The sequence below is a fragment of the Giraffa tippelskirchi genome, chromosome 2 (genome assembly GCF_054371585.1).
Source record: "Giraffa tippelskirchi isolate mGirTip1 chromosome 2, T2T-mGirTip1v1.2.pri, whole genome shotgun sequence".
Taxonomy (NCBI): domain Eukaryota; kingdom Metazoa; phylum Chordata; class Mammalia; order Artiodactyla; family Giraffidae; genus Giraffa; species Giraffa tippelskirchi.
The window spans coordinates 88,272,540-88,344,628 of NC_137276.1; positions in this window are offsets into that span (position 1 = coordinate 88,272,540).

The following is a 72,089-nucleotide window of genomic DNA, read 5'->3' on the forward strand; positions in this document are numbered from 1 at the left end:
ATCAGAGTGAGAACCTCTGGTGGGAAAACATGCCCAAACATGCCCCTTTCCCTGACTGGCTTTGAGCATATGCCCTATTTGCATTCCCTTCCCTGATTGGTCATGGGTACAAACCCTATTTTACATAAGGCAGAACCAATCAGGCTCTGGGGACTGCTTAGGAAAAATAAACAAAGGACACAATAAGGGGAACATAAAATGCAGCGGGACTACTCCTAGGGTGGGGTTGGTCCATTCTCACATCTCAAGGGTGTATTGTCTGCTTACTATATCCCACCTGTTTGAGCTGTAACCAGTCTGTCATTTCAATTTTTTGCTACAATAAGACAAGAACCAAGGAAAAAATAGACCTTACCATTTCCTTTAGGATTGACTGGTTTGATTTCCTTGCAGTTCAAGGGACTCTCAAGAGTCTTTTCCAGCACCACAATTTGAAAGCATCAGTTCTTTGGTGCTCAGCCTTCTTTATGGACCAACTCTCACATCTGTATATGACTACTGGAAAACTGATCTTTACAAGGTGATAAAATCTGTCCTATGAAAGTCTGTTCTTCAAATTCTGTAACATGTTTGAGGCCTCACTTAGTCTGTACATTACCAAGCTTTCCTTATGTTCTGTTTTTTTCTTTATCTAGAGTTATGCATTTAATTATTAACAGAAACATTATATGTGTTTGGAAATTTTGGAGGCAAAATTTCTCCTTGCTCATCTGAATATTATAAAACACTAAAGAAATCCATATGTCCTTTAAAAGAATATTTTGTATGAGATTGGCTTAAAAGCTTGAGAGTGGCTAATTTATGATAGTTAAATGGAATCTTCTAAATTCATAGAAGTATTGTTACATTGTGAAAAAATGAAAAAAAATGAGGGCAGTCTCCATGGGTGGAGTTTATGTTTTACCTATGGTGTGATTAACTGCGCATTAGAAAGAAAAAAAGAAAAATAGAGAGAGAGACTCCCACAGACTAAAATGGTAAAGGAGAACTGGAAATGGAAAACTACATGACTTTGTGGGTTGTGTGGAGAGAAACAAATAAACATGGGATTTTCCAGACTCTAACATAGTACACATAGACTTTGGGTGGTAGGAAAGGAAATTGATGAGTTTTCTTTAGGATACATTGAGTGTGCAATGCCTCAGGAATACCAAATAAATGTCTACAGAATCGCAACTCATGAAGCAAAATTTAGCTGGAGAAAAAGAATACTGGAGGAGGGCAAGGCAGCCCATTTCAGTCTTCTTGCCTGGAGAATCCTATGGACAGGGAAGCCTGGCAAGCTACAGTCCATAGGGTCTCACAAAGTTGGATATGACTGAAGCAACTTATTATGCATGCACATATACATTAAAGTATGAACTATGAGAATCTGAAAAACAAATATTTAGTAGCTTCTAGGTCAAAATAAGACATAAGGTTAAAAAACAAAAACAAAAATAGCCAACCAAACAACAACAACAAAAACTACCTCCAAAATGTTTATTGGCTTTCCGAACAAAGTTAAAGTATGAGGGAAATGAAAATTGAAAACCTAAACTATGTGAAAAGTTTGAAACCAGCTAAACCCAATAGGTGATCATTTTCACCAACATTATTACTCTGAGGACTGGTGGTAGGCAGTTGTGAACCAGATTCCTCTCTTGGCATTTTATCTCTAACTTTCTGACCAAAATTCCTCCAGTATGAAATCACCCCCAGATGCCTGTGACATCAAGCTGCACGTAGCCTTCTCTCTTCCATGCCTCCTTAACTCAAACATCCCCCAGCATTTAAGAACTTTCCTTCTTGACGCCTCTGCTTTTTTTCTCCTTGAAAAACCTCAATATCTTGTCTATTTGTGTTCTTACTTCTTCCCTAAGCATCAGCTAAATCATCTGATGCATGATGTGCTCAATACTAATGAACACCTTTGTGATTACATTGATATCAGCTGTTTTTCCCAAGCAACACATATACACTTTTATCCTAAAAGCATGATTTTGATTTTAGACACTATAGAGGATGAGGAAATTGGTTGGGACAAAGATAACATTTGTGCTCAAGCTGTACCAAAAATGCACTCATTATTTATTGTAAGGAAGTTAAAATGTTAGGTTTGATTGATTATAAAAGTTAGCATCACAAATAACAGAATAATAAAGAAAACCAAATCTGCCTGAGGATAAAAACTGCTGGCATTTCTCTGCCTCTTTTCAAAACATATTGATTTTTAGCATCACTATCAATATCCTTATATTCTAATTGTTTTCCTCTCTTTCACCATTAGAGACAAAATTGATTGAGTGCCCACTTTGAACCAACAGTGGGTTAAGTACTCTACATGGAGTAATTCAGTTCTCAAAATGACTTATGCTGTAGATATTATTTCTCCATTTTGTAGAAGAGGAATTGAGACAGAGAGATGTTTAGAAGCTTACCCAAAGAAAAACAGCTAGCATTAGAAGGATATCAATCTGGGTATCCTGAATCCTGAGTTCTACTCTTGAGATTATGATATATGAGATTGTGTTATAGAATGTCTTGAGAATGTTATCATAATGAACTGATTAATCTCTTAGTAACATTTGTGTTATTTTTCTTCCAGTCAAGCCTTTTTTTTCTTTTATTTTTTGGCTGTGCTCCACTGCATATAGGATCTTAATGCCCTATCACAGATTAAACCAGCAGCTGCTGCATTGGAAGCGTGGAGTCCTGACCACACTGGATCACCAGCAAAATCCAGTCAAGGCTTTTTAGCTTGAATCTTTTGAATGCTAGCTGTGGTGAGGTCGGTTTACTAAGATACTTTGGACTGTAATTACTTCATACTTAGAGTAACCCTTCTATCCATCCTTCATTTGGAAAAGTTTTATTTTTGTTACTCATATGTTTGTTCTTTGTCTGGTACTAGGCAACAGTGTAATTTGTAGCCTTAGCTAATTGCACACTACTTTTAGAATGACTAGGTGCCTGGAATTGAGTTATAATGTCCTAAATAGAATAACAAACTCTACAATAATATTTTCTAGGCACAAACTACACTAAAAAAAGGAAATTTGAAACTTTTCAAACAGTGCTATACAAATCAGACATGCTGTGGGAGCTTCACTGATGTTCTTTTCTAATAAAATCAATATAATAATAGAGCTTGTCTTACTTAAATTTGTCAAATACAGATATTCTTTTTCATGTTCACTGAAGTTAAAATTGCCAGGTTTAGCAAACAAAAATACAGGATACCAAATTAAATTGAATTTCATATGTTGTTGTTCAGTCGCTCAGTCCTGTCCAATTCTTTGTGGCCCTAGGGACTACAGCAAGCCAGCCTTCTCTGTCTTCTACTATCTCCCAGAGTTTGTCCAGACTCACGTCCATTGAGTCGGTGATGCCATCAAACCTTCTAATTTGTCACCCCCTTTTCTTTCTGCCTTCAATCTTTCCCAGCAAAGGGTCTTTTCCTGTGAGTCGGCTCTCTGCATCATGTTGTCAAAGTATAGGAGCTTCAGCTTCAGCATCAGTCTTTCCAAAGAATATTCAGGGTTGATCTATTTTAGGATTGAGAGGTTTGACCTCCTTGTTGTCCAAGGGACTCTCAAGAATCTTCTCCAACACTACAGTTCGAAAGCATCAATTCTTTGGCACTCAGCCTTCTTCATGGTCCAACTGTAATATCCTTACGTGACTACTGGAAAAACCATAACTTTGACTATACAGACTGTTGCTGGCAAAGTGATGTCTCCGCTTTTTAATATACTATCTAGGTTTCTCATAGTTTTTCTTCCACGGAGCCAGCATCTTTTAATTTCATGGCTGCAGTCACCATCTGCAGTGATTTTGGAGCCCAAGAATATAAAATCTGTCACTGTTTCCATTTTTCCCCCTCTATTTGCCATGAAGTGATGAGACCAGATGCTGTGATCGTCATTTTTTAAATGTTGAGTTTTAAGCCAGCTTTTTCATTCTCCTCTTTCACCTTCATCAAGAGGCTCTTTAGTTCCTTTTTCCTTTCTGCCATTAAGGGAGTATCATCTGCATATCTGACGTTATTGATATTTCTCCCAGCAATCTTGATTCTAGCTTGTGCTTCATTCAGCCCAGAATTTCACATGATTGTCTCTGAATTTCATATAAACAACAAAAACATTATTTTAGTATATGTATGTCTCAAATAGTGCATGTAACATACCTATGCTCAGGGGAAAAAAATAAATAAATAAAACACTGTTTAGCCAAAATTCAAATTAAATTGGGCATCCATTATTTCACCTGATGGCCTCCCCGGTGGTGCAGTGGTAAAGAATCTGCCTTGTCAGGCAGGAGACTCCAGTTTGATACCTGGGTTGAGAAGATTCCCTGGAGTAGGAAATGGCAACCCACTCCCATATTTTTGCCTGGAAAATCCCATGGACAGAGGAATCTGGCAGGCTACAGTCAATGAAGGCCCAAAGAGTCAGACACAACTGAGTATGCACAAACATGGATTTTACCTGACAGATCTATCTAGTGAATCTCCTTAGTCTCAGGCAAGTACTTGTTCAATCACTGAGTGATTTCAGAGTTTCCTTTGAGAAAAATAATGTCTTTCAGTCAATACCTCCTTAATTTCTCACGGGATGGAAATGGCCAGACCTCCATATTGCCCAAAATTATGATGATTTCCTAGTAATTCACAAGTATGACCACCTGGTATGTGACATATGTGATTCTCTTTCCTAACAACACAGATGCACTTATTAAAGAGCTCGATCATGTGAATAATACAATATTTAAAAAGACACCTTAGGGGTCATCATGCTCCATTCTTTTTGGAGATTCTGATGTGTCCTCCCATAGCAGGCATGGAAGCTGTGGGAGGTGGAATTAGAGACGCTTTAAATGTACTTTTTCTTTTTGGCTGTGCTGCTCAGTTTGCAAGATCTTAGTTCCCCAGGAAATAAACCTGGGGCTATGGCAGTGAACTGGGGCTATCACTGTCCTAAATACTGTACCACCGGGAACTCCCAAGTGTACATATTTTTATGCACTGTATTTTAACAGTATTTTGTGTATCTAACCTTCACTGGTTTTTAATATTGTACTCATTGTCTTACTTTATCCTATGTTGATTTTCATATAAATTTATAAGATGCCTTAAATCATACCTGGCATTAAGTGCCTTCCATTGTGGTGCAATACAAGGCACACAGTATCACTATTGGACAGAAGAGTTGAATGTAATTAAGACTTCATAGTTAGCTTTTATTGATAAGATACATTGGTATGAAACGAATCAATTTAAAAACACAGGATAGTAGCTAAACTTTAGAGATTGCTCTCCAATGAATAATCTTACCTTTAATCTCTGGTATAGTCCTCTTCCCCTTGAATCCAGTCTTCAGGTTCTCAAGATTTGGTTTTTGATCAATAGAGTGCTACAGAAGTGACCACTGTGTGACTTCCAAGGTAGATGGTAAGACGCCATCATTTTTGGCTGTTTTGGCTTATGTTTTGGTGTGTTCCCTTTTGGAATCCAGCCTTCATTATGGAAGCAGCTCTGGCCACATGGAGATGACACAGACAAGCCTTTCTGTTGACAGCCTCACCGATTTCTAAGCTGGGAGCCAGCACTGACTGCCAGGCATACAGACGAGCCAAAATGAACAGCGAAATTGAGTTCAGTCTATCCTGTCACCTGAGATAATGGATAGTATGCTGTTGTTTTAAATTGAGGGCTTCTTAGATATTCAATAATAGATAGGTGGAACTTGGACACAAAGAAGCAGACAAACCCAGAATATGGGACATTCTGAGGGATAACTGACCCATTTTCTTTAACAGGTCAGTTGCTGAGAAGAAAAAAAAGGAAGGCACAGATTCTATTTTAGACTAAAAGTGACTTTAGAGATACAATAGCCAAATACCACGTGCACATCTTGTTTAGATCTTGATTTAAACAAAATATTGTTTTTGTTGTTTAGTCACTAAGTTGTGTCACTATGTCAGGAGTTTGCTCAAATTCACGTTCATTGAGTCAGTGATGGCATCCAACCATCTCATCCTCTGTCACTCACTTCTCCCCTTGCCTTCAAAATTTCCCAGCATTGGGGTATTTTTGCACTTAATCAGTTCTTAATGTCAGGTGGCAAAATTATTGGAGCTTTAGCATCAATCCTTGCAATGAATATTCAGGGTTTATTTCCTTTAGAATGACTAGTTTGATCTTCTTGCTGTCCAAGGGACTCTCAAGAGTCTTCTCCAGCATTACAGTTCAAAAGTATCAGTTCTTTGGCACTCAGCCTTCTTTATGGTCCAATTCTCACACCTGTATATAACCACTGGAAAAGACATAGCTTTGACTCTATGGACTTTTGTTGGCAAAGTGATGTCTCTTCTTTTTAATATGTTGTTTAGTTTTGTCATAGCTTTTCTTCCAAGGAGCAAGCATGTTTAAATTTTGTGTCTGCAGAGATTTGGAGCCCAAGAAAATAAAGTCTGTCACTGTTTCCATTTTTTTCCCTATCTATTTGCCATGAAGTAATGGGACTGGATGCCATGATCTTAGTTTTTTGAATGTTGAGTTTTAAGCCAGCTTTTTCACTCTCCTCTTTCACCTTCATCAAGAGGCTTCTTAGTTCCTCTTTGCTTTCTGCCATTAAAGTGGTATCATCTGCACATCTGAGTTTATTGATATTTCTTCCAGCAATCTTGATTCCAGCTTGTGATTCATCCAGTCCAGCATTTTGCATGATGTACACTGCATAGGAGTTGAATAAGAAGGGTGGCAATGTATAGCCTTGGTGTACTCCTTTCCCAATTTTGAACCAATCCATTGTTCCATGTATGGTTCTAATGGCTGCTTCTTGATCTGCATACAGGTTTCTCAGGATGCAGATAAGGTGATTTGGTGTTCCCATCTCTTTAAGAAATTTCAGGAGTTAGTTGTGATCCACATAGAAAAAAGCATAATCAATGAAGAAGATGTAGATATTTTTCTGGGTTCCCCTTGCTCATTCTATGATCCAAAGGATGCCAGCAATATGATCTCTGGTTCCTCTGCCTTTTCTAAATCCAGCTTGTACATCTGGAAGTTCTCAGTTCAGGTACTGCTGAAGCCTAGCTTGAAGGATTTTGAGCATGACTTTGATAATATGTGAAATGAATGCAGTTATATGGTAATTGGAATATTTTTTGGAATTGCCTTTCTTTGGGATTGTAATGAAAATTACCAGTCCTGTGACCATTTCTGAGTTTTCTAAGTTTGCTGGCATTCTGAGTGCAGCACTTTAACAGCATTATCTTTTAGTATTTGAAATATCTTTAAGCAATTCCAGAAATTTGAATATATTTACAGGTTATGATAATTCTGTTAGGAGTTATGGTGACATAAGATAAAGCCTACTTCTTTTTTATAGTTGGATGTAAAACTGTGTGAAAGTGAAATGCTATGTTTGCCTTTTGCTTTAATGAGCAAATGAAGTGATAAAAGGAGAAAGAGATATATTAGACAAGAAGCAAAATCTTGATACTTTTTGGCTCTGGTGAAGGATACAGAGAAGTCCATTGTAATATCTTCTCTACTGGCTCTGGAGAAGGGTACAGAGAAGTTTACTGTAGTATCTTCTCTACTTCAATGTTTATTTGAAAATTTTCATAATCAAAAATAAGTAAAATGCTTTCTAAAGTTGTGAAAAATATAAGCTACACTCATTACTCATTTATGCATGTAAACACAGTAATTATATCCATATCCACATAAATATAAAAATAGAACAAATTATTCAGAAAATAAGAATTATATATCATTTTATAGGTATAATTATTATTTTTCTTTTTTTTTATAAATTTATTTATTTTAGTTGGGGGCTAATTACTCTACAATATTGTAATAGTTTTTGCCATACATTGACATAATTAGAGGTGATTTAAATACTAAATCAATATTTTTCAATTAAATATACTGACATTATGAAAAATAAAGTATATAAAATACTTTATAACCAATTCTATTTCTTTTCTTACTTAGTTTTTCAGAATGAAATTTAAGTCTTAAGCAAAACATTTCTTCATCTTTTCCTGATGTTATTCCCTTTCCCATCCCACTCCACCATTTTATCTCTATTTATACTAACATGTGAGTGATTATATTTTAGTAGAGTTGAAAGACTTTCTAGAAGTCATCAGAGATTAGAGGACATATGTAAAGTATCTAATATCTTGTATTATATTCTAATACTAACATATCTTCAATCATAGTTATGCAAAGCAGGACAATTGTTGCTTTATCTATATATACAAATGCTAGATAGTTAAATTAACTACTCATGAGTTACTAGAGAGTTACTAGTTAAGTTTTAGTGGCTCTGATTCTTGACTGTATTTCAATGACTACTTTATGTATAAGAATCTGGTTAATATCCCTTCTTTCAAAGATTCACTAAAAATAAAGAAAATCATTACTGCATTAAAATGTCAAAAGTGATCCCAAAGTATAAATTTTAAAGTGACCTTTAAACCCATTTTGGAGCTTTCCATTTCAGATTAATATTATAGCAAATTGACAAATAATATCCTACAATTTGCCTCATGAACTATTCTTTTACAGACCTGAAAGAAACCAGAGAACACCAAATTAAATTTATGTTAAATCACAAAAGTAAGAACTAAGAGTTAGACTTAAAATAGTCAATGATAAATGGATTCAGCTTGATGTAGACAGCTTTATAAGAATCTTTAAAAATTCCTATAATGTTCTTGCTGTGAGCTGAAGCGGTGCTAAAAATTCATTCTTTTCAAATGGCCCTAAGAAGAAATGACTCTTCTGAATATGCAAAATGTTAAATTAATTATTAGGTGTATTTTTAAAGCTTTCACAGTCCCTAATATTATCCCAGATTCTTTGACAAAGGGCTTGATTCCTGAGCCTTTTTCAATAGGATGAAACTTTGTTCAAGTAAAATGAATCCTATCAACGTGAGGGCAAGAGAATAAAGATAACTCATTTCCCTTTTGCAGATTAGTTATTAAATGTCATCCTGACATTTAACATTGACATTGACAGTATGACCAGAGAGGTTTTCTCTTTTCTTGCTACTTTCTGGGGAAAATATAAATTCATAAGTTTAAAAATGCTATTTCCCCAAACCTTTGTTGAAAGTTGATTAAAATGATTGCTTGGACAGAGAGTCAAAGAAAACCTGCTATGCCATACAAAATGAATTAGTTAAAAAAATACTAGGTGAAACAAAAATTTTTCAGTGTATGTTAACAGAACAAAGCTTTGTATTTTGTGATTGATCTGCCAAAGGGATTGATTACAGAAGGCTACATAGATAATTTAGAGCTAGTCATATATGTACTTTGAAAAGATACAAAAATTAATAAATGCGTGTATAGTCATTCAGTTGTGTCTGACTCTTTGGGACCCCATGGATTGAAGCCCACCAGGCTTTCTGTCCTTGGAGTGGGTTGCCATTTCCTACTCCAGGGAATCTTCCCTACCCAGGGATGGAAGCCGAGTCTTTTGCATCTGCTTCATTGGCAGACAGGTTCTTTACCACTGAGTCACCTGGGAAGCCCACAGAAATTAATAGTGGTAGGAAATAAATATGTTTTCTGCCAAATACAATGTGTTATGATACAGAATAATCTCTTGAAAAAAGTAATCACTTAAAGAATAAACTTGAAGTTTTTTGTTTGTTTTGCATCATTTGAAGATTCACAATCAGAATCTTTTATATCTTTGGGGTTCCACGTGTTGCCTGCTAAAAGTGAGACTGGCAACAGAGCAATACAAGTCCAGGGTTCTGTCTGTGGGGCTTCCCCTCTGGTGCTCCTGGCTAGCCTAGGGCAATTGTGCGAGGTGGGCAACTTTGTTGCTTGCAACACTCAAACCAAACTCTATATCCCGTTCTTTCTTAGTGCTCTCTACCCAAAAGAAGTGATTACCTTCTTTTTGTGTGTGTGTGTTAGTCAATTGTGTCTGACTCTTTGTGACCCCACGGACTGTAGTCCACCAGGCTCCTCAGTCAGTGGAGTTCCCCAGGTAAGAATACTGAGATGGATAGCCATTCCCATTTCCAGGGGATGTTCCTGTCCCAAGGATCAAGCCTGGGTCTCTTGCTTTGTAGGTGGATTCTTTCAAGATCATTCACTATAGATCAAAATTCAACCTAGTTATTGATTGAGGGTGGGATTATTCATAATAGCCAGCATAGTCATTACTCCAGAGCTGTTTCCATTCTAGTAACCTCTGCAGTCTATAGCAGGGTGCTTAAGAAGCACTTGGTGAAATTGCAAAAATATTGCACACTTTTGGAAAACATCCCCAGAAGTTTTGCTTCAGCTATAGGGAATCAGGTTAAGTAATCTACATCTGCTGGATCATCAAAAAAGCAAGAGAGTTCCAGAAAAACATCTATTTATGCTTTATTGACTATGACAAAGCCTTTGACTGTGTGGATCACAATAAACTGTAGAAAATTCTGAAAGAGATGGCAATACCAGAACACCTGACCTGCCTTTTGAGAGACCTGTATGCAGGTCAGGAAGCAACAGTTAGAACCAGACATGGAACAACAGACTGGTTCCAAATAGGTAAAGGAGTACATCAAGGCATTATATTGTCACCTTGCCTATTTAACTTATATGCAGAGTACATCATGAGAAACGCTGGGCTGGAAGAAGCACAAGCTGGAATCAAGATTGCGGGGAGAAATATCAATAACCTCAGCTATGCAGATGACACCACCCTTATGGCAGAAAGTGCAGAAGAACTAAAAAGCCTCTTGATGAAAGTGAGAGAGGAGAGTGAAAAAGTTGGCTTAAAGCTCAACATTCAGAAAACTAAGATCATGGCATCCGGTCCCATCACTTCATGGCAAATAGATGGGGAAACAGTGGAAACAGTGACTGACTTTATTTTTGGGGGCTCCAAAATCACTGCAGATGATGATTGCAGCCATGAGATTAAAAGACACTTACTTCTTGGAAGGAAAGTTATGACCAACCTAGATAGCATATTAAAAAGCAGAGACATTACTTTGCCAACAAAGGTCCATCTAGTCAAGGCTATGGTTTTTCCAGTGGTCATGTATGGATGTGAGAGTTGGACGGTGAAGAAAGCTGAGCACTGAAGAATTGATGCTTTTGAACTGTGATGTTGGATAAGACTCTTGAGAGTCCCTTGGGCTACAAGGAGATCCAATCAATCCATCCTAAAGGAGATCAGTCCTGGGTGGTCATTGGAAGGACTGATGTTGAAGCTGAAACTCCAATACTTTGGCCACCTCATGCGAAGAGTTGACTCATTAGAAAAGACTCTGATGCTGAGCAGGATTGGGGGCAGGAGGAGAAGGGGACGACAGAGGATGAGATGGCTGGATGGCATCACCAACTCGATGGACATGACTTTGGGTAAACTCCCGGAGTTGGTGATGGACAGGGAGGCCTGGTGTGCTGAGATTTATGGGGTCACAAAGAGTCGGAAACGACTGAACTGAACTGAATCTATAGTTAAAATAAACTCTCAGAGTTATTCTTCTATTTCTATCTCCTGTTATGATATTAAAAAAATAGATTTACTGAGATATATTTCACATGCCACACAAAATTTATAATTCACCCATTCAAAATGTATAATTCTATTTTTGCTTTTAGTATTTTCACAAAGCTGTGCAATCATCACCACAGTCCATTTTAAATCACTTTCATCACCCCAAAAGAAATGCCATACTCACTGGCTGTGACTCCCCAATCCCCTGTCCCGGCCCCCCCCCAGCACATGACATCCACAAATCTGTTTTCTGTCTCTGTGTAACTAAACGTGGAGATCTGGCTGGTCGCCACTCAAAAGCCAGTCAAGAGGCAAGGTTCGTGGAAAGGAAAGTTTATTTTGGATGCCAGCAATGGGGAAGTGGGAGTGAAGGTGAGGGGAGGCAGAACACTTGTGCACAGGCCAGTGCTGCACCGCCACCAACAATCAGTGAACAAGAGCTTTTTCTGAGGAAGGGGGTTACGTGCAGAAACAGTACAGTCATCTCTGACAGTCATCTTGAAATTAGTCATCAGTGGTCTGACCAGTATCATCTTGGTTGTTTTAAGCACAGTTATTCTTCAGTTCCAGGGTCAATTTGTTTCTGTTTCCTTGAGGCCGATTCTCCAAATGTGTCAGCTTATGTCATGGCTGCAGTCTGGTCATCACGTATGTGTGTGTACACTCAGTCATGTCTGACTCTTTGTGATCCCATGAAAGCCTGCCATGTTTCCCTGTCCATGGAATTTATCAAGCAAGAATCCTGGGGTGGATTGCCATTTCTTTCTCCTGGGGATCTTCCTGACCCAGGGATTGAACCTCCCTCTCTTGTGTCTCCTGCATTGGCAGGTGGATTCATTACTACTAGTGCCACCTGAATTAACTTCTTCTACTTGGTGGGAATTTCAGTATCTACAAGACAGCTCACAGGATATGGCTCAGAAAGAATAATATTTAATAGCCCTTGAAGAGGAACTAAATGTCCTTGACCATGCTTAATGACTAACCTATTCTTATTTAGTCTTCTTGGACTATTTTCCTTTGTTTCTGCATTTTTTCACTTCTCTGATTAAGTTTATGTTTTGGCTAAAGCTTTTCTACAAAAGACAGGTGAAGGTCATGAATGGGAAGGATCATACTGCCCACCTCCATTTCATTCATGGATTTGCCTATTCCAGACATTTCATATAAATAGAATCATAAAATATATGTTCTTTGTGACTGGCTTCCTTCATTTAGCAGGAAGTTTTCAAGGTTTATCTATATTGTAGCTTGTATCAGTATTTCTTTTTTTCTTGCAAAAAAATATTCCATTGTATGGACATATCTCAGTTAATATATCTATTCATCAAGTAAGTGTGGACAATGAATTGTTTCTTTTTGACTATTACAAGTAATGCTGCTATGAAAATACATATGCAAACTTTAGTTTTGATATATAATTTTATTTCTTTTGGGTGTAAGTCTTAACGAGGTATTGCTGGGTCATATTTTAAGTCTGTTTAACTTTTTAAAGAACTGGTGAACTGCTTTTGTAATGCAGTTATATCATTTACATGATCCTCAGTATGTATGAGGGTTTTCGTCTTCATGAATGCCTGCAATTATCTTCCTTTAAAAACCTTTTAGCCATTCTAGTGCACATAAAGTGGTATCACATTGTGGTTTTAATTTGAATTCTCCTAATGCTTAAGATGTTGAGCAATTCTTCATGTGCTTTTGAGCATTTATATGTTCTCTTTGGAAAAATGTCTATTCAAATTCTTTGCCCAGGTTTTAATTATTTGTCCTTTTATTAATGAGTTTTGAGACTCATTAAGAAGTATTCTGAATATATTTCTTATCATATATATAATTTTCAGATACTTTCCCCAATTATTTTGTGAGCTGTCTTTTCACTTTTTTGTTGGCTGCTGCTAAGTCGCTTCAGTAGTGTCCGACTCTGTGCGATCCCATAGACGGCAGCCCACCAGGCTCCCCCGTCCCTGGGATTCTCCAGGCAAGAACACTGGAGTGGGTTGCCATTTCCTTCTCCAATGCATGAAAGTGAAAAGTGAAAATGAAGTTGCTCAGCCAACTCTCAGCGACCCCATGGACTGCAGCCTACCAGGCTCCTCTGTCCATGGGATTTTCCAGGCAAGAGTACTGGACTATTGAAGCACAAAAGTATTAAATTTTTATGTAGTCTAATTTATCTATTTATTTCCTTTTTTGTTTGTGCTTTTCATATCATATCTAAGAAACTATTACCTAACCCAAGAACATGCAGATTTACTCCTATATTTCTAAGAATTTTTAGCTTTTATTTCTGTGATGGATTTTGAGTTAATTTTTGTGTGTAGTATATAGTGTGGGTCTGAGTTCATCCCTTTACATGTGGCTATCTGGTTGTCCCAGCACTATTTATTCAAAAGATTATTCTTTTCTCATTGAAATGTCTTGAGACCTTTGTTGAAAGTGAATTGACTGTTAAATACAGTCTTTTTGTGTGTGTGTGATTCTCATTCTATTCCATTAATATCTGTCTATTCTTAACAACAGTACCACACACTCTGATTATTGTAGATCTATGTTAAGTTTTGAAATAGGGAAATGCGTCGCCTCAATTTCATTCTTTTTTTTTTTAAGGACTGTTTTGGCTATTTTAGCTATCTTTTGCAATTCTGTATAAGTTTTAAGGTCAATTTAAGTTTTGCAAAGAAGCTGAGATTTTGATAGACACAGCTTTGCATCTTACAGACTAATTGGGGAAATATTATCATCCTAACAATAACAAGTCTTGTGTTGGTGTACATACAATGCTTTTCCATTTATTCTGATCTTCTTTAATCTTTCTATTTTCCAATATTTCTATCACCAGTATTTTGCAGTTTTCAGAATTCAGCTCCTGTGCTGTTTTGAGTTAAATTTATACTCAGTAGTTTTTTCTTTTTGATGTTACTGCAAATAGAATTTTTTCTTAATATTGCTTTTGGAAGGATCTTTGTTAGTGTGTAGATTTGGTGGTATTAATCTAGTATTCTGCAACCTTGCTGAGCTCATTTAGTAGTTCTAATATTATTTTTAGTAGATTACTTAGACTTTTCTATCACAACATCATCTCATCTGCAAATATAGATGATTTTACTTCTACCTTTGCAATATTTTTTTCCCCCTTACATGCTTTTTTTTCTTGCTTACCTAGTTGTCTGGACCCTTGAGTATTTCTGAAGCAAGTAGTTGGGGGATTAGATTTAGATAAAGTAAATTAGAAAGAAAACTTCAGGCATTTCAGATATTGATAAACAAAGACAAGATTGAGACCTCAGAAATTCACACTTAAATCCCAGAAGAAGGCTAAGTGTACACTTCATTGCAAATAAATATAGCTCATGAGAGAGATGACTGAGGACTATGTAAATGTTGTAGCCAAGTTTGATGCTCTTTGGAGAATTAAACAAAGTATGATTTTAATGACAATCTCTAAGTTGATACATGAAATACACAATTTTAAACATTTATTCTACCTAACAGTATATTGGAAAAAATATTTAATTTAATTTATTTAAATATTTTATAACTATTTATATAAAATAATATATAATTATGAATTTTATATAAAATAATAAATATTATTAAATATTTTAAAGTATTTAATTTAACTTAATTTTTGACTTCCTAGGTCATTAGTAGTTCTGTGAACTGGGGAGAATCAGTTACTCCTACTGATTTTAATTTTACTGATTTTAAAACAAGAAAACTAATGGTAACATGATCTCTTTAATGCAGCAATAAGATTGCTAGTATCTAGCACATAGTAGATATTAACATGTTTCTAAATTCATAATGAATGAATCTTTTCTGTATCAAATTGTTCTTGTTCACATTAGAAATCACATTTAAATTAAAATATTATTCAAAATATTGGTATCTTTTGTTCTTTATATCCAGCATTTAAAACCTTTGAGTTGATGTCATTTGAAAATAAGGACATAGACATTTAAAATATAATTCACAAAAAAATAGAATTGTATTTGTGTTATTAATTATTTTTATTCATGAAGGAATGCTCTCTATTTTAGAGGACTCTTTAATCTCACCTCATAAAATCAATGTTATTTTATAATAAACCCTTACCACTAAGTTGTTTATAACCACCAGTGTTAAAGCAATAAGTTCAATACAGACATGTGGAATCTTTGGTAGTAAAACATCTTTTTCACTTATTTTTCTGGCATTAGTTTAATGATGTACACTGAAAATAAACTAGGTCATATATTCCCTGACTATCTCTGAACACATTTGAAAGCAATAAAATTAAACAGAACATCCCTTTCTGTTTACTTTTGACCTAAAGAGATTATTTTTATTATCTGTAAGACATTATAAATGTGTACAAGAATTTTGAGTTTATTTGAATAATTTTAAGTAATTCAGGTCTTTTTGGGCTTAGTTAGCTGTGATATTTTACTTTTAAGTGTCGTTATGACTCAGGATATCATTGGATTCCAGATTTTTTCATTGGCCTGCGTCGGAAGGCAGATTCTTTGCCACTAGCGCCACCTGTGAAGCCTGGGATTTTTTCAACAGATTGCATTCACATTGATGCCAAAGAGAGTGTTATGCAAAGATGAATTTGGGAGTTCACCATATTCTTATTTTTCTTGTTTTAAAAACTGCATTTAGGCTCTGCCAATGAAATGGATCTGCTCACCCTAAGACTAACTTGAAATTAGACTTATACACTGATTTAGAAATTTAAGAGAGAAAGTGGCAAATTCTGTTGTTCAGTTCCTAAACTCAGTTCCAGGAGAGACAGAGTGGGAGACGGAGAGATTTCCAAAATATGGTTTGCTACAAGTGGCTGGTGCTAGCCGTTGCCTTTTGCTCTTGTATTCATCCATCCCTCAAACCCTTCTCCACCACCATGCTGAATCTTAGGGGACTGACCCTTGCAATCTACTGTTCCTGGACTACCTTGCTGACTGATTCATAGCTAGGTTTAGAGAGTCAATGGGAAGAGAATCTGGGACCAGAAAGAAGACGGAAGTCAGTGGTTTCTGTTCTGACAGTGATGGATATAAGTTTTGGAGGGGACTGAACTTACACAATTTTTTGAGCCCTTTTCAAGAAAAATAACTTTAAAAATTACATATATGAATTAAATTTAAAAGTGAATATTTACTTAGAATGAGAAAATCAATCACTACAAATTAATAATTTTAAAAAGCTGGCAAAAACACAAACATAAAAGACTGAGGTAAGTGTCATAAAAATTTTGATTAACTTACTGATACACCTCCATACTATTGTTTTCTACAATTCTTGACTTTATATTCTTTAATCATTTATTCATATGACAGTGATTTTATAATGTTTTATCTAAATAGAGTACAAGATTATTCAGTCTTTCCTCTAGCATGGCTGATTAAAACTTGGTCTTTTTTTGATAACTGATCATCGATAAAGGGTCATAACTATTGTTAAACAGCCATTGCTACTAAAGGTAATGATTCCTTGCCTCAAAAACACTGTATTTTATTGAATATTATGCTGTCACTGCTAAGATGTGCCATTTTAATTTACATGCTAAGAAATAAAAAAATGTTGTCAATTAAACCATGGCACAATGTTTTCTTGTCATGTATAATGTTTCTGCACATGTTTTTTCCCTGTGCCTTCAAAAATATTTGTAATCTTACATTTCCTGAACGAATGCTAAATTTGGGGCTTTCTGATTTTCTTCTCAGCTGCTGGTACTTTTTGTAAAAATTTTGATCGTGGTACTTTCTTAATTCATTACAGATGGTGTGAAAGTGAAGCTTTTAGACACATCAGCCAAGAAGTCATTGTAAATGGCAGTTAAACTCGATGCATGAAACCAAACTGACTAATAAAAATATGACTGGGTTTACATGTGAACAGTAATGGCAGTTAGGTAGCAATCTCTAACAACAATGGCTGGAGGCCATCAAAAGATACAGCGTGAACATAGGTATGTTAAAATGTTCAAAAAAATCTACATTTAATGTTAGCTGTGTTGACTTAAAAAATAGTCACAACCTAGAAGTTTGGAGTTATGTTTTATTTGGTGGGAATTTTTAGCACCTCAAGCCCAGGAGACAGCATCTCAAGTGACTCTGAGAGAACTGTTCTGAGGCAGGGGGCTGTGGGTAGGGGATTGTGTGGGAGGTGAGGTGGTCAGGTTATCCAGAAGTTTGCAACAAGGGGCATGTAGTCTGAACATCAAAAGGTTATTGTTAATTAGGGAAAACCAGATATCTCAAATTAAGGAATTTAGCATTTTTCTATGTATGGGAAGATGCAAGAGTCTGGGCTTACTGAAATCATTCCTTTCTTATTCATCTTAGTTATCTGGGGCCAGTTTCCTGTGTCTTGTCTTTTCACATTCCCCTAAGCTCGTCAGCGCTCTCTCTGGGAGTGGTAGCAGCTCTATGGCTGCTGGATAGCAGGCATGGTTCTTCCGGGCACCCTGTGCCCTCAAAGATTCTTTTTTAAAGGGCTGGAATCGCTAATGGCTGTGACATCCTTGTTTATTGATAGGGCAGAAAATACTCTATTTCTCAGTTGAAATACATAAAGTTGTTGCAAACAGCTAGAGTCTGAGCACTCTACCTGGGATATGTGATCTGCCTGTCAGAAAAGGCATCTAAAATCTTCTGAGGATGGCCAGACAGACAGACTGCCTCAGCTGTTGCAAATCACCCTTTATTTTACTTTTTAGACATGACATTTATCTTCATATTATTTTATTATTATTATTATTATTATTATTGACAGCAAGACTGATCTACTCTAGTGTGTTGGCCAAGACCTGCCTGCAGCAGTGTGCTAGGTGGCTTTAGCAAATGGATGCAAATATCTTCTTTCTTCTGTTTTATGGGTAATTTAACAGTTGATGTGATATGTTCAGTCAACCTATATAAGTAGCCCTTTTACAACTTCAGTGTTGGTGGCTGCATGAAAACCCATTTTTCTCTCACAGGGCACCAGACCTGCTTTCACTAAGCACAGATTTTTATGTTTTTCTCTTTTCTGAAGCATCACTGACCTCTTCACTCTTCTCTGTTTTTCCCCCTCTTCTGGAGAAGGGAAAGAGGATGAATATTTACAATATGTAAATTTATTCTCTTCCTCTTGGCAAGAAAAAAGATGTAACCTTGAGGACAATCATGATTGTCTAGTCATATAGTTTTAGCCAGACTAAAAATGTGGAAATTTCTTTCTTGTGTGAGTGTTTTTGTGCTATGGAATAGGTATTTTTATAAGACATTACATTAAGACCTATTTTTCTGTAATAATAAAAATGATGGAAAAAAACGGCTATCTCACCAAGGTTGAAACTTTAACTAGATTTTAATTTAATAAATAACATGGTAGAAGGATTAATACAGTGTTGAATATAGAATATTTATTTTATTTTGCTCAGTTTTTCATGATATTTCTAAATGTGAAAAAGTTAGTACCACAGAGGATAGCTTCAAACCAGAATTTTATTCTAACTAATAATAAATAATGCTTCAAAAATAAGTAGATTAGAATGCATGCAATATTGTAAAAAGACTTCTAAATAAAGGACTGCTGTACTATGATAGGGCTTCCCTGATAGCTCAGTTGGTAAAGAGTCTGCTTGCAATGCAGGAGACCCCGGTTCAAGATCCACTGGAGAAGAGATAGGCTACCCACTCCAGTATTCTTGGGCTTCTCTTGTGGCTCAGCTGGTAAAGAATCTGCCTGCAATGCAGGAGACCTTGGTTCAATCCCTGGGTTGGGAAGTTCTTCTGGAGAAAGGAAAGGCTACTCACTCCAGTATTCTGGCCTGGAGAATTCCAGTACTATGATAGCTAAATGACTTAAGGATAAAACGTTTGAAAGTCTGACTACAAATAACCTAAGAAAAATAAACACTGATTAACCTATATTCACCATTTATTTTTCTCAAGACAACAAGTATAGGGAATTCTTCCCTAAAGCAATACACATGAACCTGAAAACCCATGCATTTTCTAAGTTTTCCACTGAAGATAATAAAACATCTTAAAAAGAAGTCAGGGGCAGACTTCCCAAAATCTACACAGCTCTGTGAACAGAGCACTCCCCCAAATTAATAATAATTGTATTTTTGGAAATAATTTATATTGTCCAGACAGGAAGCTCAAAGTGGCTAAGAATTGACTTTCAAGACGTTAATCTATATAAAATCAATGGAGTGGAAATGGTGACTTGGGGACACCAAGCCTGTGCAGGTGCAGAGAGGTGAGTTGGGGGCTGTAGTTAAGGTGGGCTTCAGAAGAATTTCAACCTTCCTTGATTTCAGAGTCACAGTGGGATTGCATCTCCAGAGAAGGAAACCTGGGTGAAGGGAGTCAGTTTAAATCTTCTTAAAATACAGTTAAAAGGGGTTCTCCTTTTCTCTTCAAATTTAATTCTACTACTTGACACTTTTCTTTCCCTTGCCTAGAAGATATTCATATAAATCCTTGTAATTTTCACATGCAATTGCACGATCCCCCTGTTTGCCAATTGTTTATAGGTTCATTGTTGTTAAAGAAACACGCTGAGTAGCAGAACAGACTCAGTGTGCTGGGGAGGCAAATGTGTGACCTTGTCCACTCATTCAAGAAATTTTCAATATATGTGAGCAAATGTAAACTAAAGATGCTTTATTAGGTGTTACACAGTTTTAAAAATTTTGATGAATAAAAAATGATGCTTCATTTAAGAGAGAAGAAAATATTAACTGAAAACCTGTTTTAAATGTACTGTAAGATATTAATCACTTTCATCTAAAGTGCTTTTTATAATAAGCATAAATAAAAATAGTTTAATCTGAAATAACATGAGATCTATACTACTAACATGCTTAACTGACTAAAAATCTGCACATCATGTTATGCTAGATACCATCTCAATAGATCACCATATGTCACATTTGAATGATTAAATGATTAGTAAATCCTGGCTCAGTTATTTTTATTTACTTCTCACAAAGGGAGCCCTATGACAAACCGAAACACAAATTCTCTAAGCTAAAAAGGAAATAATTTATATAGGCCAGGCATGAAGCTCACAGTGGCTAAGGATTGCCTTTTGGGATATTAACCTACATAAAATAGATTAATAGAGACAGAGAAAAAAAGAGAAATCTGTTCAGTGATTTCCCACCAAGCACAATGTCTGATACAAAGGACGTCTAAGCATGGATGACACTTTGCATGTGGACTCCATTTCTTTAAAAAAATTTTTTTTTAATTGAAGCAAAATTGATTTACAATATTGTGTTAATTTCTGCTATACAGCAAAGTGATTCAGCTATACATATATATCCGTCCCATTTTAATATTCTTTTCCATTACAGTTTATCATAAGATATTGAATATGATTCTCTGTGTTATATGTTAAGACCTTGTTGTTCATCCATTCTATATGTAACAACTTGCATCTGCTAACCCCATCCTCTCCTTTGCCTCTCTCCTAACTCTCTACCCCTTGGAAACCATAAGTCTTTTCTCTATGTCCATGGGATTTTATTCTTTCATATTAGTATAGCTTCTTTTGAGGAAGCTTCATATTTGCTCATTGTTGAGGATATAAATACATCTTGTTCTTTAAACATTACTCAGAAAAAAATGTTTAAGCTAAAATTTCCTTTAAGTCCTAAACCAAACAGAATTCCAACAGTGAGTGGCTATTCAGTAGACGTTGCTCGAACTTGTGGAAGGGGCAAGCATGGCTCTGTGACTCTCAGCCCCCTGATGTGCATAAAGTGATCTACTTCATTGATCCTAAAGTCCCAGTAAGTGGTGATCTCATGGACTAAATGATGAACCTTAGATTCATCTGGATTGGTTTCTTATTTTGCAGAGGAAATACTGATGGCTAGAGAAGTGAGACAATTTCAGATAATCTGTATAACATTGAAAAAGTGATATAACTTTGTAAATAAGAAATACAGAAGCGTTATCTTTGCTTATCTTGAGTGGGCCCTGAGGATCTCTTAATAATCATTTACATTTATACACCTCTGTATGGGTGAACTGTGACAATTGTGTTTGCATTTTGTTAAAAATTTTGTTAAATTCCTGGCCCCAAATCTCTAGACACCAAAAGAAATTTTATATTCAAGAATATACAGAAACATGCCAAGTTTTTAGGAGTAAGAATCAAAGAGAAACAAAGTGCTAAAGATCTGTAGTAGGCCATTAGATTCTTTGCAGCTTCACAAGTACTGCAGTTATCACAAAGGAATAGATTGTTCTCCCTCTCTTTTGTTGGTGTTTAAACTAGTTGTTTCCATTCAGGTTACATTAGAATTACCTGATTTAAATTATACCTATGCCAGGGTCCGACCCCAGAGACCGATTTAAGGAAACACCACCACAGCCAGAACTCTGGTGGTGTTTGAAAGTTCCCCGGGTGATGCTTATATGCTCATATGCAGCCTCATGGAGAATCGGAGCTCTAAAAGGACAGTCTTCAAAGTGCTCTGGATGTCTAGAAATCCCCAAGACATTTTAAAGTGGTCCATGAGGTCAAACCTATTTCCATAATAATATTAAAGTGTGATTTGCCCTTTTCACTGTATGGCATTTGCACTGAAAGAGTCAAAGGCAATGGTGCTCAAAACTGCAGGCACCAAGGCTTGAATCAAGACAGTGGCAACTAAATGTCCTAGTAAGTTCTGTGTTCTTCACAGGGACACAAATAGGCCATTAAAAAAAAGTTAGTTCCACTTAGGAATGTTCTTGATGTAGCAACTTTATTATTATTATTATTTGATTGGAGTATAGTTGATTTACAATGTTATGTGAGTTTAAGGTTACAGCAAAATGATTCAGTTATATATATGCTTATATACACATACACACACGTATACTCTTTTTCAGATTATTTCCATTACAGGTTTTTACAAGATATTGAATATGGTTTCCTATGCTATCCAGTAGGTCCTTGTTGTTTATCTACTTTATACACAGTACTGTCTATCTGTTCATCCCAAGCTCCTAATTTATCCCCCATTTTCCCCTTTGGTAACTGTAAGTTTATTTTCTAAGTCTGTGATGTAGCAATTTTTAACTTTATTAAAGCTCAACCCTTCTAATATTCTGTGTGACAACATGAGAAGTACACATAAAGCTCTTCTATGTAAAGAAATACGGAAGTTGTTTCAAAGGAAAGCACTTATGTGATTGAGTCGCGAGCCAAACCAGCTACTTATTTAGCTGTTTTTATCCCACAAAACATCACTTTTACTTGAAAAAAAGACCAGCAAACTATACTTGTTCAGAATTGAGTATCTGATGGGCCTTTTTTTCTTTTAATGAATCAATTGAGCCTGTCACTTCAAGGAAAAAAACTGATTGTATTTGGATTGTATTTGTTGCCAAAGGGTAAATTTGAACTTTCAAGTGAAAATGAGGATTTTGGAAAATGTGTTACTGCCACAGTGAGCTTCACAGCTTCCCCATACTGACTTTTCTGATTAGATTGGTGGTGATATTAACAAGTGAGGTTTTTAAAAATATTACATAATGAAATGTGCAAACATTTGAAAGGTCTTCCTACTACAGTGAATTTTCAAATGAATAATGCATGTTACAAAATCATGCATGGATAAAATAGCCATTCAAATACATGGTAGATCAATAGATTTTTATGTAATAGAGTATGCAGTTTCCTTGACATTGTTGCAGAGTCCACATTGCAAACAATGTAAAAAAAACTTACTGCTTGTGGAATGCTTATGTACTATCAAGAATAATTATCCATAAATACCAAGAAAGCCTATTAAAATACTTATCTCTTTTACAACTTCATATTTTTTGCAGTGAATTTTCTTAATATATTTTAACCAAAGCTATTAGAGCAAAAGCTTGAATGTAGAAGCAGGTATGATGATCAAGTGGTCTCCTGTTTAGTAGGAATTTAAAGACATTCCAAAGCTTTAAAATAATGCCACTCACTCCTCTTATTTTTTTCTTAAGGTATGTGTTTTAATTCACTGTAATAAAGCAACAAATATATCTATATTAGAGATTATATAAATATATGTATATAAATGAGATTAAGATGGCAGTTGTTGCAAAATCTAACAAAGATTCAAAAGAATTCCAGAAATCACTGAGCTTATTAGAGCAGGTTTTATTTTTAGTTTTCTTTTCCCAGCTTTATTGACATAGAATTGCCATATAACATTCTATAAGTTTAAGGCATACCGTAGGAGAAGGCAATGGCACCCCACTCCAGTACTTCTGCCTGGAAAATCCCATGGATGGAGGAGCCTGGTAGGCTACAGTCCATGGGGTCGCTAAGAGTCGGACATGACTGAACGACTTCACTTTCACTTTTCCGTTTCATGCACTGGAGAAGGAAATGGCGACCCACTCCAGTGTTCTTGCCTGGAGAATCCCAGGGACGGCGGAGCCTGGTGGGCTGCCATCTATGGGGTCGCACAGAGTCGGACACGACTGGAGTGACTTAGCAGCAGCAAGGCATACCATATAATGATTTGATATATGTATATACTGTGAAATGATTACCACAATAAGTTTTGTTAACACATCTATCCCCTCACACACTTAAAATTTGTGTGTGTGTGATGAGAACTTTTAAGATTTACTCTTTAGCAATTCTCCAATATACAATATCATATTGTTAGCTCTGGTTACAATGCTATGCATTACATCCCTAGAACTTAATGTATTTAATAACTAGAAATTTGAACCTTTTAATCATCTTCACCAATTTTTCCTACTCCCTTCCCACCCTCTGGCAACCACCAGTTATGTGTTCCTCTGAGTTTGATTTTTTTTTTATTATACACTCAAGTGAGATCATATGGTAATTGTCTTTCTCTTCCTGGCCTACTTCACTTAGTATGGTCATCTCTAGGTCAATCCATGTTGCTGCAAATGGAATTATTTCATTTTTTTATAGCTGAATAATATTCCATCCATGGTGTGTGTGTGTGTGTGTGTGTGTGTGTGTGTGTGTGTGTGTATGACATGTTTTCATTAGCCATTCATCCATCCATAGACACAGGTTGTCCATATCTTGGCCATTGTAAATAATGGTGCAAAGAAGGTAGAAATGCATATATCTTTTCAAGTTAGTATATTTTTCTTTGAATAAATACCCAGAAGTAGAATTACAGGATCATGGGCTTCCCTGGCTGCTCAGACAGTAAAAAATCTGCCTGCAATGCGGGAGGTCTGGGTCCTATCCCTGGGTTGGGAAGATCCCCTGGAGAAGGGAAAGGCTACCCGCTCCAGTATGCTGGTCTGGAGAATTCTATAGACTGTATAGTCCACAGGATTGCAAAGAGTCAGACACGACTGAGCAACTGTCACTTTCATGATATTTCTAATTTTTTGCAGAACTTCCACACTCTTTTCCACAGAGGCTATACCAATTTACATTCCTATAAACAGTGTGTGAGTTCTCTTCTTTACCTCCTTGCCAACACTTGTTATTTCTTGTCTTTTTGCCAGTCTAACAGGTGTGAGTAATATCTCATTGTGGTTTTGATTTGCATTTCCTTGATAACTAGTGATACTGAACATCTTTTCATCTACCTGTTGGCCATCTGTCTGTCCTATCTGAAAATAAAAGTCTGCCCATTTTCCAATTATTTTCTCCCATTCTGTAAGCTGCCTTTTCATTTCGTTGATGGTTTCCTTTGCTGTGCAGAAACTTTTTAGTTTGATATCGTTTGACTTATTTATTTTTGCTTTCACTGATTTTGCTTTTTGTGTCAGATACAAAACATTATGCCAAAACTTATGTCAAGAAGTTTATCACTAATGTTTTCCTCTAGGAGATTTGTGGTTTTGGTGTCTTACATTTAAGTGTTTACTCCAATTAAAATTAATTGTTGTGTATAGAGTAAGATAATGGTCAAGTTTCATACTTTTGATTGTGGCTGTCCACTTAATAAATCTTATTGTATGAATGACTGAATGGTCATTTGTGTAAGATTTTGTTTTCTGAGACTCTTTTAGGGGTAATTCCAGTATGTTTTCTTCCCATTGCTACTTTGACAATTATTTATGAAATCATGATTGCATTTATTTTTGCATCTTTATACATGCCAGGTATGTATAAAGGTACGTTTGACATGCACATTCTTCTGAGAAGTCCACCAAGAAAAAAAATTAAGAGACACTAAACAGGAATAATACTCATATTCACATTTTTTTCAGTTTAGATGATAAAAGTGCCGTGTTTGAATAAGGCTGCTTCAAGTAGCTCTCTTGACAAACTCATATTCATATTTCAACTATTCCAACATTGTGGAAAGCTATTTTGATCAAGTCAGGTATTGAATTCATTAACTATTTATCAGAAGCTTGGCATTAAGCAGCATTAAGCTCCCAGCAGATGGCTCTGGACTTGAAGTTCCTCAACAAACTATATCTTGCATTTAGGTCAGTTTTAAGTTCTGCAAAAATATATTTGCTTTGTGTTCTGTGAAAATATATTTGCTTTGTGTTCTATTTGATTCCTAAGTCTGCAGAATATTCTACGATATTATCCATTCTGTTTCCTTCTCCTTTGATCTTCATCCTTATTTCACCCCAAATTACCTGTTTGAGACTTGTTTTTGTTGTTGTTGTTCAGTGGTTAAGATGAATCTGATTCTCTGTGATCCCACGGACTGCAGAATGACAGGCTTCCCTGTCCTTCACTCTCTCCCTGAGTTTTCTCAAACTCGTGTGCATTGAGTCGGTGATGCCTTCTAACCATCTCATCCTCTGCCACCCCCTTCTCCTGTTTCCTTCAATCTTACCTGGCATCAGGGTCTTTTCCAGTGAGTCAGCTCTTCACAGCAGGTGGCCAGATACTGGAGTTTCAGTGTCAGCATCAGTCCTTCTAATGAATATTCAGGGTTGATTTCTAAACTGCTTTAATTTTAGCTTTACTACTCCTTTCTTTCCAGTAGACCTGTTTCTTCCAAAAGAAGAAGAAGAAGTTAGAAGCAGTATTACTAGCTGTTTTCTTTATATCAATTTCCACCTTTTTGGGCCTTTAACTCTCATCCTTATTATTTTCATTTTTACTAAGTATCACAGAGATGAATTGATTTTCCAGAAAATTGATAAAAAAATGGTAGTGATGGAATTTCTCTCCAGAATTCTCCTATGACAAGAATTATTCTCCACTATTAAATTATTCCTATTTTTTTAAAGTATGAACCTCAGTCCATTATGTTTTGGTAATAATTAAGAGATTATTAATTACCCTCTATGCTAGATGCCCATTTCTGATTTATGAGCTATTCTTGGTGAATTCCATCACCTCCACTAGCTTTGTTCATTGTGATGCTCCCTAAGGTCCACTTGACTTTATACTCCAAGATGTCTGGTTCTAGGTGAGTGATCACACCATCGAGATTATCTGGGTCATGAAGATCTTTTTTTTGTGTGTAGTTCTTCTGTGTATTCTTGCCATCTCTTCTTGATATCTTCTGCTTCTGTTAGGTCCATACCATTTCTGTCCATTTTTGTGCCCATCTTTGCATGAAATTTTCCCTTGGTATCTCTAATTTTCTTGAAAAGATCTCTAATCTTTCCCATTCTATTATTTTCCTCTATTTCTTTGCACTGTTCACTTAGGATGACTTTATTACTTCTCCTTGCTCTCCTTTGGAACTCTGGATTCAGATGGGTATATCTTTCCTTTTCTCCTTTGCCTTTTCCTTTTGGATGTGAGAGTTGGACCATAAAGATGGCTGAGCACTGAAGAATTGATGCCTTCATGTTGTGGTACTGGAGAAGACTCTTGAGAGTTCCTTGGACTGCCAGGAGATCAAACCTGTCAGTCCTAAAGGAAATAAACCCTGAATATTTATTAGAAGGACTGATCCTGAAGCTGAAGCTCCAATACTTTGATCCCTTGATGTGAAGAGCTGACTCATTGGAAAAGACGCTGCTGTTGGGAAAGATTGAAGTCAGGAGGAGAAGGGGATAACAGAGGATGAGATGGTTAGATGACATCACCAGCTCAATGCACATGAATCTGGGTAAGCTCTGGGAGATGGTGAAGAACAAGAAAGCCAGATGTGCTGCAGTCCATGGTGTCACAATGAGTCAGACACAGCTTAGTGACTGAACAACAACAAAAATCACTTATATTCTAGAATCTAAAAAATAATACAAATGAACAAAACAGAAATAGACTCATGGACATAGAACACAAACTTATGGTTACCAAAGGGAAAGTGAGGAAAGGATAAATTTGGAGTTTTGCATTAACATAGACACATTACTGTGGACAAAACAGGTAAACAACAAAGACCTACTGTATATATATAATATAATATATATGTACTATATATAATATCTTATAATAACCTATTGATATAAGGGAAAAGAATCTGAAAAATATATTGATGTATGTATACCTGAATCACTTTGCTGTATACCGCAAACTAACATAGCATTGTAAATAAACTATATTTCAATTAAAAATAAATTTAAAAATCAGCACTGCCTGAAGACATTATACAAATATGTCAAATATAGCAGATCTGGGCAGATGATTTTCTTCATTGTTATCAGATGTTACATGAACAACTTAATTATTTAATAGGACTTGTTATTTTGGGAGCATCGTACATTGTATCATACTATTTATTGACTATTTGCAAAGGATTTGAAATACAGAGCAATTCCAAGAAGAAAATAAAACCAGAACTCAGAAATAACTATTATTAACATTTCATGCTTATCTTTCTAGCCACATTTTTATCTATAAAAAAATGAAACATTCTACTTTTTTGTCTTGGTACATTAGCAAATAATTTTTGTCATTAAGTATTTTTCAACAGCATTATTTTAATGGATAGATAATATTCTTTTATTTCTGTCAGGCTTTGTTTAACCAATGCCCTGTTGCTATTCATTTAGGCTTAATTTTACTGTAAAGAGAAATTCTGCTGTGAACATGGTTCTGTTTATTCATTCAAATAAATACTGAATGCTTACTCTATGTCAATCTTTAAATTTTATATAGAGTATCAAAATGTACATAAATGAAAATATTGTTCCTTTCAAGAAAAACAAGATTTTAAAGAGATACAGACAATGGAATAGACTAGTATTTTATTATGAGTACCGTGACAGGAAGCACAGAGTACTGTAAAAAGGCATAGCAGCTACTCACATCCTAATTGCCGTTGTTTTAGAAAATGCTTCTTGTAGGAAATTATTCTAAGAACTTGTGATAAAGATGGTGGTGCTTTCTAACTGTTCTGTATATTCTTCCTTCCCTGATTCTGAGCAGTTTGATAAAGACATCTGATTAGCTTTAGCTTTTTACATTGGACCAGAGTTCCATCTCTAGAGTTGCCAATAAGTAACCACTTGGCTTTTGGCATATCAACCTCTCTGAGCTTCAGTGTCTTCAAGAGTAGAGTGAGGTAATTAGACAATGGGGCTTCCAATGTCTTCTTCTATGCTGATAATCTAATTTCTTTAAAATTAGCATCAATTGAATTAAAATGATGAAGGAAATATTTGAGCTGTTAAATCAGAATTCCTTTCAGAGAGTAGCATTAATTTACCTAATAGGCTCTTGGAGAAAGAGTACTTTTTTTCATGCTTCATTGTTGATGCTGTCACTGCTGTATAATAGTTATTCAATGCAATACTCCCATTAGATGTCAGCTGTTCTTTAGTGTCCAATGATAAGAAGATGCTTTCCTTTTTTTAAACTGGAGTATAATTATTTTACAATGTTGTGTTAGTTTTTGCTACACAATGAAGTGAATCAGCTATATGTATACATATATCCCCTCCTTCAGGGTCCTCCCTCCCCCACACCATCCTAGCTATCTAAGTCATCACAGAGCACGGAGCTCATCTCCCTGTGCTATGCAGCAGCTTCCCACTAGCTAGCTATTTTGCACGTTAGCGTGTATATATCAATCCCGGTGTCCCAATTCATCACATCCCCTCACCACTCTGTGTCCACATGTCTGTTCGCTACATCTGTGTTTCTATTCCTGCCCTGTACCATTTTTCTTGATTCCACATATATGTGTTAATATATGATATATGTTTTTCTTTTTCTGACTAACTTTACTCTGTATGATGCACTCTAGTATTTTAACTTAAAATAATAGAAAACATAATAGAGAAGACCTAAAACAATGAAGCAGTGAGGTTGGGACTGTTACAGCAATCAGGTAGCGCAGTGAACAGTATAGTTGGAAACTCTTTTAGTTCCCATCCAAATCAAAGGCATTGGCAGTTGCTTATGCATAGAACCAGACCAGCAAGATATAATTAGCTTTTTAAAAAGACCATAGATGCCTTTTGCTGTGTATGTTTCTGCTTGAAATGTACTGTAATTTCTGATATTTATTCTAGGAAATGATCTCCAAATGATCTCAAATTGCATTATTGCTTCGATTAGAGTTTGGCATAAAATTTTATCAGTTTTTATTCTATTCCAACATAATATTCCTGGAGTCATTTTCAGAAATAAAACTCTGTGGGATGGGTCAAATTCTGCCACATGTGGGAGGCCAGGCTTTGTGAGGTGGGCTTGTCTAACATGCATCATGATTTTGGGGCTCTCACTGAGGTACCCAAACCACTCCTACAAAGGCAGAAACTGCCTGGTTATTTCCACTTTTCTTACCACCTAATTAAAAAGAGAATGCCTTTTTATGGAAATTCAGATGTTTTACTTTTATTGTAAGTGGTCTGTTTAACTTTCCCCCTATGCCTTTCATATACATTTGCGGTAATGGACTTGGATGGTGACTTTATGGCAGGATAGGAAATAATTAAAATATAAAAATTAACTTTCTCCACAGAGTTCATTATGTGACTTCAGCTGCTGGGAAATTGGATATTGGTTAATTTTACAGAGAGAACAAAATATGTGAATAATGACATGATTATTGGTATTTTGACTATGACTGCTCTCCTGAGTTCCTTTGTATCTTAGTCAACTCCACTTGCTTTTATCCAAACAGCTACACTGGGAAGTAATTCTAGAGTACCTTGTATTTTGATCTACTTCTAAAATTTGTAGGTTTAGACTAAAATAGGTTTAAAATACTCATGAATCTGTAAAGGGATGTACGAAACTTGAGTTGGCAAGAGGAAGATGTAACAGTGGGGAAGACATGAAAAGGAAGGTCTGTAATTTCCATTAGTAGATAATTGAGTTGAGTTTCAGGGGTCTTCAAGAGTTTTGATCTTATTTTGAAAAAGCCTTCAAGAACCCTGAGCTTTGAACTGAAGAGCAATCCTTTGTCCAGGCAGCAGATTACTTATATTCCTGTTGCCAATGGCCTGGTTAATCATGAACTTCCCTGGTGGTTCAGTGTAAAAAAAATCCACCTGCAAAGCAGGAGATGTGGGTTTAGTTCCTGGATCGGGAAGAATATAATGCCAAGAATAGTTAGGTGAATTTCTGTCCATCCTCAGAGGAAAATCCCATTCTACACTTATTGTATTAAAGATTTTAAAAATATTTATTTGGCTGTGACAGGTCTTAGTTGCAGTGTGCTTGCCTGCTAAGTCGCTTCAGTTCAGTTCAGTTCAAGTTCAGTCACTCAGTCATGTCTGACTCTTTGCCACCCCACAGACCGCAGTACGCCAGGCCTCCCTGTACATCACCAGCTCCTGGAGTTTACTCAAACTCATGTCCATTGAGTTGGTGATGCCATCCAACCATCTCATCCTCTGTTGTCACCTTCTCCTCCTGCCTTCAATCTTTCCCAGCATCAGGGTCTTTTCCAGTGAGTCAGTTATTTGCATTAGGTTGCCAAAGTATTGGAGTTTCAGCTTCAGCATCTGTCCTTCCAATGAATATTCAGGACTGATTTCCTTTAGGATAGACTGGTTGGATCTCCTTGCAGTCCAAGAGACTCTCAAGAATCTTCTCCAACACCACAGTTCAAAAGCACCAATTCTTTGACACTCAGCTTTCTTTATAGTCCAACTCTTACATCCATACATGACTACAGGAAAAACCATAACTTTGACTAGATGGACCTTTGTTGGCAAAGTAATTCTCTGCCTTTTAATATGCTGTCTAGGTTGGTCATAACTTTTCTTCCAAGGAGCAAGTATCTTTTAATTTCAAGGCTGCAGTCACCATCTGAAGTGATTTTGGAGGCCCCCAAAATAGTCTGTCACTGTTTCCACTGTTTCCCCATCTATTTCCCATGAAGTGATGGGACGAGATGCTATGATTTTAGTCTTCAGAATGTTGAGTTTTAAGCCAACTTTTCACTCTCTTCTTTCACTTTCATCATGAGGCTCTTTAGTTCTTCTTTGCTTTCTTTTGCCACAAGTGTGGTGTCATCTGCATGTTTGAGGTTATCGATATTTCTCCTGGCAACCTTGATTCCAGCTTGTGCTTCATCCTGCCCAGCATTTCTCATGATGTACTCTGCATATAAGTTAAATAAACAGGGTGATGATATGCAGCCTTTACGCACTCCTTTCCCAATTTGGAACCAGTCCATTGTTCCATGTCCAGTTCTAACTGTTGCTTCTTGACCTACATACAGGTTTCTCAGGAGGCAGGTCAGGTGGTCTGGTATTCCCATCTCTAAGAATTTTCCACAGTTTGTTGTGATCCACACAGTCAAAGGCTTTGGCATATTCAATAAAGCAGAAGTAGATGTTTTTCTGGAACTCTCTTGCTTTTTCAATGATCCAATGGATATTGCTTCAATTGTGCCCAGTTCTTTGTGACCTCCATGGACTGTAGCCTGCCCGGCTCCTCTGTCCATAAGATTCTCCAGCAAGAATACTGGAGCAGATTGCCATGTCCCACGCCAGTGGATCTTCCCAACCCAAGGATCAAACATTTGTCTCCTTACATCTCTGCATTGGCAGGAAGGTCCTTTACTGCTAGCACCATCTGGGAAGCCTTAGTTGTGGCACATGGGCTCTAGTTGTGGCGCTCAGCTTCCAGAGAACAGGTTTAGTTGCTCTATGACATGTGGAGTGTTTCCAGTGCAGGAATCGAACCTGCGTTTCCTGCATTGCTAGGTGGATTCTTAACCCCTGGGCCACTAGGGAAGTCCCAGAAAATCCCCTTGTACTCTTAGTTCTGAGGAATGTCCCCAAATTTGCTAATAGAAGCTTCCAAATAAATGACATCAATCTGTGGCCTGTTCATGATTTTGCAAGCATTCTCCATGACATCTATGGGTCTAGCAATAAGCACAATTTTTTGATCACCTTTGGGGAATCTAACTTCCTAGTTTCATCTGCTTACTGTCTCCATTGGAAATTTTAGCACAAGGAGGCATGGTACTTTGGGGGGTGAGGAAGAATTTGGTTCATTCTGATGTCCTGAATGCCTTTTGTAGTGCATGTAGTAGATACTATACAAACATTCATTAGTTGAGCTGTTTCATGATCCTAGGCTCACATACTTGAAGTAGTTTTCTCTCATCTAAGTCAACTCAAGATTTGTATTGACGTAGTATGAAAACCCTCATCTGAAATCTACTGGTCATAAATATCAGTTATCAGATCAATATCACTGTGCTTGTGTTCAAATAATACTTCTTTACTCAATATTGGCCCAGAGCATAACAATAGTGATGCTGACAATTTGAATATGCCAAAGATAAGCTACTATATGTGCTTTCTTTATGTACACAAGTGAAAGTTCTTCACCTAAGAAGGAAATGAAAAAAATTGTAAACTTAAGCAGCTAAGATTTATGGTAAGAATGAAACTTTTATCAATGAAATTATGAAGAAAGAAAAAGAAATTTATGCTAGTTTTGCTGTACCACCTCAAACTGCAAAATTTTTGGCCAGAGTGCTTGATAAGTGCTTAGTTAACATGGAAAAGACACTGTATTTATACGATAAGATGTTTTTGAGAAAGAAAGGGACAATATTTACATAAAATTTATTAGAATATATTGTTAAAATTGTTCTGTTTTATTATTAAAATAATATTAATAATTTTATTATTAGTTACTGTTGTTAATCTCTTTTGGTGTCTAATTCAAAAAATAAACTCTTTCATAAATATGTAGGTGCAGGGAAAAACATAACCTATATAGGATTTGGTACTATCTATACTTTCAGGCATCCATTGGGGATCTTGGAATGTATTTTCATGGATAAGTGAGGAAAACTCTACTAATAGGTTGTATTATGAGTTGTTAAAAACTAGCTCTTCATTTGGCAATAGTATTGTTTGTGTTACTAGTGCTGCCAGGTGGTATGGTTACTCCTTTTCCTTCTGATATTGTACTCTTGCTACAAAAATCCAACTCAAGTTCTTATTACTCTGTGAAATTATCTCAGTGTGAATTCCAGTAGAATTTCCTCTATACCAAACATCACTATCTTTCTAATTAGTGCTGCACTCTTTTCAAGTTTCTTCATGTATGTGAGTTCATACATAAAGTATGGATCACTTAGGATTTGGTTTCTATACAATGAATTTCAAATTAAAGTTCTTTTTTTTTTCTTACAGCTGGGAAATGAGGTATTTCCAAATTCCCATTTATTTTTGTTGAGACAGTGTGTTTCATCTGTCAATCAGTATTATTTCATCTTTAGTTTAAATATTAGAAATAGATAAGAATTTGTTGATGGAAATATACTTAGAAATGATTTACTATTATGCTAGTGTTTTCTAAACAATTAGAAATATAACATATTCTTTTATGTCCATAATATATTGCTTATGATCATGCCTTTGAAAAAATAAATGAACTATATAGATTCATGGTTAAATAAATAATTCCATTCATTGAGGTGTCAAACAAATAAGAATTTATAACAATAATGTGATAGAGAATAGACATTTTTCCTTACCTTTTATTTATAAAAATATCTGTATGTGTAATATAGTTTATCTTATTCTTTTAAATTCAATATGCAGTTATATGTTGATAAATGTTTAATAACCAGATCTTTAAAAAAAAAACACTGATTCATAGCATTTGTTGATTTCCATAGTGTAAATAATCTCATCATGGTCTATTTTTAACCTATCAGCTTGGCTGTTGTTATTGTTGTTTAGTCACTAAGTTGTGTCTGACTCTTTTGCAACCCTGTGGACTTTAGCCCATCATGCTCCTTTGTCCATGGGAATTCAGAGGGAAGAATACTGGAGTGGGTTGCCATTTCCTTCTCCAGAGGATCTTCCCAGCCTAGGGATTGAAAGGCATCTCCTGCATTGGCTGGTGGATTCTTTACCACTGAGCAACCAGGGAAGCCCACTAACTTGGTATGAACATGGCACTGGGAAAATACATGCAGTAGCACCCACTTATGATGCTTTGACTACATAATAAATAGACATAAAGAATCTTAAGAATGTAAATAATAACAAAATAATTTATGAATGATGACTATTGCATTTATTAATAGGATTTAATTGTAAGTTAATATAATTTAATTTTTTAGTAATAAATGTGTTTAATTATTGCCTCACAACAAGCCTGAAAATGTAGCAGTTGTCCTTGGTGAGACAGCAGGTGCCAGCCCAGCCCTGGAAGTCTGTGTACCTGGCCCTTTTAAAAACTGTATTTCCCTTTTTCAAGTCAGAGTTACATAGGACACAACATGTGTTATATTTAATGCACCATTTCTCATTTATCTAATGTATCTGAAATTGGGTTTATTGACTTAACATTCAAAAATTTTATGACATTGTGTTGTAGTTATCATGTTTATTCCTAGTTCATTTCTGTATAGCCGTATCCCCCTCAAATTCTAAAAAACAAAGAAACTGGCATCCTAGTTCAATATCTTGATGTGCTTTTGCAAGCAAGAAAGGCTCATGTTATAAGCTGAAGGTTTAAGTACTGGAATAAACTATGCCAATCTCTCTAAGATTAACTAAAGAAAGCATTTTAAACTTGAAATGGAAAGCATGCAGTATGAAAATATCTTGAAATTTGCATTTATATAAGGAATGGTCATGTAGGCCCCCTGCTCCCTCTCTGTTCAGCCCTGCTGTACCAGGGGCATTGTTTTTTTTATAGGAGACCTGTAAACCTCCTTGACATTGATGAGGAGGAGTGTACCCAATTGTTGGTCCAAGGAACTCTTGGAATGTGTGTTGCTGATTACTTAATTTTGTCCTCTAATTCAGGTTTATTAATGTCCAAGATTGTGTAATTGACACAACAGACATTTTGCAATTATATCACATTGACCATAATACATTTACATGAACTCTTCTATTTGGGATATTTTACATTCTTTTTTGTATGCACAATGAGAGGGAAGCATGAAGATTGAGGGGCTTAAAAAGTCTGGTTACCTTCAATTTCTTTGGCCAATTTGAACAGTTTATATTTTCCTGTACTGACACTAGTTGTCATTGCATTTGTATAATATTGTACTTGAAAACATTGCAGTGAGGAAAAGACTAAGGAAAAAATGGTTACAAGAGAACAGCTATAGCATCTGTAAAGAGCATTTCCAGTAGACTATTGTGTTGAGTCTGGATAATGATATAATATGCAATTAGTAATATTTGGTTTTTAATCTGTTACTTTTAAATTCAGAAAGTACTGAACATTGCCAAATCTTTTTTTTTTTTTTTTAACTTAGAGTAAAAATACTAGATTTAAAATGCATTGATATGCTGGGTGTTCTGTGACAAAAAGGTTGTAAAATTGAGAAAAAAACTAAGAACTAAGGCTATTTTACTTTAATACAATAGTTCTCCCAGTGCTCTGGTCTTTTCAGTATGACTCCTCTTTAGATCTTGCTCAGCAGAAAGAAAATTAAATGACATTCAGGAGCAAACCCGTTGATGGTTCTGCACATGAGAACTTAGTGTTCTTAGATTTTACCTTATTTTCTTTCTTCCTTGTTTCTCTCACTTGTTATGTTTCATTTTCTTATGAAAGATTATTGATTTTGAAAGTAAGGTCTTTATAAACAGTGATTAAGAGAAAAAATCTTGATAGAAATGAATGTGCATCATTAGTACACTTCAGTTCAGTTCAGTCGCTCAGTCATGTCCGACTCTTTGTGACCCCATGAATAGCAGCACGCCAGGCCTCTCTGTCCATCACCAACTCCCGGAGTCTACCCAAACCCATGTCCATCGAGTCAGTGATGCCATCCAACCATCTCATCCTCTGTCGTTCCCTTCTCTTCCTGCCACCAATCCTACCCAGCATTAGGGTCTTTTCCAATGAGTCAACTCTTCGCATGAGGTGGCCAAAGTATTGGAGTTTCAGCTTCAACATCAGACCTTCCAATGAACACCCAGGAGTGATCTCTTTTAGGATGGATTGATTGGATCTCCTTGCAGTCCAAGGGACTCTCAAAAGTCTTCTCCAACACCACAGTTCAAAAGCATCAATTCTGCGGCGCTCAGATTTCTTCACAGTCCAACTCTCACATCTATACATGATCACTGGAAAAACCATAGCCTTGACTAGACGGACTTTTGTTGGCAAAGTAATGTCTCTGCTTTTAAATATGCTATCTAGGTTGGCCATAACCTTCCTTCCAAGGAGTAAGCGTCTTTTAATTTCATGGCTGCAGTCACCATCAGCAGTGATTTTGGAGCCCCCCAAAATAAAGTCTGACACTGTTTCCACTGTTTCCCCATCTATTTCCCATGAAGTGATGGGACTGGATGCCATGATCTTCTGAACGTTGAGCTTTAAGCCAACTTTTTCACTCTCCTCTTTCATTTTCATCAAGAGGCTCTTTAATTCTCCTTCACTTTCTGCCATATGGGTGGTGTCATCCGCATATCTGAGGTTGTTGATATTTCTCCCGGCAATCTTGATTCCAGCTTGTGTTTCTTCCAGCCCAGCGTTTCTCATGATATAATCTGCATAGAAGTTAAATAAGCAGGGTGACAATATACAGCCTTGACGTACTCCTTTTCCTATTTGGAACCAGTCTGTTGTTCCATATCCAGTTCTGACTGTTACTTCCTGACCTGCATACAGGTTTCTCAAGAGACAGATCAGATGGTCTGGTATTCCCATCTCTTTCAGAATTTTCCACAGTTTATTGTGATCCACACAGTCAAAGGCTTTGGCATAGTCAATAAAGCAGAATTAGATGTTTTTCTGGAACTCTCTTGCTTTTTCGATGATCCAGTGGATACTGGCAATTTGATCTCTGGTTCCTCTGCCTTTTCTAAAACCAGCTTGAACAACTGGAAGTTCATGGTTCATGTATTGCTGAAGCCTGGCTTGGAGAATTTTGAGCATTACTTTACTAGCATGTTAGATGAGTGCAATTGTGCAGTAGTTTGAGCATTCTTTGGCATTGCCTTTCTTTGGGATTGGAACGAAAACTGATCTTTTCCAGTCCTGTGGCCACTGCTGAATTTTCCAAATTTGCTGGCATATCAAGTGCTGCACTTTCACAGCATCACCTTTGAGGATTTGAAATAGCTCAACTGAAATTCCATCACCTCCACTAGCTTTGTTCATAGTTATGCTTTCTAAGGCCCACTTGACTTCACATTCCAGGATGTCTGGCTCTAGGTGAGTGATCACACCATCGTGATTATCTGGGTCATGAAGAACGGTTCTATGAGGACCTACAAGACCTTCTAGAACTAACACCCAAAAAAGGTGTCCTTTTCATTATAGGGGACTGGAATGCAAAAGTAGGAAGTCAAGAAACACCTGGCGTAACAGGCAAATTTGGCCTTGGAGTACAGAATGAAGCAGGGCAAAGGCTAATAGAGTTTTGCCAAGAGAACGCACTGGTCATAGCAAACACCTTATTTCAACAACACAAGAGAAGACTCTACACGTGGACATCACCAGATGGTCAACACCGAAATCAGATTGATTATATTCTTTGCAGCCAAAGATGGAGAACCTCTATACAGTCAGCAAAAACAAGACCGGCAGCAGACTGTGGCTCAGATCATGAACTGCTTGTTGCCAAATTCAGACTTAAATTGAAGAAAGTAGGGAAAACCACTAGTCCGTTCAGGTATGACCCAGATCAAATCCCTTATGAGTATACAGTAGAAGTGACAAATAGATTTAAGGGACTAGATCTGATAGACAGAGTGCCTGATGAACTATGGACAGAGGTTCGTGACATTGTACAGGAGACAGGGATCAAGACAATCCCCATGGAAAAGAAATGCAAAAAAGCAAAATGGCTGTCTGAGGAGGCCTTACAGATAGCTGGGAAGAGAAGAGAAGCGCAAAGCAAAGGAGAAAAGGAAAGATAGTCCCATCTGAATGCAGAGTTCCAAAGAATAGCAAGGAGAGATAAGAAAGCCTTCCTCAGCGATCAATGCAAAGAAATAAAGGAAAACAACCGATTGGGAAAGACTAGAGATCTCTTCAAGAAAACTAGAGATACCAAAGGAACATTTCATGCAAAGATAGGCTGGATAAAGGACAGAAATGGTATGGACCTAACAGAAGCAGAAGATATTAAGAAGAGGTGGCAAGAATACACAGAAGAACTGTACAGAAAAAGATCATTAGTACAAGGAATCTATTTTTTCAAATATTTTCAAAGCTTATGAAATAGTAACAAATATATTGCCTTTATTATAGAATTTAATTCATGATGACACTTGAAAATAACTTTTGTCTTATGAAAAATTTTAAACATATACAAAAGCAGTGAGAAGAGTATGTGAATGTCCATGTCAATGTAATCCCGTTTCAACAGTTATAGTTACCAACATTTCTCCAGTTTTATTCCATCTATATTCATCACCTTTGTCCTAAAATATTGTAAAGCACATCTCAGTCATTATATTATTTGACTTATAAATAATAATTCAGTATCATTCAGCTTTTGTTATCCAAGATTTACTTTGCTCATATAAGTCATTTATGAAGATTAACAAAAAGTTTTGAGATGAAAAATGCAACCTCTCCATTTTATTAAGTCACTTTCCATCTTTGAGACTTAGTTTTTTTCTCCTTTACATTGGCAAGCTCAACTCATGCAAAAATCAAAAACAAAGGAAAACAAAACAATAAAAGTGAACAACAAAGACAGGTTTCTGTAAATCAGTAGCAAATAACTACTTAGTAGAACATTTGGAGGATAATTATATTCTGGGCTTCCCTTGTGGCTCAACTGATAAAGAATCTGCCTGCAATGCAGGAGACCTCAGTTCGATCCCTGGGTTGGGAAGATTGCCTGAAGAAGGGAAATGCTACCCACTCCAGTATTCTGGCCTGGAGAATTTCATGGACTGTATAGGCCCTGGGGTCACAAAGAGTTGGACACAAATGAGCAACTTTCACTTTCACTTCACTTTTTAAATTGTATTCTAGAAGGGGATGAAACAGGCATAGTTCATTTTATTGTGTTTCACTTTATTGCACATTGAAGATGTGTTTTTATTTACCAACTGAAGGTCTGTGGACACCCTGTATCAAGAAAGCCAATAGGTATCATTTTTTCCAGTAGAATTTGCTCACTTTTGGCTCTGTGTCACATTTTGGTGATTAGTGATTTTATGTTTCTACTACAACTCATCAAAGGTTCAGATGATGACTAACATTTTCTAACGATAAAGTATTATAATTTTTTAATTGGAGAAAATTTCATTATGATGTTGTGTTAGTTTTTGTTGTAGAACAGTGTGGATCGGCTATGTACACATATATCCCCTCTCTCTTTTATCAATGAAAGAACCTTAGACTAGCCAATAAAGAACCTTAAAATGGTCACCATTTTGATTTTTTTCTTAAAAGTATTTTTAGTCAGAAACCCAGTATTTAACCAGTTTGTAACTATCTAAAATTATAAGAAGAGTGACCACTATATTCAAAGCATAACAAAGTTCCATCTTACCAAACTCCCTTTGCTGAACTGATTTCTGTATCAATGCTTTTTCATTTTTCAGAATGTCATTTAGATGAAATCATTCAGTATGTAGAATTTTGTGTCTTTTTAAATTTCATTCAGTATAATGCTTTTGTGGATCACAATGAACTGTGGAAAATTCTGAAAGAGATGGGAATACCAGACCACCTGACCTGCCTTTTGAGAAACCTGTATGCAGGTCAGGAAGCAACAGTTAGAACTGGACATGGAACAACAGACTGGTTCCAAATAGGAAAAGGCTGTATATTGTCACCCTGATTATTTAACTTATATGCAGAGTACATCATGAGAAACGCTGGGCTGGAAGAAACATAAGCTGGAATCAAGTTTGCCAGGAGAAATATCAATAACCTCAGATATGCAGATGACACCACCCTTATGGCAGAAAGTGAAGAACTAAAAAGCCTCTTGATGAAAGTGAGAGAGGAGAGTGAAAAAGTTGGCTTAAAGCTCAACATTCAGAAAACTAAGATCATGGCATCTGGTCCCATCACTTCATGGGAAATAGATGGGAAAACAGTGGAAACAGTGTCAGTCTTTATTTTTGGGGGCTCCAAAATCCCTGCAGATGGTGATTGCAGCCATGAAATTAAAAGACGCTTACTCCTTGGAAGGAAGGTTATGACCAACCTAGATAGCATATTTAAAAGCAGAGACATTACTTTGCCAACAAAGGTCCGTCTAGTCAAGGCTATGGTTTTTCCAGTAGTCATGTATGAATGTGAGAGTTGGACTGTGAAGAAATCTGAGCACAGAAGAATTGATGCTTTTGAAGTGTGGTGTTGGAGAAGACTCTTGAGAGTCCCTTGGACTGCAAGGAGAGCCAACCAGTCCATCCTAAAGGAGATCAGCCCTGGGTGTTCATTGGAAGGACTGATGTTGAAGCTGAAACTCCAATACTTTGGCCACCTCATGCGAAGAGTTGACTTTTGGAAAAGACCCTGATGCTGGGAAGGATTGGGGGCAGGAGGAGAAGGGGTTGACTGAGAATGAGATGGCTGGATGGCATCACTGACTCGATGGACATGAATTTGGGTAAACTCTAGGAGTTGGTGATGGACAGGAAGGCCTGGCGTGCTATGGTTCATGAGGTCGCAAAGAGTCAGACACGACTGAGCAACTGAACTGAACTGAACTGAACTGAATGCTTTTGCAATTCATCCAAGTTGTTACATATGTTAATAGTTCTTTGCTTTTTATTGCTGAAGAGCATTTTACTGTGCAGATATACAACAATTTATTTATCTATTTTCCAGTTGAAGGATATTTGAAATGTTTCCAGTTTTGAGTGATTATAAATAAAAATGCTAAAACATTCATTTCTAGGTCATTATGTAGACATATGTTTTCAGTTCTCTTGCATGAGTAGGATTGCTGGGTCATATCCTAGGTGTATGTTCAATATTATAACAAGGTAACCTTGCCATTTATATTCCCCAAATTTGTGTATAATATGAGAGCTCTAGTCAGTAGACAGACAGTGAGAGATTTAAGGAACTGACTCACACGATTGTGGATATGACGGCTGTTAGTTCTAAAATCTCTGACTCTTTGAGATTCCACAGATTATACAGTTCATGGAATTCTCCAGGCCAGAATACTGGAGTGGGTAGCCTTTCCCTTCTCCATGGGATCTTTGCAAATCAGCTTTTGAACCCAGGTCTCCCATATTGCAGGCAGATTCTTTACCAGCTAAGTCACAAAAGAAGCCCAAGAATACTGGAGTGGTTAGCTTATCCCTTCTCCAGTGGATCTTCCCAATCCAGGAATAGAACTGGGATCTGCCAGCAGATTCTTTACCAGCTGAATTATGAGGAAAGCATAGGTAAAGGCAACAGGCTACAAATTCAAGAGAACACTCCTATGTTCATCATGGAATTATTCACAATAGTCAAGAGGTGGCAACAACTGAAATATTAATTGATGGGTGAATGGATAGAGAAAATGTGATATATCTATACAATGAAATACAGAGATTCCTTAAAAAAACTTAAAATAGAGATACCATATGACTCAACAATCCTACTCCTGGACATATATCTGGAGAAAAACATGATTTTAAAGGACATGTTCATCCCAATATTCATTGCAGCACTATTTACAATAGCCAAGACGTGGAAGTAACCTAAATGTCCATCAACAGAGAACTGGATAAGGAAGATATGGTACATATATATAATGGAATATTACTTATCAGTTAAAAATAATGAAGTAATGCCATTTGCAGCAACATGGATGGACCTAGAGATTGTCATACTGAGTGAAGTAAGTCAGACAGAGAAGCAGAAACATCATATGACATCCCTTATATGTGGAATCTAAAAAGACATGATAGGAATAAACTTATTTACAAAATAGAAGCAGACTTACAGATTTAGAGAACAAACTTATGGTTGCTTGGGGGAAGGATGAGGGGCAGGGATAGTTAGGGAATTTGGGATGGACATGTACACACAGTTACATTTAAAATGGATAATCAACAAGGACCTACCATATAGTACAGGGAACTCTGCTCAATGTTATGTGGCAGCCTGGATGGGAGGGGAGTTTGGGGGAGAATGGATACATGTATATGTATGGCTGAGTCCCTTTGCTCTTCACCTGAAACTATCACAATGTTGTTAATCAGCTATGCTGCTGCTGCTGCTGCTAAGTCGCTTCAGTTGTGTCCGACTCTGTGCGACCCCACAGACGGCAGCCCACCAGGCTCCCCCGTCCCTGGGATTCTCCAGGCAAGAATACTGGAGTGGGTTGCCATTTCCTTCTCCAATGCATGAAAGTGAAAAGTGAAAGTGAAGTCGCTCAGTCGTGTCCGACTCTTAGTGACCCCATGGACTGCAGCCTACCAGGCCCCTCTGTCCATTGGATTTTCCAGGCAAAAGTACTGGAGTGGGGTGCCACTGCCTTCTCCGGTTAATTAGCTATATTCCAATATAAAATAAAATGTTTAATTAAAAAATAAAAATTGAATTAATTATGATGAATAACATTTATTTAAATGCTTCACAGAATGGTAATTTTCTTTTAATAAATAAGAAATTAAATAGCTAAAAAAAAGAAAATCCTGTTGTATGCTACAACATGGATGAACTTTGAGGACTTTATGCTAAATGAAATGTCAGTCACGGAAGGACAAATACTACATGATTCCACTTATATGAGCTATCCAAGATATCTAAGAAAGCTTAATGGTGGTTGCCAAGAGCTGAGGGAGGGGGAAAGGGTGTGCTGCAGTTTGATGGGAATAAAGGTTCAGTCAGGCAAGATAATAAGCTTCTAGAGATCTGATGTACAACTTTGTGATTACAGTTAACAATATTCACTGTTCATTTAAAAATGTGTCAAAATGTGATTAACATTTGTAATCAGTTGACTTTGAGACTATTCTCCATAAGGTGGGTAAGCCTTAAACAATCAGTTGAAGTCTGTAAGAGCAAAGGCTGAGGTTTCCAATGAAAAAGGAGTTCTGCCTCCAAACTGCCACATAGAAATTATACCTGAGTTTCCAGCCTTCACAGGAAAGACTGCAACATCAACTCTTTAAAATTGTTATTTAACTTGTTTATTGCTTTTAAAAAGTCCAATATTCTTGAGTTTTCTCAGTAAACTAAGGTCAGTATTTCACAACATGGAAAGATTTAATACCATATTCCCTCATATTTTCTTTTATTACAAAGATTCTGTTGCTCAGTTGCTAAATCATGTCTGACTCTTTGTAAACCCATTGACTGCAGCACACCAGGCACCTCTGTCCTTCCCTACCTCCTGGAGTTTGCTCAAATTCATGACCACTGAGTTGGTGTCTCCCCTGTTCATGTGATTTCCCAGGCAAGAATACTGGAGTGGGTTGTCATTTCCGTCTCCAGAGGATCTTCCCAACTCAGGGATCAAACCCACATCTCCTATGTTGCAGGCAGATTCTTTACCACTGAGTCACCATGGAAGATTCTACCTGGCACCATTAGACTTTTTTTGACACAAGGTTGCCACAAATCATATCTAAAAATGTACCTTTATAGCAATATCTAATCTAGTGTTTGACCAAACAACTAACTCTAATTAACAGTTAACTATATTCTAGCTAGACTGACACATAAAATGAATTATTACATGTTCTAAGACATCTTTGTCCAACTTAAGATCACAAAAAACTTACTCATTTCTCTTTTTACTAACATTTGCAACTTTCAGATTTTACATTTAGATCTATAATCCATTTGGGGTTACTTTTTGCCTGTGGTATAAAATAAAGGTTGAGGTTCATTTTTAGAGAAGTGAGGGCGTATGCAAGTACCGCTGTTCCAGCACCATTTGTAGAGAAGACTATGTTTTCTTTTTTAAATTACTCTTCACCTGTGTCACATATCATTTGACCATATGTGTGAGGGTCTATTTCTGATTGTCATATCTCTTCCATTGATCTATCTTTTCATTCTTATGATAATTCTGTAATTGTTTTGATTACTGTAACTTTAACATAAAACAATGATTCTTCAAGCTTTTTCTTCTCTTTCAAAACTGTTTTGGCTATTACAGATCCTGTGTTCAGTTCAGTTCAGTTCAGTCACTCAGTTGTGTCCAACTCTTTGACAGATCCTTTGTGTCCCCATATAAATAACATAATCAGCTTATCAATTTCTGGGTGGCCATGTAAGTTACTGCCAATAGTGTGCAGGACTCTGTCTGGAGCACAGATGTGTTTAGAGAAGTGAAGTCCAATCTGTTCTGTTGGCTACTAAGTGCATTATTGGCAGCCTGGGGAAGGATGGGGATTGTGACAAGGGTGACTTTGGCTCGAGACTATGAAAGGTGTAGGCAATGGCTCATCACAGACTTGATTCTGCCCACAGGAGAGATAAGAAGTCTATTAGAGAAATGGGTCATTCTCTGTTCATTTGCATCATTAATTTAAATTATTGGCTCTCTCCTTTTCTCCCCTCTCCAAAAGGTATGAAATCTCATTTGTCCTCCTTTATTTTGCCAAGAATTTAGTTCTCTTGTCTCTTCTTCCTGGTCATCATTTCCCACATGCTACTGAGCTATGTTTAAGTATCACTCTAATTTATAATCAGAAACCATTGTTCAGCATCTTTTACGCATAAAACAGCTAAGGATTCATGGGGTATACTAATTTAATGAGAGAAAGAGTTGTGCTGAGCCTAATAAAATGAGATGTATTAAGTCAGGGAAAAGGATCCTCTTTTTCAATAGAGTTTTTTACAAAAGAGTGAAACCTCATGATTTGAATTTCAAAGACATAATAAATGTTCCTTAATGTTTCTTAATGTTTAATCCCAAGTATAATTTAGGACAAAGAAAGAATAAAAATTAGCAGTTTCATTATTATTCTTCTTTTCTTAATATTTTTCAAACATTTCATACCCAGAGAACCAAAGTATCATAGGGAGATGTAAAGAAAGAATGCTATTATATCTGCTGTCTTTGGGGTCTGTTAGTTTTCAGAAGGCAATGGCACCCCACTCCAGTACTCTTGCCTGGAAAATCCCATGGACGGAGGAGCCTGGTAGGCTGCAGTCCATGGGGTCGCTAAGAGTCGGACATGACTGAGCGACTTCACTTTCACTTTTCCCTTTCATGCACTGGAGAAGGAAATGGCAACCCACTCCAGTATTCTTGCCTGGAGAATCCCAGGGACGGCGGAGCCTGGTGGGCTGCCGTCTATGGGGTCGCACAGAGTCGGACACGACTGAAGCGACTTAGCAGCAGCAGCAGTTTTCAGAAAAGAAAGAGGAATGCTCTCTACCCAATGTCATGCTTTTCTCCACTCTCCCTTGCCCTATGCCATGACCATGTGAACTGTCCATAATTTCTGTGTCATATACACTTGAGCAATGGGCGTGTGTGCTTCTCACAGAATTCCAAGATGAGAGTGGTTCATCAGGATAAGACTTCTGTACAGATTATGTTTGAAATTTGATCCAATCAATTAGATAGAATTTTTAAATTTTACTTATTTTTGGTTGCACTGGTTCTTCAATGATGTGTGCAGAATTTCTCCAGTTATGGCAAGCGGGGGTTACTCCTCCTTTCAGTGCCTGGCTTCTCACTGTGGTGGCTTCTCTTTTTGAGAAGCACAGGCTCTAGGCACGCAGGCTTCAGTAGTTGCAGCCTGGGCGCTCTAGAGTGCAGGCTTAGTAGTTACGGCGCATGGCCCTACCTGCTCCACAACGTATAGAGTCCTCCCAGACCAGGGACTGAGCTCATGTCTCCAGCATTGGCAGGTGGATTCCTAGCCACTGCACCACCAGAGACATCCTAGATATAGATTTAATGAATAAAATAAAAGGCAAAATCTTTGATATTAAGATTCAAATAGTAATTGATAGTAATATAAATGAAGATGTGAAGTGAAAGTTGCTTAGTCGTGTCCAACTCTTTGCAACCCCACGGACTATGTAGTCCACAGAATTCTCCAGGTCAGAATACAAGTTCCCATAATGTTCACACTCAGTAATTCATATATCTACAGTAATTCTTAATTAAGTCACTATTAAATTTTGTGTTGTCAAACTGCGGCCTCTGACAATTTTAATATATTGCCCACAGATCTTAAGCCTCTTCAGCATGGTTTACTGTTGATTTGTAGAAACTTATTCGTAATTATAGACAGAACTTAAATCCCTATGATACAAGGAGCTTATCCCCCATCTTCTCTATTATTTTTAAGTTGTAGTTTAAAGATCAATATTGAGAAAGAACTCTCTTTTCTCAAATATGGTTGAAAATACACATATGTAAATATGTATTTATAAATATTCTCAGTACACATGCTTTCACTCTGACTTATGCCTTTCTTTAGAAAAATGTAATTAGCCATCAAGTGGAAGAGGCTCACTGGGAAATAGAAGATGCTTCTGGTTATAACCTAAGTGATGGAAAAAATTTTTGCTTTAAAAAAGTTCCATATTTTTGAATTTTCTCATTAACCTGTCTAAGGTCAGCATTTTACAACATGGGAAGACTTAATACAGTATTTCTTCCCCTTATTTTCTTTTATTTCAAAGAGTCTACCTTTGATGTGGGATAGGCTGTCAGTTATCTATTTTTTATTTTTTAAAAAAATATTTATTTAATTTTCTTGGCTGCGTTGGGTGTTGTGGTGTGCCAGCTCAGTAGCTGTGGTGCCCAGTCTTGTTTGTCCTGTGACATGTGGGATCTTAGTTCCCTGATCAGGAGTTGAACCTGAGTCCCCTGTACTAGAAGGCCGATTCTTAACCACTAGACTACCGGGGAAGTCCCATCAGGTACCTATTTTGCTAAGATTTTGCCCCATTTTACTATGATTCCCTTCCATTGAGAATAGTAGTGTTATATCAGAGTAGCATCATTTTCTGTGTAATCAAGAATCTTGATCTAGAGGAGGAACTAAGTATTGGGAGAAATGGCTCGTGACCACTGTTTTGTCCCCACCTCCCCAAAAGTATGTTGTTTAAGGTTGTTGTTGTTCAGTCATTGAGTTGTGTCCTACTCTTTGCTACCCCAGGGACTGCAGCATGCCAAGCCTCCCTGCCCCTCACCATTTCCCAGAGTTTGCCCAAGTTCATATACATTGCACTGGTGATGCAGTCCAGCATCTCATCATCTGACACCCTCTTCTCCTTCTGCCCTCAATCTTTCCTAGCATCAGGGATTTTCCAATCAGTCAGCTGTTCACGTCAGATGACCAAAATACTGGAGCTTCAGCTTCAGCATTAGTCCTTCCAATGAGTATTCAGGGTTGATTTCCCTTCAAATCAACTGGTTTGATCTCCTGGCTGTCCAAGGGACTTTCAGGAATCTTCTCCAGCACCACAGTTCAAAAGCATCAATTCTTTGGTGCTCTGCCTTCATTTCCTTTCTCAGTCTTGAACCAATCAGCTGTTCCATACAAGGTTCTAACTGTTGTTTGAGGTAGCAGGAGTCTAATGGGGACCCAGACCCGCTCTTGGGAATTGATGCTCTAAAGAAAATAGTAATCTTAGCATCAGACTAAAATTTAGAAAGGAGTGTGTCCAGGGTGCTTTATGTTTTTAGCATATTCTTTGAAGTTAAAGATAAGCCTTAACTCGTTGAATAAAGCAAATTATTTGATGGCAAACTAACTCCTGAGTGATTATTTTTATACATAGTTCTCATAAAGAAGAGCTACTTAAATTCTATTAAATGTTCTAATGCATTTATAGTACCTAAATTCAAATGATTAGCTCCCCATTAGACATAAGGTGTCTTTTAGCAGCAAAGTTATTCTGCTATAGGGCTTCCCCAGTGACTCAGCAGTAAACAATCTGCCTGAAATGCAGGAGATATGTAGAAGACATGGGTTAGATTCCTGGGTTGGGAAGCTCCCCTGAAGTAGAGATAGCAACTCGCTCCGATATTCTTGTCTGGAAAATTCTGTGGACAGAAGAGCCTGGCGGTCTACAGTCCATGGGGTCACGAAGAGTCGGACACAACTGAGTGACTATATACACACACGTGTCTGAGCACATATTCTGCTATACCATGATATATACAAAAGAGTTTGAGCTCTGAAAATGCACACATTTGAAATAACAGGACCTATGGGAAAATAATTTTAGGGACTGACCACTCAAAATTCATGTAACTTGAGTATCCAGAGCCCTAAGGAAACAAATTAATTGGGGCCTTTGGATATAATTTTGACAGCTTAGATAGTAGGATGCTCAAGGGATGTGAAAATCTGCAAACACAATTGTTTAGAAATGCTGGCTTCTGGGCACTGGGAGAACTTGGGTGTGGATGTAGCTGTGAGCACAGGAGACTCCTGCAAGGCTAGAGTGAGCTCCCTGGGAGGAAGCTGTTAAAATAAGGTAGAAGTCATAAAGAGAAAGACAAATACCATGTGTTATCACTTGTATTTGGAATCCAAAGTGTGACACAAATGAAATGGAAACAAAATCAGAGACATAGAGAAAACACTGGTGGTTACCAAGGAGGAAAAGGGTGGAAGAGGGAAGAGGTGGAAGGTTGGGATTTGCAGATGCAAACTGGTATATATAGGAGGGATAAGCAACAAGGTCCTACTGTATAGCCAAGGGAACTATAATCAGTGTCCTGTGATAAACCATAATGAAAAAGTATATGAAGAAGAATGCATATATATGTATAACTGAGTTACTTTGCTGTGCAGCAGTAATTATGATAACATTATAACCCAAATTCAATAAAAAACAAATGGAAAAAAAGCATGTATTTAAAAAAAAGAAAGAAAGACCTCCTGGCCTATGCAGCCAGAGTGAGGAATGCTTCCTTTCCTGATAAAAGTTATAATTTTATTCCCTCTTCTGTTTCCACCTGTCTTTGAAAAAAACCCACACGAATAAACACAACAATCAGTACATACTGATATCACTCCCTTATTCACCAATTGCGTATGAGTTAATTAACAGTAATAGAAACACAGGTCATACAAGCAAAGACTGGATTGAGTTTCTTCTTAATTGAAAGCAGTTCTCTTCCTGCTGTGCAGCAAAATTCTGAGCCTGGCTCCTCTATGACTATAATTAAATAGTCCCTAAGTGCTAAAGAATTCTCCTGCAATGCAAGATATGCAGGAAACATGGGTTTGACCCCTGGGTTTGGAAGATACCCTGGAGGAGGGCATGGCAACTCACTCCAGTATTCTTGCCCGAAAAATCCCATGGACAGAGGACCCTGGCAGGCTACAGTACATGGGGTCACAAAGAGTTCGATATGACTGAAGCAAATGAGCACAGCGTGGCAAGCAGAGACAAAACATTCTACCAGAAGAGGATGACCCAATTGTTGGCAAATAAATATTTTTCTCTGTTGTGACTTGTTGGCTGCTCACTGATCTTATGAAATTTATCAGACTTAATAATTGCTAAGTATTAGTTGCATTTAGTAGCAAAGTGAATGAGAGATTGCCCTCAATCAAGAGAACAGTTAATTTCCTAAAAAAGAATGCATTTATTTTCTATTCATTTGCTTCAAAAACCTAAACCAATTTGTCGAATGAACTTCGAAATATAATGATGCCCTTTTTAAAGGAATTTGATACCCACTGTCTCCCTAGGCATTTCTATCTTATGAAGTAGCCCAAGGATATCCCACAGAGAGCAGATGATGTTTCACTGCATGTCTTAACAAATACATCTAACATGAAATGTAGTAGAGAATTTCTTCTACAATTATTATTAAGAGGAAAAACTGAGGAGTGGGTTGGGTTTTAAATGCATTTTAGCTTGTCACCCTTCCCAAACATAATAACATGGAAGAACACAGCTATAGGATTTAACTGTTTTTTTTTATAGATAAATGATTAAAGGCGTGCCTGAGTAATCATTTTAAATAAAAGAAAGCATCCCTTGACATTAAATGATCATCAAATATTTCATGCTGTGTTGAAATTTCGTTTCATGATAAACTTGTTTAATTATATTCAGGGAAGTTGTCTACTTGAGTCCAGACAGATTTTCACTCTTCATTTCCTTCCTTACAATTCCCGATCACATACAATTCTGAAGTGACAGCCTAAATATTATTTATGAAATATTCAGTTCTTATGAACTGTAGGAGACTCTCTTTTATTGTTGTTAGGTTCAGTCTGAGATCATTTCTTCAAACTTTCCAGATGGAGAAGTTGACAGCAGGTACATTTTTAAGGAACCCATCTCCTATTAAACACTCCTGCCTTTTCAATTTCCTAAAAGACGAGGGATAGCCAGATTAAATTTAACAGGACTCCAGAGATTTGTACTAGGAGTTATTCATTCTCAATTTTTTTTTTTTGACAGGGATGGACTGCAATTTGAGGAACTGAAAGTTCATTCTGGAAAGCCTCTTTGACTTCTTATTTGTAATACAGATGTTGGTCCTCAAATCCTCCTTCCTGTTGCAGTTTTATGCCTCTTAAGTTATTTATATACAAACGTATTAACTACCATTCTAGGCTTCTCTCAATCTGTTTTGAGATTTTTAAAGAACTCTTTTTCTTATACTTTGCTGTATTACACAAGTGTGTAGATTATGAGTGTTTAAAGTGAGGATTTTAGAATTAGACCCTGCCTGGGTTCAAACTCTCTCTTTATTATCTAATCATATGTTCTTGAACAACCCATATTTCAAACTAATATTAGTACATATGTTGTAGGATTGCTGACAAAATAAATGAATATATACATATATAAAGTGTTGATAGTGGCTAGCTTATAATAAATACTACATGAATATCAGCTATTATTATTATTATTCTTTTTGTCTAATGATATTCTTAGTTGCAGTTTTCCAAAATATAACAGTCACATAATTCAGTGGTAAAATATAACACAAATAGCCAGTTAATAAAAATCAACTACCCATGTCTCTTCATTGCATACATACTAATCAGTTCAGTTCAGTCACTCAGAGGTGTCTGACTCTTTGCGACCCCATGGACTGCAGCACGCCAAGCTTCCTTGTACATCACCAACTCCCTGAGCTTGCTCAAACTCATGTCCATTAAGCCAGTGATGCCATCCAGCCATCTCATCCTCTGTTATCCCCTTCTCCTCCTGCCTTCAATCTTTCCCAGCATCAGAGTCTTTTCCAATGAGTCTTCTCTTCCCATTAGGTGGTCAAAATAGTGGAACCTCAGCTTCAGCATCAGCCCTTCCAATGAATATTCAGGACTGATTTCCTTTAAGATTGACTGGTTGGATCTCCTTGCAGTCTAAGGGACTCTCAAGAGTCTTTTTCAACACCACAGTTCAAAAGCATCAATTTTTTGGCATTCAGCCTTCTCACATCCAACTCTCGCATCCATACATGACTACTGGAAAAACCATACATTTGACTATACAGACTTTTGTCAGCAAATTAATATCTCTGCTTTTTAATATGCTGTCTAGGTTGGTCACAGTTTTTCTTACAAGGAGCAAGCATCTTTTAATTTCATGGCTGCAGTCACCATCTGCAGGGATTTTGGAGCCCAAGAAAATAAAGTGTGTCACTATTTTCAATGTTTCCCCATCTGTTTGCATGATGTGATGGTACCAGATGCCATAATCTTCATTTTTTGAATGTTGAGTTTTAAGCCAGCTTTTCACTCTCCTCTTTCACTTTCATCATGAGGCTCTTAGTTCCTCTTCTCTTTCTGCCATAAGGATGGTGTCATCTGTGTATCTGAGGCTGTTGATATTTCTCCCTGCAATCTTGATTCCAGCTTGTGCTTCATCCAGCCCAGCATTTCTCATGATGTACTCTGCATATAAGTTAAATAAGCAAGGTGACAACATACAGCATTGACATACTGCTTTCCCAATTTGGAACCAGTCCATTGTCCATGTCCAGTTCTAATTGTAGATTCTTGACCTGCATACAGATTTCTCAGAAGGTAGGTAAGTGGTCTGGTATTCCCATCTCATACTTATAGGTAGGTGCCTTTATATTTTGCAATTAATTTCTCAGGACTTAGCTTGTTCTCTCTTGAAATTTTAAGAGAAGTTGCCAGGTTGCTTTTTCAAAATGGCTGGAACAATCTACATTTCCTACATTATTCCACAATGAGAATAAATTTTTCTTTATGTTAAAAAAGAAGGTATACCTTGCAGTTCATTAACACTTTTCTCAAATGTGTTTATTCTGATGTACACTCAACCTATCTTTTGAGATTTTCAGTTTCCATGATTGCATTTTTTTAAAATTTCTAGAAGCCAATCATTTTCAAGTTTGTATTCCTATTCATGAAAATTTTATTGTGTGTTGATCTTTGCAACTTTATGTCTTTAAATATTTTATACAAAGTAATTCTGAGAGTTTTAATGTCTTTAGTCCTTAATTTTCTAAATCTGTTGTTTAATATGTCGATGTCATGTTTTATGTTAATCTGTGAGAGTTCTGAGGTCCTAATTAGGGATACTTGCCTTCAAAGGGCATTTAACCCCACTTCTGTCATTGTTTGTGTTATTGGGGAACATTCTTATCTCCTACTGCACAGGCCACTTTAGGGGCTTTTGCATCAGATTGGGAGCCTTAGAATCAACCTCTTTGCCATAGCTGATCCAAAGGTCCAGATGTTAGGTTGGTCCTCAGTTTTAATGCAAGCTCACTCCTTGCCATTGCCCATAGATCCATCCTGGCTTTCCAGCATATTGACTCTTTTTCACCTGGGCTTCCATGCTGAATTCCCACTACTAAAATCCTGGCTCCCACATTGTGGGGACCCACTTCTACCATCCTGTATGGCTCAGAAATACATGTTGGCCAACAATATTAGGAGCCCAAGTTCCCCTGTGCTGTCAGGCTCTATTCTAGTTAGTTGTTCCATTTGTCCTCAGATGGTGGAACAACCCCCAGAAATCTCTTCCACTTCCAATGAAACTAGAGATGCTTCTAAGAAAGCATCTTATCAAGAGTCCAGTTGCATTTGGGGGAGGGGCAGGATAATCCAGCTCCTAGTTACTCAGAAATTGGAGCAGAAATCCAAGATTTTTTGTTTTTTCCATACCAACTCTTGAATAATTGCTGCTGAAATACTACATTTATTTCCCCTGTTACTGTTTCATCCTTTACTTAATCATTGTAGCCTTACTTCATCATACCAAATAGATGGGGAAACAATGGAAACAGTGAGAGACTTTATTTTGGGGGGCTCCAAAATCACTGCAGATGGTGACTGCAGCCATGAAATTAAAAAACACTTGCTCCTTGGAAGAAAAGCTGTGACCAGCTTTTCACAGCATATTAAAAAGCAGAGACATTACTTTGCTGACAAAGATCCATCTAGTCAAAGGTATGATTTTTCCAGTAGTCATATATGTATGTGAGAGTTGGACGCTAAAAGAAAGCTGAGCACCAAGAATTGATGCTTTTGAACTGTGGTGTTGGAGAAGATTCTTGAGAGTCCCTTGGACTGCAACCAGTCAATCCTAAAGGAAATCAGTCCTGAATATTCATTGGAAGGACTGATACTGAAGCTGAAACTCCAATACTTTGGCCACCTGATGTGAAGAACTGACTCCTGGGAAAAGACCCTGACGCTGGGCACAATTGAAGGCAAGAGGAGAAGGGGATGACAGAGGATGAGATGGTTGGATGGCACCACTGGCTCTATGGATGTGAGTTTGGGTAAGCTCCAGGAGTTGGTGATGGACAGAGAGGCCTGTCATGCTGCAGTCCATGGGGTCGCAAAGAGTCAGGCATGACTGAGCGACTGAACTGAACTTACTTCGTCCTTGACTCTAAATACTTCCTAAGCTGTTCTCTATTGGAAGAGCAAGCATCCTATGAAATTACTTACTGTCAGAAACGTTGTAGTCTTTCCTACTAAGCAAAATACCTAAGATTAAGATCCATAAGAGATTCAGCATTCCTTAAGTAATGCAAAGAAAAAAAACCAAACTAAAGAATGTAGCACTAGTGAATCTTAGTAGAAAGCAGAGTTCAACAAATATTGACCTCATGACTACAAAACATATCTAATGTCTTCCAGCAAAAGCCATTACACATATGTATGTTACATTTTTGTTAAGCCAAGTTTACAAATGTTTCTGAAATCCAAATAGGAATATTGCTTTACTCGAAAGGTCCTATACTTATTTCTGGGACACACATACACACACACACATACATCCTCATTTGATAATCTCAAAGAAAAGTGTCCCTGCTGTTTTCATGTGCTGCTACCATGTTCTTCTTTTGCTCTGTTTCTGCTTGCTCACATCTGCAGTTCATGGTATCATTAGAAACAGGTGACAGGTGCTTGCCATGAGAATGCCAGTGCCTGGGCCAGTGGCGCTCTGTCTCCTTGGTTTGCTGCAGTGGTCTGGATTCCATGCAGGGATTAAGAAAATGCTCCTTTCCACCACACTGTGCCCCAATCAGCTCTAAGTGTGTCTTACAGAGGGCTATAGCTCTCAGAAAACCATCTCTCTTGGCTCTCACACTGACCTGCCTCAAATCAGTCCTATTAGCATCTAGCCCTTTTCCCTAGTGACTAGAACCTACTCAAAGGGACTGGTCAGAGATGTCATTACTGTCTTCTTGCCATTCCCACTTCTGCCTCCCATAGTTAACAGTCACAATGACCCTGTAAATAGCAGTCACATACGTAAAATCCTGGACTGAAGTGGAAGGGGGAGGGACGTGGTTTGATTACACCAATATTGTTTGAATGCTGTTTTCAGATCAAATAGTATTGAAGATGGTCAAACAAGTATTGACTCAAGTTAACAAGTGTTGAAAAAGCTAGTTTAACATTCATTTCCTTTAGAGTCTTATGTGGATAAACTCAGTCACCAGGAAAGGAGCAGTGACATCATCAGTAAAGAGTACTGAGACAAAATTGGACAGTTAGCTTTGAATGCAGTTATTTGCGATCAATAAGCTAAATGTAATATATCTCATAAATATACAAATATATGTATAAATACATGTATAATTTTTAGAGACATTTTGTATATTTCTCATGTTTTTAATCTAAAGATTATTAGAAATTAAAGAAAAGGGAATTAACATTGTTAGACTGTAAAATTATTTATATATATGTACATATAATTAGATAGACATATTGTAAAAGATTGTGAAGGTTCTTTTTCCAATACGCTTCAGTATTGTCTTCCACACTGATTTCTATGATATAGTTCCAGGTTGATATTTGTTAAAAACCATGACATTTCAGGGGGAGGTTTTGATTCATTGACTATGCCAAAGCCTTTGACTGTGTGGATCACAATAAACTGTGGAAAATTCTTCAAGAGATAGGAATACCAGACCACCTGACCTGCCTCTTGAAAAACCTGTATGCACATCAGGAAGCAACAGTTAGAACTGGACATGGAACAACAGACTGGTTCCAAATAGGAAAAGGAGTACGTCAAGGCTGTATATTGTCACCCTGCTTATTTAACGTATATGCAGAGTACATCATGAGAAACGCTGGGCTGGAAGAAGCACAAGCTGGAATCAAGGTTGCAGGGAGAAATATCAATAACCTCCAATATGCAGATAACACCACCCTTATGGCGGAAAGTGAAGAGGAGCTAAAGAGCCTCTTGATGAAGGTAAAAGTGGAGAGTGAAAAAGTTGACTTAAAAGCTCAACATTCACAAAACTAAGATCATGGTATCCAGTCCCATCACTTCATGACAAATAGATGGGGAAACAGAGGAAAGAGTGGCTGACTTTATTTTTCTTGGCTCCAAAATCACTATAGATGGTGATTGCGTCCATGAAATTAAAAAAAAAGCTTACTCCTTGGAAGGAAAGTTATAACCAACCTAGACAGCATATTAAAAAGCAGAGACATTCATTTGCCAACAAAGGTTCATCTAGTCAAGGCTATGGTTTTTCTAGTAGTCATATATAAATGTGAGAATTGCACTCTAAAGAAAGCTGAACACTGAAGAATTGATGCTTTTGAACTGTGGTGTTGGAGAAGACTCTTGAGAGTCCCTTGGACTGCAAGGAGATCCAACCATCCATCCTAAAGGGTGGGTGTTCATTGGAACGACTGATGTTGAAGCTGAAACTCCAATACTTTGGCCACCTGATGCAAAGAGCTGATTCATTAGAAAAGACCCTGATACTGGGAAAGATTGAGGGCAGGAAGAGAAGGGGACAAAAGAGGATGAGATGGTTGGATGGCATCACGGACTCAATGGACATGAGTTTGGATGAACCCCGGGAGTTGGTGATGGACAGGGAGGCCTGACGTGCTGCAGTTCATGGAGTCGCAAAGAGTCGGACATGACTGAGCAACTGAACTGAACTGAAGCAGAAAAAAAAAAATTTCTCTTATCTAATTCTCTTTGAGATAGGAATGAAAAGTCATCTTCACCAGGACTGTGGCCACTGCTGAGTTTTCCAAATTTGCTGGCATATTGACTGCAGCACTTACACAGCATCATCTTTCAGGATTTGAAATAGCTCAACCGGAATTCCATCATCTCTACTAGCTTTGTTTGTAGTGATGCTTCCTAAGGCCCACTTGACTTCACATTCCAGGATGTCTGGCTCTAGGTGAGTGATCACACCATCATGATTATCTGGGTCATGTAGATCTTTTTTATATAGTTCTTCTATGTATTGTCGCCACCTCTTCTTAATATCTTCTGCTTCTGTTAGGTCCATACCATTTCTGCCCTTCTTTGCTTGAAATGTTCCTTTGGTTTCTCTAATTTTCTTGAAGAGATCTCTAGTCTTTTCCATTCTATTGTTTCCCTCTATTTATTTGCACTGATCACTGAGGAAGGCTTTCTTATCTCTCGTTGCTATTCTTTGGAACCCTGCATTCAAATGGGTATATCTTTCCTTTTCTCCTTTGCCTTTAGCTTCTCTTTTCTCAGCTATTTGTAAGGCTTCCTCAGACAATCATTTTGCATTTTTGCATTTCTTTTTCTTGAGGAAGGCCTTGATCATTGCCTGCTGTACAATGTCACAAATCTCTGTCCATAGTTCTTCAGGCATTCTGTCTATCAGATCTAATTGCTTGAATCTATTTGTCACTCCCACTGTATAATCGTAGGGATTTGATTTAGATTAGAACATCCAGATGTTCAAGCTGGTTTTAGAAAAGGCAGAGGAACCAGAGATCAAATTGCCAATATCCGCTGGATCATCAAAAAAGCAAGAGAGTTCCAGAAAAACATCTATTTCTGCTTTATTGACTATGCCAAAGCCTTTGACTGTGTGGATCACAATAAACTGTGGAAAATTCTTCAAGAGATGGGAATACCAGATCACCTGACCTGCCTCCTGAGAAATTTGTATGCAGATCAAGAAGCAACAGTTAGAACTGGACATGGAACAACAGACTGTTTCCAAATTGGGAAAGGAGTAAGTCAAGGCTGTATATTGTCACCCTGCTTATTCAACTTATATGCAGAATACATCAAGAGAAATGGTGAGCTAGATGTAGCAAAAGCTGGAATCAAGATTGCAGGGAGAAATATCAGTAACCTCAGATATGCAGATGACACCACCCTTATGGCAGAAAGCGAAGAACAACTAAAGAGCCTCTTGATGAAAGTGAAAGAGGAGAGTGAAAATGTTGGCTTAAAAGTCAACGTTCAGAAAACTAAGATCATGTCATCCAGTCCCATCACTTTATGGCAAGTAGATGGGGAAACAATGGAAACAGTGAGAGATTTTCTTTTTTGGGGCTCGAAAATCACTGCAGATGGTGACTGCAGCCATGATATTAAAAGACTCTCTCTCCTTGGACGATAAGCTATGACCAAACTAGACAGCATATTAAAACACAGAGATGTTACTTTCTCAACAAAGATCCTTCTAGTCAAAGCTGTGGTTTTTTCCATTAGTCATGTATGGATGTAAGAGTTGGACTATAAAGAAAGCTGAGACCGAAGAATTGATGATTTTGAACTGTGGTGTTGGAGAAGACTCTCTTGAGTCCTTTGGACTGCAAGGAGATCCAATCAGTCAGTCCCAAAGGAAATCAGTCCTGAATATTCATTGGAAGGCCTAATACTGAAGCTGAAACTCCAAAACTTTAGCCACCTGATGTGAAGAACTGACTCCTTGGAAAAGACTCTGATACTGGGCACAATTGAAGGCAAGAGGAGAAGGGGATGACAGAGGATGAGATGGTTGGATGGCATCACCAACTCGATGGACATGAGTTTGAGTAAGCTCCAGAAGTTGATGGACAGGGAGGCCTGGAGTGCTGCAGTCATCGGGTTGCAAAGAGTTGGACATGACTGAGCAACTGAACTGAACTGAACTGAACTATCTAATAATCAGCTGTGTAGTTTAGCTGCTCAGTCATGTCTGACTCTTTGCCACCCCATGGGCTGTAGCCTACCAGGCTTCTCTGTCCATGGGATTTCCCCAGGCAAGAATACTGGAATGGGTTGCATTTCCTTTAAATTTTTTTGATTTTATCTACCTTACAAAAGACTCTCTAGTTCAACTTTTAAAATTAGGTTGAATATTTGAAGTCACTGTTTTTTATAATGTATAGAATTTATTCTAAATCCCCATATTTCTTCTCTATTTAATCTCATATGAAATCACAAAAGGTTTTGTATCTATGTGTATACATACTTATCTGTATTTGTGTTTATGGTTGTGTAAACATGGCTTTCTAGGTGGTTCAGTGGTAAATAGATATGGGTTCCATCCCTGTGTCAGAAAGATCCCCTGAGGAGGAAATAGCAACCCACTTCTGTATTCTTTCCAGGTAAATCCCATGGACAGAGGATCGTGGAGGGCTAAAAGTTCACCGGGTCACAAAAGAATTGGACACAACTTAGCAACTAAACAACAACAATAATGCACATACTTACAATCATGTATACCCATCTATGACATGATCGTCTATTACACATATGCATATACTAGTGTATATATACTCATGTTTCAATAATAACATGTCATATTTGAAAACTTGAGTTTCTGAATGATCTTAAGCACAGACAAGTAAAATAATAAGAAAAACTAAGTTTTTAAATTGAAATTTGGAAGACAATCTGATTTTTTTTCCACCCCATTTTGAAAGTAATAACAATCCAGAATAAATGATATGTATTTTCTTAAGTTTATCAATGCAACATTTGTTGACATTGCACCTAATGCTAACTCTGATATTGAACAAAGGCATTTTCCTCCTTATGTTCATTTTTCTCTTCTTCCTTCCCTTCATTCCTCCTTCATAGATGATTTCAAAGACACTGGTGGAAATTCTAATTTACATTCTCCTCATTTATCACACTGTGTGTTCTCTACATAATAAAAATGTTGACTTTTTTGATAATTTATTTTAATCAGTGCTTTAGCCTTTGAGAATGCAATTGTGTCTTTTAATAACTATTTAATGACTTTTGTGTTAGTATAATTTTTTTAAAGTTTTTGTATTTTTAGTATTAAAGTAATATATGTTAAATAATAAAAATTTTTTAATTAAAAAATTTAAATCCAGAAAGGCCAATGATAGATAAATGGTTATGAAAATATGATATAGTCAGTTAATGCTATTTTGTACAACTACTAAAATAATATTTTATAAATATATAATGAACTGATAAAATATATAATGGTGAGTGTAAAAGGGTGTAAAGTTGTATATATTATACTTTATATTTCAGTAACATACATATATTTGATTATATTTGTGTGTTTATGTGTATTTAAAGAAGTCTAATAAGGATGTGCATGCATGCTGCTGCTGCTGCTAAGTCGCTTCAGTCGTGTCAGATTCTGTGCGACACCATAGGGGGCAGCCCACCAGGCTCCCCCGTCCCTGGGATTCTCCAGGCAAGAACACTGGAGTGGGTTGCCATTTCCTTCTCCAATGCATGAAAGTGAAAAGTGAAAGTGAAGTCGCTCAGTCGTGTCCGACTCCTAGCGACCCCATGGACTGCAGCCTACCAGGCTCCTCTGTCCATGGGATTTTCCAGGCAAGAGTACTGGAGTGGGGTGCCATTGCCTTCTCCGGCATGCATGCTAAATGGCTTCAAATGTGTTCACCTCTGCGACTCCCATGGACTGTAAATTGCCAGGCTCCTCTGTCTGTGGGATTCTCCAGGCAAGAATACTGGAGTGCGTTGCCATGCCCTCCTCCAAGGGATCTTCCTGACCCGAGCACGGAACCATTATTTCTTAGGTCTCCTGCACTGGAAGGCAGGTTCTTTAACAATGGCACCACCTGGGAAGCCCCTTTTTAAGGATACATGAATGTAAATCTTAGGTCTCAGTATTTAGCCAAAATCTGCCATTATATTTTATCTTTGAGTTTTGGAAGATCAAAGACTCATTTAATTGTCATTTATGAAATCCCTGAACTGTGCATAACCAGTCATTATATCACCATACTGGTTATCATATATAAAAACATCATGACCATAAGAGTGCATACAAAGCTCGTCATTGGTATTTATCATTAATACCTGATTATCTGAACATCCACTTTCAAATATAGGTAAGAATTCTTATTGTAACTTCTGTTTATTCTTTATGTGCTTTATAGGGTAAAATATAGTTTGTCTGAAGGAGTATGAAGTGTTTATTGCAATCATCAAATACAGCACTAATTAATAATTCTAAAACTGTTAATTTCACATATGTGCCTGTTTATTGCCTGGAGAAGGAAATGGCAACCCACTCCAGTATTCTTGCCTAGAGAATCCTATGGACAGAGGAGCCTGGTGGGCATAGTCCATGGGGTCACAAAGAGATGGACACAACTAAGTGACTAACACACACAACCATTTACTGAAAACATTCAAGTGTTTAAATTTGCCAAAAGGCAGACTGAGAATAGGAACATTAAAAGAGATGATACTAGGTAGGTAACTTCTGGAACATGTATTTTTTAAATCAGCTAATGTTTATAATGGGCTTCCATGGTGGCTCAGACAGTAAAGAATCTGCCTGCAATGTGCGAGATCTGGATTCAGTCCCTGGGTTTGGAAGATCCCCTGATGGAGGGTATGGCAATTCACTCCAGTATTCTTGCTAGAGAATCACCAAGGACAGAGGAGCCTGGCGGGATAGTCCAAGGGGCCCCCAAAGAGCTGGACATGCCTAAGCAACTAAGCACACAAACAAATGTTCATAAAATTCTAAATAACATATTGCAGAATGAGAGGTTGAACTATATGCTAATGCTGATGTCAATCTTTGCAGATATTTTGTGCAATAATATTTATATATTAAACAAAACAAGAATGCTGCATTATTCTTAGATATTTAATTTCATTTAGCCCAAGTCTTTCTAGAAAAGTACTTATTTTGTAATTTCTGGCTTATTCGGCTGATGAAATTAAAGCAGAATGCCAACTCTACCAACTCAACATTTCCTGAGAAGAAAACAACATAAAACTAATGTTAATGATAAATCATTTTTAATATGGGTTTTTTTTAAAAAAAGAATATATAGAGAGCAAAAAGAAACTAATGGAGTGTTATGAAATAAATGAGCTATTTCTAAATATCTTCCTTCTTCATTGATTTCATTTGAAAGTGAACATCTTTTTTCTGTTGCAAAAGTGCAATGTATGGACTGCAGCAGCAACTCAGGAGCTGACAACAAGGAGAAATGATTGTTCCTGCCCCATAATTGTGAGGTTTAAAAATTTGAACCACTAAAACTTTTGGTAAGCCAGTTGAACTAAAATATGATATTTTGGTAATGTTTCCAATTTGCTCTTGATCTCAGCTGGTCATTGCAGGATGTTGCTATTCCAGATTTAAAACAGAACATTATAACCTCTGAGTTTTGGTTTTTGGAAAAATGTATATTCAGAGCATCTCTACATATACATATTCAGAAGATAATATGGGAAAATTCAGGAAATAAATTATTTATTAGTTCTATTCCTGGACTTTGATGTATATTTTAGTTCTTCTTTTCTGGTTTCATTAGGTTGTTATTTGAAACACTTGATTAAGTCAAAGAGTTAACATCAATAAAAATGGTCAGTGTTTTGGAATCAGATATTTCTTTCATGGATAAAAGAAATAGGATAAAATTTTATGTTACTGAACACACAGTGAACCAAATTGTCAATACCAAACATAATTGTGAGGCATAAAAATATGATATAACACAAGGAACTTAAAACATATCCACTACTGTTGATCTCAAAGCTGAGGTTATAAAGGGATTATTTATACAACAGGCTTTTATGGATCTCAAATGATGTGCCAGGTGCCATGTTAGGTATTATGAGAAATAAATAATAATAATAGCCACAGCAACTATCATTTATTCATAGAAGGAGAAGAGAGTGACAGAAGATGAGATGGTTGGATGGCGTCACCAATTCAATGGACATAAGCTTGGGTGAACTCCTGGAGATGGTGAAGGACAGGGAAGCCTGGTGTGCTACAGTTCATGGGGTCGCGAAGAGTTAGACGTGAAGACTGAAAGACAACATCATTTATTGAAACTCATTATATGTAGAGCTTATCCAAAAGCTCTATACTTTTAAATACCCATAAAATAACAACTATAAGCACTGATTCTGATTAGTGTCTATATAACTCCAGCACTGGAGTGCTCCTCACCAGTGCACAGTATGAAGCATCACTCCACAGTACAGTTAGAAAGGGGTGACACTTCTAACATATAGCAAAGAATTTGTGAGCAAGAAAAGTTTAAACAATGTGGTTAAAAGCACAGTCGTGTGTAACTCTGCGACTCCATAGACTGTAGCCCACCAGGCTTCTGTGTCCATGGAATTCTTCAGGCAAGTGTATTGGAGTGGGCAGCTGTTCCCTTCTCCAGGGCATCTTCCTGACCCAGGGATTGAACTGGGATCTCCTGCATTGAAGATGGATTCTCTACCAGCTGAGCTACTAGGAAAGTCCTAAAAACCCTGGTGGCTCAGACGGTAAAGAATCTAAAAACAGTATACGTGGTTGGAATTTGAAGAAAAAGAGAAGAGTGAGGGCTGGGGCTTTAAGGAAGGGAAGAAGATTATTTGGAGGAAAAGAAGAGGAAAACACATATACACTACCATGTATAAAATAGATAGCTAGTGGGAACCTGCTGTATGCACAGGGAGCTCAGCTTCCTGCTCTGTGGTGACCTAGAGGGATGGTATAAGGGGTGGGGGTGGCAGGGAGGCTCAGAAAGGAGGGGATATATGGGTACCTATAGCTGATTCATGCTGTTGCTCAGCAGAAACTAACACAACAGTGTAAAGCAACTATACTTCAATCATAAAATTTAAAAAGAAGTTAAAAAATAAATGATTAATAATGTGAATAAAGATCCTTGAAAGGATTGATTCCTCTAGGGAAATAGGGAAACATTTTTTGATAGAAGGAATATTGAGCCCACCATTTATTTTATTCCCCTAAACATATTTCCAAATTTTAAATCTTTATAGCTTAAATTTCTTGTTATTCAGTGACTTATATTCTGTTTAGTTCAGTTCAGTCACTCAGTTGTGTCCGACTCTTTGCATCACCGTGGACTGCAGCAAGCCAGGCTTCCCTGTCCATCACCAACTCCTGGAGCTTGATAAAACTCATGTCCATTGAGTCAGTGATGCCATCCAACCATCTCATCCTCGGTTGTCCCCTTCTCCTTTTGCCTTCAATCTTTCCCAGCATCAGGGTCTTTTCCAATGAGTCAGTTCTTCACATCAGGCAACCAAAGTATTGAAGTTTCAGCTTCAGCATCAGTCCTTCCAATGAATATTCAGGACTGATTTCTTTTGGGATTGACTGGTCTGATCTCCTTGCAGTCCAAGGGACTCTCAAGAGTCTCATCTAAAACCACAGACTTATATTAAGGATACAAATTCTGATATGAACTATTTAAGGTGTTTCATAATAGAGTACTGTGTTAACTTTGATAATTAGATCATTTTAAAATTAATAAAATGAAAAATAGAATGAAATTAATACTGTCTAAGCTATGACCAACCTAGACAGTATATTAAAAAGCAAAGACATTACTTTGCCAACAAAGGTCTGTCTAGTCAAGGCTATGGTTTTTCCAGTAGTCATGTGTGGATGTGAGAGTTGGACTATAAAGAAAGCTGAGTGCTAAAGAATTGATGCATTTGAACTGTGGTGTTGGAGAAGACTCTTGAGAATCCCTTGGACTGCAAAGAGATCCAACCAGTCCATCCTGGGGGAGATTGGTCCTGATTGTTCATTGGAAGGACTGATGTTGAAGTTGAAACTCCAATACTTTGGCCACTTGATGTGAAGAGCTGACTCATTTGAAAAGACCCTGATGCTGGGAGAGGTTGAGGGCAGGAGGAGACTGGGACGACAGAGGATGAAATGGTTGGATGGCATCACCGACTCAATGGACATGGGTTTGGGTGGACTCCGGGAGTTGGTGATGGACAGGGAGGCCTGATGTACTGCAGTCCATGGGGTCACAAAGAGTCAGACATGACTAAGCGGCTGAACTGAACTGAACTGAAATATTTTAGCACAGATATTGCCTTTTCTTTTTCTACCATTGCATTTATGTAAGTCGTTGAGGAGGTATTTCTTATTTACCAATTAGGTTATCATAACAGAGAGTGTTATCTGCCTAGGGTCACACAACTACTTATTAGAAGAGAAGAGATTTTAAACCCGTGATTTTTAGGAGCCAGTGCCAAGTCAAATTTTTATAGAAGTGTATAGCTGTTTCTAGTGTGTTTTCAGCCTTCAGATAATCCTACCTTCTACAAGCTGCTGCTGCTGCTAAGTCGCTTCAGTCGTGTCTGACTCTATGCGACCCCATGGACTGCAGCCTACCAGGCTCCTCCGTCCATGGGATTTTCCAGGCAAGAGTACTGGAGTGAGGTGCCATTGCCTTCTCCGACCTTCTACAAGAAAACTTACTAAATTCAGCTACTATCACTTATTAAAAAAAATTGTCTAGTACTTTGGCGTTGTCTCAAATGTTGAGTTCTGAGACTAAAATATCAAAAACTTATGTAAGCATATAACTTGTGATTGGGTCAGTTATTATATGAAAAACAATTATCATTCTATATCTATCACCAAAATCTATTCATTGATTATTAGACTGAAAATATTTCATAAAAAGTCACTAATGTGCTATATTACTAAATCGCTGTACACTTGATTTTTTCATTCCATGCTCTCTTTTAATCAAGAAAAGTGCAAAATTTCTTACAGTCAGACAGTTCAATATTGGATTTGGACTGCACACTTGATGGAACTCCATGGTACACTTTTTTCCCCAGTGAACTTAGGATATTACATATATTGCTTTTCTAAAATGCACTTTTTAGATGCCAGTTTCTGGGGAAAAGACTGCAAAGAAGTAGATTTAAAGGTAACTATTAGAAGTCAGGTATATCTATCAAAGACTCCAGGGCTTTCTTTCAAGTCCGATGTTAGGTACTGAAATAAATATCCACAGGACTTAAGCATATAAGAAAATGTGTGTGTGTGTGTGTGTGTGCGTGTGTGTGTGTGTGTGTGTGTGTGTGTGTGTGTGTGTGTGTATTGAGGTAGAGGGGTGGAGGTAAGCAGAAAAATACTAGAATTGAATTATTTCCTACCAAATTCTTATTTTGCCATCATGGTTCAGAAACACCTGGGTAGATTTAAGAATATCTGTTGTCTACAATAGGAATGTCTGGGGAGTAGTACCATGCAAAGAAGCAGGAGAAGACACCATTTCTAGCTGGGTGCTGCTCACTTCCCACTCTATATCTAGGGGTGAATGATTTGAAGACAGGAGACTTGGTTTCCCAGTTGCAGAGTAGAACAATGGCAGTTGGTATATTATTAGAATTTTGTATTAATCAACTGAAAATGTGTCAACAGGACCACTTTCTGATCTCTAGAGAGCTACATAAATGTTTGTTTGTTATCATTAGAGCCAAAAGCCATATATAGTTCATGAAATTCACCCATATTAGAATTTTGAAATCTTTTACTATATAAAAGCTTCCGTTATTGTCTACCTTTCCACAACATCAGAAAATCTCCATTCACCCCCAGGATGCCTTTGGAAGACCAAAGGAATTAATCTCAGTCATTCTCTTTGGTTTGGAGTTTTCTCCCCTGAGGCTGAATATGGAATGGCATTGACATTCTGTGAGAACTACATACAGGTTAAAATGTTGTGCAACTTTGAGACATGCATGGAAAGGAACTCTACTAAAATAAAAGCAGAGGTCGTATTAAGATGATGAATACTTTTTATTTTTTTAAATTAAATTGTATTCATATAACTGGTTTAATAAAATTTCCAGAACAACAAAAATAATAGTCAGGAGAGAAGAAATACTTAGGTCTTTAAAATGAGTCAATGCTGCTTCTTGGAAAAGTTTTGAAGTAGAAACTCTGTCACAGATATATAATTACGGTAATTACATGGTGTTTCCTCTTTTTTTTTTGTCTTTTAAAACCACAGCAATACTGCAACATTTGGGATAGTAAACAAGCCTGAGCAACTTTACAGGAAGGTAGTGTCAATAAATAACTCCATTAGCATTCTCATGGATGCACTTTAGTGCACTGTAGTAAGAAATAATATTGCTGCAAATTACATACTATAATTAGTCATTTTCCCCAGCTTTAACTTTCATAATGAAAATATGGTTAACTCCATGTGTAAATTTCTTTTCATTTTCCTGATTTTAAGAGCAGGCTGTGAGAAAAGTCAGTTGTGATCTTTGAAAATATTCACGGAAGAATGGTCTGTATTTACAGTCGGCAAAGCAACTGAACTAGAAAAGCTAATGTTGTTTCTGTTGATTCACTGTCACTTTAATGCTATGTTATCAAAATCCTCTTATACTTTTATAGTCTAGGGTAGTTTTAGGTTAATGCACATTTAATGAAAAGTGAAGTGAATGGTATAGGGCAGACACAAATATGACTGCTATCACCTGAGGGAACTGCCTCTTAATATAGCCTATAGAACTTTCTGAAGTACAATCGTGTGCTGTTGTAATTGAGAAAGCAGGAATTTAGATTCATAATAGGCTTGAGATAAGATAGAAAACAAGTTTGTTTGATGTTTGATGCCTTGCTTAATGACATCTTTGCCCTTGTTCAGGGGTGAGCAAAGACTGAGAATGCAGGGTGGGAGATGTTCCATTGAAAAGCAAAAACATTTTGCTCTCCTTTTTGGGATGAGGAGGGACCTTCACAAAGGAAGAGACAGATGAATGTCACAATGTCAAATGATAATGTCCAACTACACAAAGACAGATAATCACAATGGTGTGATCACTCATCTAGAGCCAGACATTCTGGAATGTGAAGTCCGTGGGCCAGTAGGTCAGTGGGTCAGTAGGAAGCATCACTACTAACAAAGCTAGTGGAGGTGATGGAATTCCAGTTGAACTATTTCAAATCCTAAAATATGATGCTGTGAAAGTGCTGCAATTAATATGCCAGCAAATTTGGAAAACTCAGCAGTGGCCACAGGACTGGAAAAGGTCACTTTTCATTCCAATCCCAAAGAAAGGCAATGCCAAAAATGCTCAAACTACCACACAATTGCACTCATCTCACATACTAGTAAAGTAATGCTTAAAATTCTCCAAGCCAGTCTTCAGCAATACGTGAACTGTGAACTTCCAGATGTTCAAGTTGGTTTTAGAAAAGGCAGAGGAACCAGTGATCAAATTGTCAACATGTGCTGGATCATCGAAAAAGCAAGAGAGTTTCAGAAAAACATCTATTTCTGCTTTATTGACTATGCCAAAGCCGTTGACTGTGTGGATCACTATAAACTGTGGAAAATTCTGAAAGAGAAGGAAATACCAGACCACCTGACCTGCCTCTTGAGAAACCTGTAGGCAGGTCAGGAAGCAACAGCTAGAACTGGACATGGAACAACAGACTGGTTCCAAATAGGAAAAGGAGTATGTCAAGGCTGTATATTGTCACCCTGCTTATTTAACTTCTATGCAGAGTACATCTTGAGAAACGCTGGGCTGGAGGAAGCGCAGCTGGACTCAAGATTGCAGGGAGAAATATCAATAACCTCAGATATGCAGATGACACCACCCTTATGGCAGAAAGTGAAGAAGAACTAAAGAGCCTCTTGATGAAGGTGAAAGAGGAGAGTGAAAAAGTTGTCTTAAAGCTCAACATCCAGAAAACTAAAATCATGGCATCTGGTTCCATCACTTCATGGCAAATAGATGGGGAAACAGTGGAAACAGTGGCTGACTTTATTTTTCTGGGCTCCAAAATCATTGCAGATGGTGATTGCAGCCATGAAATTAAAAGATGTTTACTCCTTGGAAGGAAAGTTATGACCAACCTAGACAGCATATTAAAAAGCAGAGACATTCCTTTGTCAGCAAAGGTCCGCCTAGTCAAGGCTATGGTTTTTCCAGTGGTCATGTATGGATGTAAGAGTTGGGCGATAAAGAAAGGTGAGTGCTGAAGAAATGATGGTTTTGAACTGTGGTGTTGGAGAAGACTCTTGAGAGTCCCTTGGACTGCAAGGAGATCCAAGCAGTCCATACTAAAGGAGATCAGTCCTGGGTGTTCATTGGAAGGACTGATGTTGAAGCTGAAACTCCAATACTCTGGCCACCTGATGCGAAGAGGTGACTCATTGGAAAAGACCCTGATGCTGGGAAAGATTGAGGGCAGGAGGAGAAGGGGATGACAGAGGATGAGATGGATGGATGGCATCACCGACTCAATGGACATGAGTTTGAGTAAACTCCAGGAGTTGGTGATGGCCCGGGAGGCCTGGCGTGCTGCGGTTCATGGGGTCGCAAAGAGTCGGACACGACTGAGTGACTGAACTGAACTGAACTGAACACAAAGACAAGTGAGGGTGAATTTTTGAAGAAATTGTTTATCCACTATTTACTGGTCCCTCTCAAAAGATTTTCTTTATTTCTTTTTTTGTTTAAATTTGTCCAAACATATGTTTGAAGGGAGAAATCACTGGAAATATGGACTTACTTTGTAAGATGTCATCTATATAAAAGAAAATATAGGAAATGGAGCAACTTAACTGCTTTGGCAGATAAATGAATGATATGGAACCCCAGTCTTTGTGTTCATGCAGAAGAGACCTAGGTTCGAAACCAGACTACACTACTTTTCCTTACAGGAGGACTGATTGGCTTCAATATTTGAACAACATAGTGTCATCTGAGGTTGTTTCAAAGGTCACCTGAAAGTCTTTCATTCTATTATTCAGAATGAAGCCTTGATTCAAGGATAAACCTACAAAATCCTACATCTCAGGGCTCATATTATTTTACTTAAATATCTTCATCTCATCTGATGAAATGAAAGTTTTAAAATTTTTTTCTATTTCATCAAATAGCTTAGTCTCCACTGATGCTAGTTGAAGCTTTTAAAAGAACAGATGTGGGAAGAGAGCAGGTTGAATAAATACTTTTAATTTATAAAACTAAAAAATCATTTTATTTCAAAAAATATATCAGCAATACAATCAAATGAGCAAATAAGAACAGAAAGACATTATGATTTCACCTTTTGATCACCTGTTAATAATCAGAATGTTATGGAAATTTCATTTGCAAATTATGCCTACTCTACCTTCTGAAGGAAAACTCACTCACATATCATAATTCTTGCTTTCTTCCTTTAAGTTTTGCTTAAAGAGTGAGAATAATTGGGACAAGCCGGAACCTTGGCTTTGCATCTGGAAAACTTAGCAATGTTATCCACTGCCACTGTGCTTCTGTGTCTAGACTGAGCTACTTCTGATCTTGGGAAAAACATTCTGTTTTCAGGAACTTTGGGGTTAGGGGAGGAGATTTGAGTGTAAGTTCTGTCTGTGAAATGGATCTATGATTTTTATTGCTTAAAAAATAAGAGGAATAAAGTGAAAATAAACTTCTCTTACTATTTCTACAGCTAGAATTAGCTAATTGTATTTGCATCTGAGTTTCACACTTACCTGCTTTTAGAAAACACCAACAGTCTGCTTGGCTACACAAAAATCAAATGATATCTATTCAAGAAAATAAAAGTGTGACAGTCAAACATTAACTGCTTCGCACAAAAGTGTGAAAGAATTATATTCCCTGAATGAAGAGATAATTATGATGTAAATTTATTTTATGCTCCTTCTAGTTGGGGCCAGAGGCTGAGATTTGAAGCCTGGAGTTTAAAAGATGGAGAGGAGGAGACAGGGGGAGGCTACTTTGGAAAGATGGGAAAATATCAATACCTTAGCCCAAGGCCAAAGAGAGGACAAGGCCAAGGAGATAATCTGGCAGAGGAGGAAACATTAGTTGGGGCAGTATCTTGAAAAAGATATTTAGGTTTAATTTCTTTCCCTGCACCATAGTTTCATTACAGGAAAGACGTCATCGAATCTATTGAACCCTTGGCTTTATGTTAGATATGTGCTGAGAAATATAAGGGGAGGGCATCATTTAGCAGTCTGGAGTAGAGTGAACTAGGCACAAGGGCAGTGTATGAAATGGTATGTGAAGGGTATGTGAAGAGATGATATACAGAGAAGGGTTGAGTGATATGGACAATAGTGATAATGTTAGCATTTGTCAAGAATTTAGTAGGTGTCATACATTTTCCTAGGTTCCATATGGACTCCAGAGGGGTCCAGAACAATATTTAGGGAGGGCCTAGACTTCTTGTGTGTGTCTTGGTGTACTACTAATGACCTATTAAAGGGAAGGTTAGACCTAAGCCTAGAGGCCCCAGGGAACATCAGGATGGCTCCTTTTATCCATTTACGTCTAAGGAGAGCCTTTCCCTACACAGTCTTTGCTACTTTATTTCCAGAATAGGACTTCAAGCAGTAGGGAGACAGTCAATGACATGGAAGACAATCCTATTACCTGCTGAAAGAGCTAATGCTATCCACTCATACAATCTAAAATCTAAAGATCAGAATTCCAGTCCAAGTCTATAATATATTAACTATGAGTTCTAGGGCAAAGCCTATCACTTGTTTGAGTTCCATTTTTCATGCTACATTTGCTAAGAAGATGAAATGTGATTACATACAGAGATGTTAAATGTAACATCCCATAAAATGTAAGCTACTTTTGTATTCTTTTTATTTTTTTTTATTATAGTTTTACCATAAAATATTAGTGGAACAACAAATTTGGGGAATGGAATGAGTCAGGGATGAAATTAGTGAAAAGGTTAAATTAAGAACTTATCCATGATATTCTGATGGTTCCCCTCAATTCTTCAAGCACTGAACAAAGTATTTAGAAAATCTTACAAAGTTGCATACCTTTGTTTTCTCTTTGAAAATACTGATTATGGCAGTACTTTTCCAGTTATAAATATTGCAAAGTTATGTAATTTAAAAGAGGAGATAAAACTCTCAGTAACCATTGGAAATCTAGTTGAAAAGCATTGGTTAATACAGCAAAAGCAAAAAGCAAA